Source organism: Humulus lupulus, chromosome 6 (assembly GCF_963169125.1).
Source record: "Humulus lupulus chromosome 6, drHumLupu1.1, whole genome shotgun sequence".
Lineage (NCBI taxonomy): Eukaryota > Viridiplantae > Streptophyta > Magnoliopsida > Rosales > Cannabaceae > Humulus > Humulus lupulus.
This window is the reverse complement of record NC_084798.1, coordinates 216,931,172-217,003,260: the sequence shown is the minus strand read 5'-3', so window position 1 is coordinate 217,003,260 and position 72,089 is coordinate 216,931,172. Positions and strand designations below refer to the sequence as shown.

General features: G+C 30.8%; 7 protein-coding genes across 12 annotated transcripts in view; all 7 read right to left on the bottom strand.

Moving 5' to 3' along the window:
- The window catches only part of LOC133783294 (putative receptor like protein 25), a 3,691-nt gene extending 846 nt beyond the window's left edge, over positions 1-2,845 (bottom strand). The window contains exon 1 of the mRNA XM_062222873.1: positions 1-2,845. This exon is cut by the window's left edge and continues 846 nt beyond it. Within this exon, the coding sequence (XP_062078857.1) occupies positions 2,205-2,723 (519 nt within the window). The 5' untranslated portion in view covers positions 2,724-2,845 and the 3' untranslated portion in view covers positions 1-2,204.
- Positions 2,846-2,864: 19 nt separating this feature from the next.
- Positions 2,865-5,104, bottom strand: LOC133786066 (receptor-like protein 7). Its single transcript, XM_062225280.1, has 2 exons — positions 3,029-5,104; positions 2,865-2,939 (listed from the first exon to the last, which is right to left on the bottom strand). The coding sequence occupies exons 1-2, from the start codon at positions 5,102-5,104 to the stop codon at positions 2,865-2,867; spliced, it is 2,151 nt and encodes a 716-aa protein (XP_062081264.1).
- A 1,623-nt stretch (positions 5,105-6,727) lies between these two features.
- Positions 6,728-8,308, bottom strand: LOC133783292 (putative disease resistance protein At3g14460). Its single transcript, XM_062222870.1, has 2 exons — positions 7,763-8,308; positions 6,728-7,335 (listed from the first exon to the last, which is right to left on the bottom strand). Exons 1-2 carry the CDS (start codon positions 8,291-8,293, stop codon positions 7,324-7,326), a joined length of 543 nt encoding a protein of 180 aa, XP_062078854.1. The 5' UTR covers positions 8,294-8,308; the 3' UTR covers positions 6,728-7,323.
- A 6,535-nt stretch (positions 8,309-14,843) lies between these two features.
- On the bottom strand, positions 14,844-16,731 carry LOC133783290 (receptor-like protein 18). The gene is made up of 2 exons (XM_062222864.1): positions 15,371-16,731; positions 14,844-14,924 (listed from the first exon to the last, which is right to left on the bottom strand). The coding sequence occupies exons 1-2, from the start codon at positions 16,062-16,064 to the stop codon at positions 14,920-14,922; spliced, it is 699 nt and encodes a 232-aa protein (XP_062078848.1). The 5' UTR covers positions 16,065-16,731; the 3' UTR covers positions 14,844-14,919.
- Positions 16,732-24,136: 7,405 nt separating this feature from the next.
- LOC133783288 (receptor-like protein 53) lies at positions 24,137-28,627 on the bottom strand. 2 transcript variants are annotated; one of them, XM_062222862.1, is made up of 2 exons: positions 24,966-28,627; positions 24,137-24,491 (listed from the first exon to the last, which is right to left on the bottom strand). In XM_062222862.1, the coding sequence occupies exon 1, from the start codon at positions 28,520-28,522 to the stop codon at positions 24,971-24,973; it is 3,552 nt and encodes a 1,183-aa protein (XP_062078846.1). In that variant the 5' UTR covers positions 28,523-28,627; the 3' UTR covers positions 24,137-24,491; positions 24,966-24,970. The 2 variants fall into 2 exon arrangements, with proteins under 2 accessions (XP_062078846.1, XP_062078845.1); XM_062222861.1 differs by having other exon boundaries at positions 24,137-24,463.
- A 6,141-nt stretch (positions 28,628-34,768) lies between these two features.
- Positions 34,769-39,730, bottom strand: LOC133783291 (putative disease resistance protein At3g14460). Of its 5 annotated transcripts, none has more exons than XM_062222868.1 (4): positions 39,381-39,730; positions 38,284-38,622; positions 37,608-38,200; positions 34,769-36,992 (listed from the first exon to the last, which is right to left on the bottom strand). In XM_062222868.1, the coding sequence occupies exons 2-4, from the start codon at positions 38,603-38,605 to the stop codon at positions 36,984-36,986; spliced, it is 924 nt and encodes a 307-aa protein (XP_062078852.1). In that variant the 5' UTR covers positions 38,606-38,622; positions 39,381-39,730; the 3' UTR covers positions 34,769-36,983. The 5 variants fall into 5 exon arrangements, with proteins under 5 accessions (XP_062078852.1, XP_062078851.1, XP_062078850.1 ...); XM_062222867.1 differs by having other exon boundaries at positions 34,769-37,047; positions 39,397-39,730; XM_062222866.1 differs by having other exon boundaries at positions 34,769-37,047; positions 38,284-38,635; positions 39,381-39,729.
- A 15,129-nt stretch (positions 39,731-54,859) lies between these two features.
- Positions 54,860-58,608, bottom strand: LOC133783287 (receptor-like protein 43). Its single transcript, XM_062222860.1, has 2 exons — positions 55,511-58,608; positions 54,860-55,086 (listed from the first exon to the last, which is right to left on the bottom strand). Exon 1 carries the CDS (start codon positions 58,606-58,608, stop codon positions 55,516-55,518), a length of 3,093 nt encoding a protein of 1,030 aa, XP_062078844.1. The 3' UTR covers positions 54,860-55,086; positions 55,511-55,515.
- Between the last annotated feature and the right edge of the window lie 13,481 nt (positions 58,609-72,089).

Sequence of the window (72,089 nt, the reverse complement as noted above, 5' to 3'; positions counted from 1 at the left end):
TTATTATTATTATGGCAACCAAAAAGAGAAATATCAAATTAAACCAAGCTGCTGAAAATCTTTGAGGCTCATCAATAAACTTGCCCAAGTAGAATTGACTGGATCTGTACTAATGAAATACTAATTAAAAGGAAAAGAATAACATTGCTACCAAAACAGAGGTAATTTAGTTGAACAATAAGTATATATATATATATAAACTTGAAGACTTGGTCTGAAAAAAAGGACACCTTGATGACTTAAAAACATATCAACTGTTTAGACAAAAGGATGTGAACCATTAAAAATTATATTACACAATTCTCAATTTGTTAAATACATTGGCTTGCTTGATTAACTAGTTATATAAAATATTTGATGTACAAAGTGCCAGCATTACAATCAAAATCATATAATTCAACCTTAAAAGTGAATCACATAGTTGAACTTGATTGATTAATGGTGACATGGTCATTGAGATTAGAAACCTTTATTTTTAATTAACCTTTCTTCTTCTGGTATTCGACTTTGCTTTGTTGCATTTTCAATGTGATTCGTCACATTTTTGTATAAATTCTAAACCAGAGAACAGAGGATTTGTCATGTAAACAAACTGACATACAAGTCAAATGCTATGCATAAAAGAGAATAACACATATTAAATCAATAACTGACTCAATAGTAAGACTAAGTGTCAAGTACTATCAACTAAAACTTTCTCCACAACTATTTAACATACATTTGATATTATTAATGCTGCAATATACCCAAAATTTTATTCTTGGTAAGTTAGGTTTTGTGAATTGTGATTACCAATTTCTTCAGTAACATCTAAAAAAAGAAAGATCATACATGTATAGAACTAGTTCCATCTAAGGACTTAAGTGAATAATGCATAAGAACTCATCAAATCAGTTAATTAAATTTATTTGCTGCATTAAAAAGAAACTATATACTTGAGCCAATTGTATGGCAAGCTTTTGATTTGAACTAAGAAGTGTTAAGTACTTTGTAAATGATGTGATCATTGGCCAGACCATGATTGGTGGCTCAAGTTTTGGGTCTGCTACTGTCCACTCCTGACAACTCAAGTTTTGGGTCTGCTACTGTCCACTCCTGGCAACTCATTCTCATATTTGTCTTATATATAATAATTGGCCTTAGTAGATTACATATTACAACATAAATATAGTTCAAAATGCACATGTACATGAGAACACATACATATGCCATCTGAGAGTTGAGAGTAATTAATGTTTACAAAAGCTTTCAAAATGCATTCAATTATTATAAGTAACATACATATACATGGTTTATGTCGTTTATTGGTGTCACATACATTTCAGACAGTTATTTCGGTTACACAAGACTGTAGCTTGCATTGAACCGCTTTGTCATTCATTTGTACATGTTACTTTTCTGATACACTTTGAGAACAAGCCTTAGTTTTCTGGTGAGTGAAAACAGGAGTGTTTGAGTGAGTTCTGTTGGGTTAACTCTGGTGGTTCTTTGAGTTTGAAATTGAGTGCTAATTGTGTTCTTTGGAGAGTGTTTGAGGGTGTACACTTGATCTTCTTATTGGATTAGACTTGGAAACAAGTAACTGCTTTGCCTTTTTTTTTCTTCCTATTCTGTTTCTCTTTGGCTTTGTGTGTTTGTTGACAAGTTTATAGTCAAGAATTTATATAATAGATACATGAGTACACACACATACATATATGTATATATGTCATATAAAAGTAGCTATAGTTGATATGGGCTTTGAGTGAATAATGCATAAGATTATGCATATAAGAAGTCAACAAATCTATTAATCAGAATTCCTAAACAAAAAAAGTACTAAAAATAATTTAGTAAAAGGAATAATGTTTGCTGCAATAAAAGGAAGTTACATACTTTAACCAAGATAAACAAAAGAGAAAGATTAATTGCAACACTGACATTCTCACAAATTAAACACTCTAACATAATAATGGAAACAAAGAGTCAGATCAACCAAATTAAACAAAGCTGATATATATATATATACACAAGTATATATGTGTGTCACAATGTTGAAAGCTGGCATTGTCTCATTTCTGTTGAGATTTTTGGGAGTCAATCATATAATATCATCATTCCCATGTGAAATAACATAAACATAATAACTTAGTTGTAGAAAAGTGACTTGGTACGTATACTATAACTATTAAATATCACTGCTATAATTTTATATGATACCTGTTTTATATCTTCGAAATGAAGAAATATCCACCCAACAGTCCACCAAGAAAGCCACATCCAAATCCCACAAGCACTGCTTTCCAACCAAAACCACTCTCAAATTCAGATTCATGTTCAAGTGTACTTGGAGACTCATCACTGCTATCACATTCCTTTGATAATGGAAAGCCACATAATTCTTCATTTCCATAAAATGAAGAATTCAGAAATGTACTAATCTGTCCACCTTGTGGTATCGGCCCCGTAAGTTGGTTATTACTAAGGTTGAGATACGCAAGAAATGTGAGAGCTGCCAATTCCTGAGGTATTCTTCCAGAGAGCTTGTTGTTTGAGAGATCCAATGATTCAATTTCTTTCAGATTCTCAATCGATAGTGGGATGTGGCCGTCAAAATTGTTACTCGATAGATTCAACACAATCAATGATTGGAGATCCCCTACAGATTTTGGAATTTCACCATGAAAATTATTGTTTGAGAGGTCGATACAGGTGAAGATGGTTAAGATCCTGACATATTCCATTTCAAAGCCTTTATTAGTCACCGTTACCGACTCATAGTAGATTCCGTCATCGACGTACTCCGGCTTTGACTTATCGACACTATTATTGTGTGTATTAATGGCATTCCAATTGGCAAAGAGAAGTCAGCAATCAGTAGTTTCTCAAAGCCCATAAACTTCTTGGGATCCCATATTGGACCATGAAATTTGTTGGAACGCAGCACAAGAACTTGCAAACTTGCCAAATTTTGTAACCAAAAGGGGAAAGTGCCAGATAGTTGATTGTATCCGAGATTTAGAATTTCCAATGCATTGCACTTGGTTACAGATTGTGGAGCCATTCCTTCTAATTGATTATGACTGAGGTCAAGAGTAATTAGACTACTTCCATCCAGAAATGTTTGAGGCATTTCTCCACTAAAATTGTTCTCTTTCATAATCAACACTTCAAGATTATAGCTGAAACTTCCCAAGCATTGTGGAATAGAGCCGCTTAATTGATTATTTGAGACATCAAGAGCGTCAAGATTTCTTAAACTGCAGAACAATGAGTTGTTTCCCATCTCAGGAATTCTACCAGAGAGTCTATTCTTAGAGAGGTCCAAACGATGAAGCAAAGTCAAATTCCCAAGAGATGATGGGATAGAGCCCTCAAATTTGTTGCTAGACAATATCAAGTATCGAAGGAAGCTACTGGAACCCAAACATGGAAGAATCTCACCGCTTAAGTTGTTATTGGACATATGGAGAGATTCCAGATTAGTCAAGTTACAGAACAATGGATGAATTTTCCCACTAATGTTGTTATTCGAAATGTCAAACCACGTTACAGAAAATGGTGGAGCTGGTAATGTGTCTCGAAACATGTTGCGTCTTAAGTAAAGAGTCGACAACGCTTTCCACGGAAGCACTTTCGGCACTTGTTCCCAACCGGTGATGAAATTTGTAGACAAATCTAATATCCCCAAGGTCTCAGCCCCTACAGTGAAGAACCATTTGGGGATCTTGCCTTCAATTTTGTTGTTGGAAAGATCCAAATCTTGTAGCTCATTTTGGGTTTTTAGGAACTTGGGAAATTCTGTAATGTTGCATGAAGCCAAACCCAAATAATGAAGTTTGAAGATTATAGTGGAATTTGTTGTTGTGTTTTCCATTACAACTAGACTATTATATGAAAGATCAAGAATTCGAAGCAGACTCAGCTTTGAGAGCACGCTCATCTCTGTGCCACTTAAGTTATTGTCACTAAGGTACAGCTGTTCAAGTTTTCGCATTTCAAAAATTGACCTTGGAATTTTTCCGGTTAGCTTGTTCCCAGCCAAATTAAGTTGTGTCAATTGGGATGATAACGAGACATTTGGGATAGTTAGAGGGCCATTAAAGTGATTATGGTCAAGCCCTAGATATTGTAGGGAAGGCATTATGAACAAAGCTGGTGGAAGTTGACCATCAAAATTGTTGGAACTTAATTCAAGCGATGAAAGATGTGATAAATTCTTAACTGAAGATGGAATGGTCCCTGAAAAATTACAGGATGAGAGATCTAAAACCCTTAAGAATCTGAGATTGCCAATGGAATATGGTAATATTCCATTGAGGTTTCGATTGAACGACACATCGATGACTTGAATATTAAGTAGATGAAAAATGTTTTGCAAAAATTCACCATACAGATTGCAATCACTAAGAGATAGAGATGTCAAGGAGGATAGGTTAGCCATAGATTCAGGTAGTGGCGAAGAAAGATTCACATTGTTCAGATGAAGTTCTCTTAATTTTGTCATGTTTTGAGCAAATGCTATCGTTGGGCTATATAAAAGGCTAATAACCATCTCACGATCATAATCATAGTGAATATCAGAAGAGATATCAAAAGACATCAAATTGGACAACAAAGAGATTTCAGAAGGGACTTGACCAGAAAAAAAGGAGTAAGAGAGGTTAAGATGGGTTAACCTCGAAAGATGAGCAAAGCTTGATGGAATATTGGAAAGAGTGAAGTTGTTGTAGGCAAGGTTGAGCCGGTGAAGTTGACGTAAGCTGAAGAGGCTGCTATTGGAATGCAAAGGCCCTTGAAGCCAACTGGAACTCAGATCAAGCCCTATTACTTGTCCTGTTTTGCTGCTACACGTGACACCATCCCACTCACAACAGTCCTTTCCTTCCTTCCAAAACCTCATCTTCGGGTAAGAAAGGGTCTCATTAGATGGAGTTGGATCATAAAAATGATTGTAATTGCGCTTTTCAAAGACAAACTCTTGCTTTAGTTGCAACAATGCAGAGCTTATTTGGGGGAGGCATCTCACTCCAGAGGAAGTGAAAGATGAATTCAGAGCTTGTTGTGTTGTCATAGAGTAACATGTGACGAAGATCATGATGAAGAAGAGCAAACGATTTTCCATTGTTTGTGAGAGTTGTGAAATTAAGTTGTAAAAGAAGAGTAGATTTTAAATACCTGCATTTCATAAATGCTTTTTCTTTTAATTTATTTTAGCACAAAATACACGCAAAGTGGACTCATAAGGCTGAAAAGTTTTCAACCTTTCAATTCTAGCTGATGGAGCAATAGACATATACACGGCAAAGAAAAAAATAACCAATATATTTGTAAAGTAATAAATAATTGTTTAGAAGAAAAGTCTTATAAATGCTATATATAGATAATAACATGTCAAATGGTTTACTAGTCTTAATATTCAAGTCTAATGCAAACAAGTATTATTAATCTTGAGTTGAAATGACACTTGGAAGTTGGACTAGTCTTGAGTTTTCCCCCATTTCACACGTTCCAAACTTAACGAAATTAAAAATATGCAGTGCCATCCAATGAACCAATAAAAAAAGATACAAAATGTATTAAGTGGTCCCTGGGCTTTAAAACTCAATCCAAGTTATTATGAAACAAAAAAAGATACAAATGTACTAATACATGATGAACAAGGAGAAATAACAAAATCTTAAAGAATAAAATTTAGTCAAAAAAAAAAAACAATTAAAATCATCACACAACTGTATCTTTGGAATAGTCTTAGATTTCACAGCATTTTAAAATGAACTAATTAAACATATTGTGGTGGTTGTGACTAATTAAACATAATAAGTCCTACAAACTTTATTCATGAGTCCAACACACTTAAATAGTCTATGGATTAATAAATGAACGAGAGCCTACTGACAATGACAACAGACTTTTCTCCATCGACTGACCCATAATTTATCCTTTTGGAAACTGCCAATTAATTTGCAATATTTCCTAGAAATTGCCAAGAAAGTTACACATATAGGAGCCTTCAGTACTTCATATTCAAAGCATAGTTTAGCTTAGCTATCAAGAAAAAAGCATACATTTGATCACTTAATTAGTATCTTCGTATTTAAGGCACTTTTATACATTGATTTTATCCAATTTGATGTAAGAGGATGGATAACAATTGGCCTTAGTACTCACATATTGTGAAGAGATGAGGAATAGAGAATAATTTATAACATAAAGAGAAGAAAACAACACATATATATATATATATATAGTTGAAAATGCACATACACATACGAAAGAACACATATACATGAGACAGTTTAGAGTTGATACATACATATATATATATATATATATATATACATAGTCTAACCTGAGATATATGGATACATTTACTTAATTCAACACTACATTGCCTGCAGCATTTTTCTCTCTATTTTCATATTTTTACATGAAAGAAAGGTTTTTTAAAAAAAAGATATCAAAACAAAGATCAAAGGCAATAATCAAATGATAATAAATGTTCACTGAAAAATTAAACATTGTCATCTGTTAACAAGAACAGTTCTCATTCTGGTATAACTTTTCTCAATAGCAGCAGCATAATCATCTAAAGCAGGAGCAATAATAATAGCAATCACATTCTCGCTAACTAAATAGTAGGCCACTCCTATACATATTTTACGAAAATCTGTAAAAAATTTGTTACAAAAGGACTTGACGAAATCTTATAAAAGCAATTAGACAAAATCTTAGTGGAAATCAGTCAAAGGTAAACTACTCTGTCAATTAATTTATTTAAAATCTATACATAGTAATACATATACATAAACCATATGAAAGAGTTGTGTTTTTACAAGACCATCTCTGCATCAATATAAAGACAGAGACTGAGATCATCAAGAAGCTTCAGAATTAATTTGGTATAATACAACACTAACATTGTCACCAACGTAAGAGTCTGAAAGTACTTAATGTTTACAACACAACATCCATCTCACTCTCTAACTCACTCACAAATTAAGCCTAAACAATTTCTTGCAAATTGTCCCATTTGCAAGAAATACCCACTTGGGAGTTGACATTTATTGTCCCATTTGCTGAGATCTTTGAGATTCAATCATTACGGCAAAACCATTTTCACATAAACGTCTTCATCAAAACTAAATGGCATGTCGACCTTCTAATCCACTGGGCATTGGTGTCAAACCAAAACAAAGATTGATGAAGACAAAATTACCCCAAAAAAATAAAAAAGTTCAATCTTGTCATCTCTTAATCAGAAAAGTTCTCATCTGAAATCCCTTTTCAGCATCATCATCTGAGTAACCATAAGAAACACCAGTGGTAGCACTCCCCTCAGAACTACCAAACACCCTGCAAACCATAAATAATTACTTGTCTCATAATGATATAACATTGCCTTTTAAGCAAAAGTATGAGAGTAACCAACATGGATTTTAATATGCTCATCTTATTCATAATGTGAAAATCTCAGTCATCTTATCTATTAATTCCTACATCTTCTTGGACAACAAATTTGCATATTTTTTAGTTGAGAAAAAAAAATTGATGAAAACGAAAGTTCTTGAAAAGGGGAAATCAGTTAAAGGAAAGCTCATATGTCAATGAAATTATTTAACATGAATATAACATAGCAACATAGTAAAGAGTACTTTTTAAATTGTTTTTACTGATACTAACTTTGAATTGATCTAGAATTCAGATTCTAATTACTGCAACAAAATGAAATAAATAAAAAATTACATAAAGTAGGTGGAGCAGAACAGACATAGAAATTTACCTTTTGAGAAATTAGCAAAGCACAACCATCAATATCCAGAGAAGTAAGAGTCTGGGGCAGTCCTTCATTTGGTAAGCACTCTAATTTTTCCAAGTAATGAAGATTCAATTCTTGAAGAGAGGTTAGGTGCTGAAAGCTTTTTCCATTTAGAACTTTAAGGTTCGAACAAAATTTGATTGAGAGAATTCTTAAAGTTGGTGGAAGCAACCACTCCTCTGGAAAAGAATCTACCACTCCACCACATTCTATAATTTCTAACTGTTTCAGTGAAGAGTTTCTTTGTAAATTCCATCTCATGCGATTTTCAATGAGCATATCGCATGACTCAATGGACAGAGTTTTCAAAGTAATGGGCAATAATCCCATTTCTGAAAATGACTCAACCCTTGGACATCCCCTTATGAACAACTTTTTAAGGCGAGGGTATGTAGAGTCAACATGTGCACTTGCTGGAAATACAGTCACCAATTCATTGCAAGATGTAATGTCAATACATTTCAAAGATGGAAAATTGCAAACAGGTAATGCCATATTTACCTTTTGACATCTTTCTAATTTAAACTCCTCTAAACAGGGGAAAATCTCACCCTTATCGCATTAGCAAACGACCAATCCAACGTAATCATAGTGTAAAGTTTTAAAACTGGGTTGGGTAGTGGTAATTCTGACTTTGACTCTTCTACTAGCTCACGCGTTCGAGCCTGACAAAAGTAACCTTGAGTTTCAAACCCATGAATTGAGTAAAAAAGATAAGGTCTACTCAACAATTGATCTAACACATTCCAATATTTAATTATTATTCATTAAAAAACATAAAATAATCAATAAAACCAATCAATTTAAAAAAAAAAAATTACCAAGCCCCCATTGAAAATAACTTCGTCACTTTAAAATGAACTAATTAAGTCTTATTCATGGGTCCAACACACTTAAATAGTCTATGGATTAATAAATGAACGAGAGCCTACTGACTAGAGACTTTTCTCCATTGACTAACTCATAATTTCTCTTTTTGAAGACTGCCAATTAATTTGTGATATTTCCTAGAAGTTGCCAAGAAAAGTTGCACATATAGAAGCCTTCAGAACTTCAATTCTGCACCATACAATATATTATATATGAAAATTCAAAACACAATAATAAGATCAATTATTTATATATACATATATATACTAGATACAAGCAACATGTACGTTTGCTTAGTTTTATTTATAAAATTTATTAATTATTTTTATTAAATTTATATTAATATCAAATAAACTTCAAATAAATATATTATTTTAATTAAATAATTTATTTATTTTTGTTTATGTTTATGTTTGTTCTAGTTTTTTAATTTGAGAGTGACAATAATAGATTATATATTATATATTTAATGTAATATTAAATATTATACGTAGATTTTAAATTTAAGTTCCTTGCTAGTTTTAAAAAAAAAACAATTTGTTACAAATTCACAGTAGATTATATTATATGTTTAATATGATATTATTCTAATAAGTGAGTTTAAGTTTAATTAAATTTTATTTAAGTTATAAAACATATGATTTTATTATTTTTAAATAATTATCTTTGTAAAATATCTCAAACATATCTTATTTTAATTTGTTTAAATATTTATTATTTTTAAATAATTATCATTCTAAAATATCTCAAAAATATCATATTTTAATTTTTTTAATTATTTATTTTATTTTATTTAAGTTTAAGTGTTTACAAACTACCGTTAAATATAAAAATATTCGATTAAATATAAAAATATTCGGTTAAAGTTAACATTAAAAAAATAAAAAACCGTTAAAAACAATAAAATTTTTTGTATTATACAGAAGAGATATACATGAGACACGTATAATATATTAATTCAGGTGTGGCCTACTTTTTGCATTATTGTTTTGATTCTTTTAATTTGGGTAGCGATGTTTTTATATGCTCGACAATCCATCTTTAATGGGATGAGAATCCTTGAGGCGCATTTGTTAACGACCCAATCTTTAATAGCTTCTATAAATCTCTTATAGAAGCCATGTAGTCCCTAGATTACTGAAAGCCGAATAGATAGGGACAAAATCTGTACAATGTGATCCCCATTATATATATATTTATATAAAGTTTGTTATATAATTACCAACATCATCCACTATTAAAATTATTTCTTATTATAGTTTTTTCAATGGTGCTAATTAATAAAAGGAGAAAAAATAGTGTCTATTTTAATATATTTAGTCAAATAAACTGTGGGACCGATAAAGTGATCTAAAATACTTTATAGTTTGGTATTACTCCTTTAGCTTTATTATTTAGTATTTTTCATTAAAAAAAAATGAAGCCAATAAAACTCAGTAGTAGTGAAGTTGAATGGATAACTTTTTTTAAAAGTCTTTAATGAAAAGTCATGTCTTCGACCATAACATTATTGATACAAACAATTGTAATATTGAAAATCTAGCATCACTAAAGATAAGATGGAGAAGAAACAAGATTTCCAAACCCAAAGAATAAGTTTTGATGATCAATTATTCAAGTGATCATGCTATATATATATATATATTTGTTTTATTGGAAGACTTTGAGATGTTTAATTAGTCTATTCAATTTTTCATTCCAAAGACTCTTCTACCATATCAAAAATGTTATTATCAGCAGCAAGCCTTTAAAATTCTTACTTTTAAAGTGGTGTAGAATTAGGTGATCCAATAGTATCTTAATCAAAGATAATAATAATATGTTAGATATAACGAAGAAAATACAATATTAATTTCCAACCTCATAAATAAGAGATAATAGTGTTAATTAGAGTCCAAAAATTTCCAACCCAAAATTTGTTGTTAATTAGCAGAGAAAAGATAAGGCAAGACAACAAAGGAAGAAGACAGAATCAAAAGACTTCCAACCAAAATACACTTTAGTATATTACCATATCATACCATTATATTTTAATTATTATTAAAGTCATATAAAACTTTGGTCATATTATATATTGCAAATCTTTTACTTGACGACTTTGAGAAATACCTTTATGTTTTCATAACTTTACTATGTATGCATATTGAGAATAACACATATTAAACCAATAACTCATGACTCAGAAAGTCAAGATTTTGATTTGAAAACAAAGTGAACCATAAGTTCATCCTAAACTAAGAAGTGCACTTTTTTATTCCTTTCCTTATTTTTCTCTTATTTTTTTTTTCTTATTTCAATTAATAAAAAATATTTAAAGATATAATATTTATATGATGTAAATAAAATACAAATAAGTTGATACATGGTGTAATGTAAAAATTAGAAGTAAAACAGATAAATGTGTGTTTTGGTGACGTATTATAAAGAATAGAGTATAACATCTTGGAGGTGCGATCAGTACTTTAGCTATTTTTGTATATTAATTTTATTTCCAATTTGATAAAATCTATACATATATAGTAAATATGATTTTGACTATTATTATGGCAACCAAAAAGAGAAATATCAAATTAAACCAAGCTGCTGAAAATCTTTGAGGCTCATCAATGAACTTGCCCCAGAAGAATTGACTGGATCTGTAATAATGAAATACTAATTAAAAGGAAAAGAAACATTGCTACCAAAACAGAGGTATTTCAATAAGTATATATATATAAACTTGAAGACTTGGTCTGAGAAAAAATGACACCTTGATGACTTAAAAACATATCAACTGTTTAGACAAAAGGATGTGAACCATTACAAATTATATTACACAATTCTCAATTTGTTAAGTTATATAAAATATTTGATATACAAAGTGCCACCATTACCATCCAAATCATCGAATTCAACCTTAAAAGTGATTCACATACTTGAACTTGATTGATTAATGGTGACATGGTCATTGAGATCAGAAACCTTTATTTTTAATTAACCTTTCTTCTTCTGGTATTCGACTTTGCTTTGTTGCATTTTCAATGTGATTCGTCACATTTTTGTATAAATTCTAAACCAGAGAACAGGATTTGTCATATAAACAAACTGACATACAAGTCAAATGCTATGCATAAAAGAGAATAACACATTAAATCAATAACTGACTCAATAGTAAGAGTAAGTGTTAAGTACTTTGATAATGATCAAAATCATTGGACAGACTAGCATCATTGGTGGATCTCATATTATACTTGGCTTTAGTACATGAGAACACATACACATACCAGCTGAGAGTTGAGAGTAATTAATGTTCACAAAAGCTTTCAAAATGCATTCAATTATTATAAGTAACATACATATACATGGTTTATGTCGTTTATTGGTGTCACATACATTTCAGGCAGTTATTTCGGTTATACAAGACTGTAGCTTGTATTGAACCGCTTTGTGATTCATTTGTACATGTTACTTTTCTGATACACTTTAAGAACAAGCCTTAGTTTTCTGATACACTTTAAGAACAAGCCTTAGTTCTGTTGGGTTAACTCTGGTGGTTCTTTGAGTTTGAAATTGAGTGCTCATTGTGTTCTTTGGAGAGTGTTTGAGGGTGTACACTTGATCTTCTTATTATATTAGACTTGGAAGCAAGTAACTCCCTTGCCTTTTTTTTTTTTCTTCCTATTCTGTTTCTCTTTGGCTTTGTGTGTTTGTTGACAAGTTTATAGTCAATAGTGATTCCAAATTGTACAACACACAAATTAAAGTTGGTAATTCTTTGAAATCTGTGTTTTGAATAAGGATCCTTATTATACTATTATTTGCTAAACTTAGAAGTGCACTTTTTCATTCTTTTCCTTATTTTTCTCTTATTTTTTTCTTATTTCAGTTAATAAAAAATATACAAAGATATATTATTTATATGATGTAAAGAAAATACAAATAAGTTGATATATGGTGTAATGTGAAAATTAGAGGTAAAACAAATAAATGTGTGTTTTGGTGATGCATTATAAAGAATAGAGTATAACATCTTGGGGGGTGCGATCAGTAGTTTAGCTATTTTTGTATATTAAGTTTTATTTCCAATTTAATAGAATCTACATACATATATAGTAAAGATGATTTTGACTATTATTATTATTATTATGGCAACCAAAAAGAGAAATATCAAATCAAACCAAGTTGCTGAAAATCTTTGAGGCTCATCAATAAACTTGTCCTAGAAGAATTGACTGGATCTGTAATAATGAAATACTAATTAAAAGGAAAAAGAATAACATTGCTACCAAAACAGAGGTAATTTAGTTGAACAATAAGTATATATATATATATATAAACTTGAAGACTTGGTCTGAAAAAAAATGACACCTTGATGACTTAAAAACATATCAACTGTTTAGACAAAAGGATGTGAACCATTAAAAATTATATTACACAATTCTCAATTTGTTAAGTACATTGGCTTGGTTGATTAATTAGTTATATAAAATATTTGATATACAAAGTGCCACCATTACAATCCAAATCATATAATTCAACCTTAAAAGTGAATCACATACTTGAACTTGATTGATTAATGGTGACATGGTCATTGAGATCAGAAACCTTTATTTTTAATTAACCTTTCTTCTTCTGGTATTCGCCTTTGCTTTGTTGCATTTTCAATGTGATTTGTCACATTTTTGTATAAATTCTAAACCAGAGAACAGAGGATTTGTCATATAAACATACTGACATACAAGTCAAATGTTATGCATAAAAGAGAATAACACATATTAAATCAATAACTGACTCAATAGTAAGAGTAAGTGTTAAGTACTTTGATAATGATCAAAATCATTGGACAGACTAGCATCATTGGTGGATCTCATATCTGTTTTAGTACTCACATATTGTGAATACGAGAGAAATAGATAATAGTTTATAACATAAAAAACCAAGAAGAAATAATTTAGAACAACTACTATTTGATATTATTAATGCTGCAATATACCCTAAATTTTATTCTTGGTAAGTTAGGTTTTGTGAATTGTGATTACCAACTTCTTCAGTAACATCTAAAAAAAGAAAGATCATACATGTATAGAACTAGTTCCATCTAAGGGCTTAAGTGAATAATGCATAAGAACTCATCAAATCAGTCATATGAAGTGATTGGTAGAACAGTGTTGATCACCACACCACCATTGGTGGCTCAAGTTTTGGGTCTGCTACTGTCCACTCCTGGCAACTCATTCTCAAATTTGTCTTGTATAAATAATTGACCTTAGTAGATCACATATTGTGAGAGAAGAGAAAAAGAGAAGAATACAACACATATATATATATATGTAGTTCAAAATGCACATGTACCAGCTGAGAGTTGAGAGTTGAGAGTAATTAATGTTTACAAAAGCTTTCAAAATGCATTCAATTATTATAAGTAACATACATATACATGGTTTATGTCGTTTATTGGTGTCACATGCATTTCAGGCAGTTATTTCGGTTATACAAGACTCTAGCTTGTATTGAACCGCATTGTGATTCATTTGTACATGTTACTTTTCTGATACACTTTAAGAACAAGCCTTAGTTTTAGTGAGTTCTGCTGGGTTAACTCTGGTGGTTCTTTGAGTTTGAAATTAAGCGCTCATTGGATTAGACTTGGAAGCAAGTAACTAACTTGCCTTTTTTTTTCTTCCTATTCTGTTTCTCTTTGGCTGTGTGTTTGTTGAGAAGTTTATAGTCAAGAATTTATATCATAGATACATGAGTACACACACATACATATATGTATATATGTGCATATAAAAGTAGCTAAGTGAAGATCAGTATAGTTGATATGGGCTTTGAGTGAATAATGCATATGATTATGCATATAAGAAGTCAACAAATCTATTAATCAGAATTCTTAAACAAAAAAAGTACTAAAAATAATTTAGGAAAAGGAATAATGTTTGCTGCAATAAAAGGAAGCTACATACTTTAACATACACAAAAAAAAGACAACAAGAGGAAGAAGATGATTATTATAATTCTTTGTTCAAATGAAGATAAACAAAAGAGAAAGATTAATTGCAACACTGACATTCTCATAAATTAAACACTCTCACATAATAATGGCAGCAAAGAGTCAGATCAACCAAATTAAACAAAGATGATATATATATATATATACACAAGTATATATGTGTGTCACAATGTTGAAAGCTGGCATTGTCTCATTTTCTGCTGAGATCTTTGGGAGTCAATCATATAATATCATCATTCCTATGTGAAACTCCCTTCATTCACTCTGCATCGTGCATAAGAAATCAGTAATTCTAATTTTGATTAGTATGCTTCAACAAAATACTAAAAAGAAAATCTCTATAAGAAAATCAGCAAAAGCAAAAACAATGAAAAAAAAGAGACGAATTTAGACATGAGACATTGTTTTTCCTTGATTACTCTTCTGCAAATGCAAAACTATTTTTTGATGACTTTATACCAAATCTATTTGGAGTCTCAAATAACAAAACCAGAAACAGTCCACCAAGTGATCAAATAACATACAAATCTATACTCTAATTTTTTCTTTAATATTTGGTTTATATAATTATATATTATTTTTATATAGTTATATATTAATTTGTATCATAAGCATTAAAAAATAATAATAAAAATGAACTACACTAAACATTAAGAAATGAGTAATTATAATTTGTCATCTCAATAACATAAACATAATATGTTAGTTACCTGATTTATATCTTCGAAATAAAGAGATGTCCACCCAACAGTCCACCAAGAAAGCCACATCCATATCCCACAAGCACTGCTTTCCAACCAAAACCACTCTCAAATTCAAATTCAGATTCATGTTCAAGTGTACTTGGAGACTCATCACTGCTATCACATTCCTTTGATAATGGAAAGCCACATAATTCTTCATTTTATTAATCTGTGTCCCTTGTGGTATCGGCCCCGTCAGTTGGTTATTACTAAGGTTGAGATACGCAAGAAATGTGAGAGCTGCCAATTCCTGAGGTATTCTTCCAGAGAGCTTGTTGTTGGAGAGATCCAATGATTCAATTTGTTTCAGATTCCCAATCGATAGTGGGATGTGGCCTTCAAAATTGTTACTCGATAGATTCAACACAATCAATGATTGGAGATCCCCTACTGATTTTGGAATTTCGCCATGAAAATTATTGTTTGAGAGATCGATACAGGTGAAGATGGTTAAGATCCTGACATATTCCACTTCAAAGCCTTTATTAGTCACAGTTACCGACTCATAGTAGCTTCCGTCATCGATGTACTCCGGCTTTGACTTATCGACACTATTATTGTGTGTATTAATGGCACTCCAATTGGCAAAGTAATCTGATGACAATGTTCCATTGAACTTATTGAAAGAGAGGTCGACAATCAGTAGTTTCTCAAAGCCCATAAACTTCTTGGGATCCCATATTGGACCGTGAAATTAGCAAAGCACAACCATCAATATCCAGAGAAGTAAGAGTCTGGGGCAGTCCTTCATTTGGTAAGCACTCTAATTATTCCAAGTAATGAAGATTCAATTCTTGAAGAGAGGTTAGGTGCTGAAAGCCTTTTCCATTTAGAACTTTAAGGTTTGAACAAAATTTGATTGAGAGAATTCTTAAAGTTGGTGGAAGCAACCACTCCTCTGGAAAAGAATCTACCACTCCACCACATTCTATAATTTCTAACTGTTTCAGTGACAAGTTTCTTTGTAAATTCCATCTCATGCGATTTTCAATGAGCATATCGCATGACTCAATGGACAGAGTTTTTAAAGTAATGGGCAATAATCCCATTTCTGAAAATGACTCAACCCTTGGACATCCCCTTATGAACAACTTTTTAAGGCGAGGGTATGTAGATTCAACATGTGAACTTGCTCGAAATACAGTCACCAATTCATTGCAAGATGTAATGTCGATACATTTCAAAGATGGAAAATTGCAAACAGGTAATGCCATATATAACTTTTGACATCTTTCTAACTCAAACTCCTCTAAACAGGGGAAAATCTCACCCTTATCTGCATTAGCAAACGACCAATCCAACGTAATCATCGTGTAAAGTTTTAAAGCTGGGTTGGGTAGTGGTGACTTTGACTCTTCTACTAGCTCACGCATTCGGGCCTAGCAAAAGTAACTTTGAGTTTCAAACCCATGAATTGAGTAAAAAAGATAAGGCCACTCAACAATTGATCTAACATATTCAAATATTTAATTATTATTCATTAAAAAACATAAAATAATCAATAAAACCAATCAATTTTAAAAAAAAAAATTACCAAGCCCTCATTGAAAATAACTTCGTCACTTTAAAATGAACTAAGCAAGTCTTATTCATGGGTCCAACATACTTAAATAATCTATGAATTAATAAATAAACAAGAGCCTACTGACAAGAGACTTTTCTCCATTGACTAACTCATAATTTCTCTTTTTGAAGACTGCCAATTAATTTGTGATATTTCCTAGAAGTTGCCAAAAAAAGTTGCACATATAGGAACCTTCAGAACTTCATATTCAGAGCACTAACTAACTATTAAGTCTATTAGTTAAATTCTGCTATCAAGAAAAAAAATAATACATTGATGTACTCACATATTGTTAAGAGAAGAGTACTCACATATTGTGAAGAGAAGAGGAATTGAGAATAATTTATAACATAAAGAGAAGAAAATAATAAATATATATATATATATATATATATAGTTCAAAATGCATATACGAAAAAACACACATATACATGAGACAGTTTAGAGTTGACAGAAATGTTTTCAAAATGCATGCAATTATTATAAGATAAATATCAAATTAAACCAAGATGATATACAGGCCACACACTTGAAATCCCATTTGCTGAAAATCTGAGGCTCATCAATAAACTTGCCCTAGTAGAATTGACTGGATCTGTAATAATGAAATACTAATTAAAAGGAAAAAGAATACCATTGCTACCTTAAAAGAGGTAATAAGGAAATAATATCCAATGTATTGGTAAATTAACAAATAAATTGTTTATAAGAAAAGTCTCATTATATGATGAGTAATTTTTCCATATAGAAAACAACATGATGTCTAATCGTTTAGTTTTGAATATTCAATTCTTAATGAAAACAAGTAATATTAGTCTTAACATGTCACTTAGAAGTGGGCACTAGCCTTGAATCTTCCCCATTTCCACTCGTTCCAAATGATACAGTCACACATTTCTCTTTATATATTAGAGAATAATAATTAACATCACACAAATAAGATTCATCTCAATTAAGTGGTCACTCAACTTTAAAAATTATTGTGAAACAAAAAAATACAAATATTATGCCAAAACAAAACAATTGAATTATTTCTATATGTAGCAAAACCTCATAACTCTGTCTCAACTAAAAGATGGTTTAATGAATCAAATAAGGATCTCATGTAGCTAGTTTAGATTTCACAGAATTTTCAAATGAACTAATTAAATATAGTGAATGTGACTAATTGATGTAGCGATGGCATTTATAAGCCTCACAAGCTTTATTCATGGGTCCAACACACTTAGGGGTCGTTTGGTATGCATGGATCTAGAGACAGGAATCTGAATACTTTCTCATGTTTGATAATGTGTTTGAATTTTTTTAACCTGTGAAACTGTACTCTAGGGATTTTAAATTTTCATGATTCTGGGTTCAAGTGAAACTTTTCTCGTAAGTGTTTTTCAGATACCCAAAAATGTGAAACGTTTCAAAATTATTATTTATTTTTTAAAAAAAATTCTTAAACCAATAATTTTTTAGTTAATGAATTATTTTATTTTTAAAGCTTATAATATAAAAAACAAATATACATATATCAAACTATAAAATGATAAATATTTTTTTGTTTATTTAAAGAAATTGATATGTAAAGCATATATATTATTAGTTTAGTTTAAAATAACAAATGAAATATCAATTATTAAAAATAAAATAAGGGTATTTTTATATTTTTAAAAATTATACTTGATTCTAGTATTTAATAACTAAATATTTTTCTTATGTTGAAAAATATTTTATAAGTAAAATTGTTTATAAATTATAATCTAAGGATAAAAATTTGATAATTTTTTAAAATGCCATTTGCTATTTATAATTATATTATTTTGATAAAATATATTATTACATTTATTTTATAAAAATATAAAAACTTGACAGATTCTTATGCACAATCAAATACAGAAAGTGATATTCCCAAGAATCATATATAGATAAGATTCTAGTGCACAACCAAAAACAGTGATGTAAGTTTCCAGACTATCAAATTACCTTCTTCAACTTTCTCAGTAATATAAAAATTGTGAACTCCTCATACCAAACGACTTCAGATGATCATAACATTTCTATGCATTAATTAACGAAAGCCTATTTGACTATAGAATTTTTTCTATTGACTAACTCATAATTTCTCCCAATGAATACTGCTAGCTAGTTTGTGATATTTCCAAGAAGCTGCCAAGAAAAAAAATGCATTTGATCCATTTTTATACATTGATTCCTATCCATTAATTTGATGTAAGAGAATGGCTAACATCAAATGCCAATAATTTTGATGGCTGTGGCAATATTGGAATTATTGTTTTGATTCTTTTAATTTGGGAAGGAACATTAGACCACATGTTGGATGGTGTAGTAGTAGCGATCTTATTACAATCCTTCTTAAGAGGGATATATGCTTGGCAATCCATTTTTAATGGGATGGGATATATTATTTCTTATTATAGTTTTTTCAATGGTGTTAATTAATAAAAGGAGAAAAAATAGTGTCCATTTTAATATATTTAGTCAAGTAAACTGTGGGACCGATAAAGTGATCTAAAATACTTTATAGTTTGGTATTACTCCTTTGGCTTTATTATTTAGTATTTTTCATTAAAAAAATGAAGATAATAAAACTCTCAGTAGTAGTGAAGTTGAATGGATAACTTTTTTGAAAAGTCTTTAATGAAAAGTCATGTCTTAGCCCATAACATTATTGATACAAACAATTGTAATATTGAAAATCTAGCATCACTAAAAATAAGATGGAGAAGAAACAAGATTTTCAAACCCAAAGAATAAGTTTTGATGATCAATTATTCAAGTCGTGATCATGCTAAATATATATATATATTTGTTTTACTTGGAAGACTTTGAGATGTTTAATTAGTCTATACAATTTTTCATTCCAAAGACTCTTCTACCATAACAAAAGTGTTATTATCAGCAGCAAGCCTTTAAAATTCTCTCTTTTAATGTGGTGTAGAATTAGGTGATCCAATAGTGTCTTAATCAAAGATAATAATATGTTAGATATAATGAAGAAAATACAATATTAATTTCCAACCTCATAAATAAGAGATAAGTGTTAATTAGAGGCCAAAGATTCCCAACCCAAAATTTGTTGTTAATTAGCAGAGAAAAGATAAGGCAATGCAACAAAGGAAGAAGACAAAATCAAAAGACTTCCAACCAAATCACACTTTAAATCAAAAGTCATATAATTTGTGCTAGATTCCTCTTCAAAAGTCAAAAGTCTATTTTAATTTTGTATAATTTGTGTTTATCATATATCATGTATTTTTTTATTAATTTGTCCATGCATGCATCAAATTGTATTTTCATAACTAGTTGGCATTTCCGGTGGCATCTTCTTATTATTACCTTTAATGTATGCTTTCGTTTTAATACAAACATTTATATCTCGAAAAAGTATATTGAAAAGGTCTTTAATATATAGTGTGGTCAATAATTTCAACCATTGAAATGAGATTTAAATTTATAAACTTTTATCAAACATATAATTGTGTTATTAGGTTTTCAAATTTATGCAGATATGTATTCATTATCCAATATCAACCATTCATATGGCAATAATCACATATGAAGATGGTATGGTCCAAGGCTTGATATCTGATGCAAAAATATGAACCCCATTCAGAAATACCTTAATGTTTTCATAACCTTTCTTCTTCTGATATTCTTCAGCCTACCTTTGTTGCATTTTCAATGAGAACCATATGACTCATTAGTAAGTTAAGATTTTGATTTGAAAACAAAGTGAACCATAAGTTCATCCTAAACTTAGAAGTGTTAAGTACTTTGACAATGATCAGATCACTGGCCACACTAGCTAGCACCCTCATGAAAAATTGTTTATTATTTATTTAAAAGAAGGCAAAATGGTTTATTATTGCAGAGATCAAAACAGAACAGAAGCTGGAAGTTTCATTATATTGCAAATAGGATCAGAAGCTCCATTAGGAGGTTTCATTGTCTTAACATATCAACGAAACCTCATTTCCATTAACAGAGAGTACAAGTGGGTGTTTAATGACAAGAAGAGATGTAGGGCAAAATGCAAGCAAGATGGTTGTGGTTGGGTGATATATGCACGTGTTCAACTGAAGGACAACACTAGCTTCAGAGTGAACACAAACATGACTGTGGACTGGTGTTTATACAATAATACACATGAAAATGTAATGATGAGCATTCTCTTCACTCTACAATTTTTAACTCTGTCAGTGACAAGTATCTTGGTAAATTCCATCTCATGCGATTTTCCATGAGCATTTCGCATGCCTCAATGGACAGAGTTTTTAAGTAATGGGCAATAATCCATCCCATTTCTGAAAATGACTCTACCCTTGAACACTGCCTTATCAACAACCTTTCAAGGCAAGGGTATGCAGAGTCAATATGTGTTCTTGTTGGAAACACAGTCACCAATTCAGTGCAACATGTAATGCTGATACATTTACAGTCAATATGTGTTCATAATCTCAAGATGTTTGAGTGAACTCAGCTGGTGAAACGATAGCAGTGACACACAACAATATTTACAGTTTCTTAGATAAACACTTTCCAAGTTACAATACGATTGATGTGTTGCCCAATTTGGCAAGCTTGTATCAAGTACTTCCTTTTCTTTTGTTGAATCACCAGCTTCATCTATCCACTTCAAAATAAGCTTAGTAAGATACTTGTTGTTCTTCAAGTTTCCTTCTAAAAATTCACTCACATCCCTAATATACTAAAGGCCTGAAATACAGAAGCAACTTGTTGTTCTTTGATTCTTGATCCATCATTTTCACACAATACAAAATTAGTTAATGTGTGAGTTCTCTGCAATATTCCAACAATAGTGATTCCAAATTGTACAACACACAAATTGAAGTTGGTAATTCTTTGAAATCTGTGTTTTGAATAAGGAACATTATTATATTATTATTTGCTAAACTTAAAAGTGCACTTTTTTATTCTTTTCCTTATTTTTTTCTTATTTCAGTTAATAAAAAATATACAAAGATATAATATTTATATGATGTAAAGAAAATACAACTAAGTTGATATATGGTGTAATGTAAAAATTAGAGGTAAAACAGATAAATGTGTGTTTTGGTGATGCATTATAAAGAATAGAGTATAACATCTTGGGGGGTGCGATCAGTCGTTTAGCTATTTTTGTATATTAAGTTTTATTTCCAATTTAATAGAATCTATATATATATAGTAAAGATAATTTTGACTATTATTATTATTATTATGGCAACCAAAAAGAGAAATATCAAATCAAACCAAGTTGCTGAAAATCTTTGAGGCTCATCAATAAACTTGTCCTAGTAGAATTGACTGGATCTGTAATAATGAAATACTAATTAAAAGGAAAAAGAATAACATTGCTACCAAAAAAGAGGTAATTTAGTTGAACAATAAGTATATATATATATATAAATATATATATAAACTTGAAGACTTGGTCTGAAAAAAAATGACACCTTGATGACTTAAAAACATATCAACTGTTTAGACAAAAGGATGTGAACCATTAAAAATTATATTACACAATTCTCAATTTGTTAAGTTATATAAAATATTTGATATACAAGGTGCCACCATTACCATCCAAATCATAGAATCCAACCTTAAAAGTGAATCACATACTTGAACTTGATTGATTAATGGTGACATGGTCATTGAGATCAGAAACCTTTATTTTTAATTAACCTTGCTTCTTCTGGTATTCGACCTAGCTTTGTTGCATTTTCAATGTAATTCGTCACATTTTTGTATAAATTCTAAACCAGAGAACAGAGGATTTGTCATATAAACAAACTGACATACAAGTCAAATGCTATGCATAAAAGAGAATAGCACATATTAAATCAATAATTGACTCAATAGTAAGAGTAAGTGTTAAGTACTTTGATAATGATCAAAATCATTGGACAGACTAGCATCATTGGTGGATCTCATATCTGTTTTAGTACTCACATATTGTGAATAGATAATAATTGTGATTGCCAAGAAGAAATTATTTAGAACAAGTACTATCAACTAAAACTTTCTCCACAACTTAACATATATTTGATATTATTAATGCTGCAATTTTTTCAGTAACATCTAAAAAAAGAAAGATCATACATGTATAGAACTAGTTCCATCTAAGGGCTTAAGTGAATAATGCATAAGAACTCATCAAATCAGTTAATTAAATTTATTTGCTGCAATAAAAAGAAACTATATACTTGAGCCAATTGTATGGCAAGCTTTTGATTTGAACTAAGAAGTGTTAAGTACATTGTAAATGATGAGATCATTGACCAGACTAGCATCCTCATGATCAACATTTCTTACCACTATGCTTTTCTGGTGGGTAGTCATATGAAGTGATTGGTAGAACAGTGTTGATCACCACACCACCATTGGTGGCTCAAGTTTTGGGTCTGCTACTGTCCACTCCTGGCAACTCATTCTCAAATTTGTCTTGTATAAATAATTGACCTTAGTAGATCACATATTGTGAGAGAAGAGAAAAAGAGAAGAATACAACACATATATATATATATATGTAGTTCAAAATGCACATGTACCAGCTGAGAGTTGAGAGTTGAGAGTAATTAATGTTTACAAAAGCTTTCAAAATGCATTCAATTATTATAAGTAACATACATATACATGGTTTATGTCGTTTATTGGTGTCACATACATTTCAGGCAGTTATTTCGGTTATACAAGACTGTAGCTTGTATTGAACCGATTTGTGATTCACTTGTACATGTTACTTTTCTGATACACTTTAAGAACAAGGCTTAGTTTTCTAGTGAGTGAAAACAGGAGTGTTTTAGTGATTCTGTTGGGTTAACTCTGGTGGTTCTTTGAGTTTGAAATTGAGTGCAAATTGTGCTCTTTGGAGAGTGTTTGAGGGTGTACACTTGATCTTCTTATTGGATTAGACTTGGAAGCAAGTAACTGCTTTGCCTTTTTTTTTTCTTCCTATTCTCTTTCTCTTTGGTTTTGTGTGTTTGTTGACAAGTTTATAGTCAAGAATTTATATAATAGATACATGAGTACACACACATACATATATGTATATATGTGCATATAAAAGCAGCTAGGTGAAGATCAGTATAGTTGACATGGGCTTTGAGTGAATAATGCATAAGGTTATGCATATAAGAAGTCAACAAATCTATTTATCAGAATTCTTAAACAAAAAAAGTACTAAAAATAATTTAGTAAAAGGAATAATGTTTGCTGCAATAAAAGGAAGTTACATACTTTAACAAAGATAAACAAAAGAGAAAGATTAATTGCAACACTGAAATTCTCACAAATTAAACACTCTAACATAATAATGGCAACAAAGAGTCAGATCAACCAAATTAAACAAAGCTGATATATATATATATACACACAAGTATATATGTGTGTCACAATGTCGAAAGCTGGCATTGTCTCATTTCTGTTGAGATTTTTGGGAGTCAATCATATAATATCATCATTCCTATGTGAAACTCCCATCATTCACTCTGCATCATGCATAAGAAATCAGTAATTCTAATTTTGATTAGTATGCTTCCACAAAATACTAAAAAGAAAATCAGCAAAAGAAAAAACAATGAAAAAAAGAGACGAATTTAGACATGACAAATTGTTTTTCCTTGATTACTCTTCTGTAGATGCAAAACTATTTTTTGATGACTTTATACCAAATCTATTTGGAGTCTCAAATAACAAAACCAGCAACAGTCCACCAAGTGATCAAATAACACACAAATCTATACTCTTCTATAATTTTTTCTTTAATATTTGGTTTATATAATTATATATTATTTCTATATAGTTATATATTTATTTGTATCATAAGCATTAAAAAAAAAAAAAAAAAAATGAACCACACTAAACATTATGAAAATATAAGTAATTATAATTTTTCATCTCAATAACATAAACATAATTAGTTATAGAAAAGTGACTTGGTACGTATACTATATAACTATTAAATATCACTGCTATAATTTTATATGATACCTGTTTTATATCTTCGAAATGAAGAAATATCCACCCAACAGTCCACCAAGAAAGCCACATCCATATCCCACAAGCACTGCTTTCCAACCAAAACCACTCTCAAATTCAGATTCATGTTCAAGTGTACTTGGAGACTCATCACTGCTATCACATTCCTTTGATAATGGAAAGCCACATAATTCTTCATTTCCATAAAATGAAGAATTCAGAAATGTACTAATCTGTCCACCTTGTGGTATCGGCCCCGTAAGTTGGTTATTACTAAGGTTGAGATACTCGAGAAATGTGAGAGCTGCCAATTCCTGAGGTATTCTTCCAGAGAGCTTGTTGTTGGAGAGATCCAATGATTCAATTTCTTTCAGATTCCCAAACGATTGTGGAATGTGGCCTTCAAAATTGTTACTCGATAGATTCAGCACAATCAATGATTGGAGATCCCCAACAGATTTTGGAATTTTGCCATGAAAATTATTGTTTGAGAGATCGATACAGGTGAAGATGGTTAAGATCCTGACATATTCCATTTCAAAGCCTTTATTAGTCACAGTTATCGACTCATAGTAGCTTCCGTCGATGTACTCCGGCTTTGACTTAACGACATTATTATTGTGTGTATTAATGGCACTCCAATTGGCAAAGTAATCCGATGACAATGTTCCATTGAACTTATTGAAAGAGAGGTCGACAATCAGTAGTTTCTCAAAGCCCATAAACTTCTTGGGATCCCATATTGGACCATGAAATTTGTTGGAACGCAGCACAAGAACTTGCAAACTTGCCAAATTTTGTAACCAAAAGGGGAAAGTGTTAGATAGTTGATTGTATCCGAGATTTAGAATTTCCAATGCATTGCAATTGGTTAAAGATTGTGGAACCATTCCTTCTAATTGATTATGACTGAGGTCGAGAGTAATTAGACTGTTTCCATCCAGAAATGTTTGAGGCATTTCTCCACTAAAATTGTTCTCTTTCATAATCAACACTTGAAGAGCATGGCTGAAACTTCCCAAGCATTGTGGAATAGAGCCGCTTAATTGATTATTTGAGACATCAAGAACGCCAAGATTTCTTAAATTGCAGAACAATGATTTGTTTCCCATTCGAGGAATTCTACCAGAGAGCCTATTTTTAGAGAGGTCCAAAAGATAAAGCGAAGTCAAATTCCCAAAAGATGATGGGATAGTTCCCTCAAATTTGTTGCTAGCCAATATCAACTGATCAAGGGAGTTAATGGAACCCAAACATGGAAGAATCTCACCGCTTAAGTTGTTATTGGACATATCGAGATATTCCAAATTAGTCAAGTTACAAAACAATGGATGAATTTTCCCACTAATGTTGTTATTCGAAATGTAAAACCCCCTTACAGAAAATGGTGGAGCTGGTAATGTGTCTCGAAACATGTTGTGGCTTAAGACAAGAATCGACAACGCTTTCCACGGAAGCACTTTCGGCACTTGTTGCCAACCGGTGATGAAATTTTTATACAAATATAATATCTCCAAGGTCTCTGCTCCTATAGTGAAGAACCATTTGGGGATCTTGCCTTCAATTTTGTTGGTGGAAAGATCCAATACTTGTAGCTCATTTTGGGTTTTTAGGAACTTGGGAAATTCTGTAATGTTGCATGAAGCCAAACCCAAATAATTAAGTTTGAAGATTAGAGTGGAATTTGTTGTTGTGTTTTCCACTACAACTAGACTATTACGTGAAAGAAAAAGACTTCGAAGCTGACTCAACTTTGAGAACATGCTTATCTCTATAATTCCACTTAAGTTATTGTCCGTAAGGTTCAAAGCTTCAAGTTTTCGCATTTCAAAAATTGACCTTGGAATTTTTCCGGTTAGCTTGTTCCAATCCAAATTAAGGTATGTTAATTTGGATGATAACGAGACATTTGGGATGGTTAGAGGGCCATTAAAGTGATTATTGTCAAGCCTTAGATACTTTAGAGAAGGCATTATGAACAAAGCTGGTGGAAGTTGGCCATCAAAGTTGTTGGAACTTAGGTCAAGACTTGAGAGATGTGATAAATTCTTAACTGAAGATGGAATGGTTAGGGGGCTTGTAAACTGATTATAAGAAACACTTAGAGATTGTAAGGAAGCCATTATGAACAAAGCTGGTGGAAATTGACCATCAAAATTGTTGAAACTTAGGTCAAGACTTAGGAGACGTGACATATTCTTAACTGAAGATGGAATGGTTAGAGGGCCTGTAAACTGATTATACAAAAGACTTAGAGATTGTAAGGAAGGCATTATGAACAAAGCTGGTGGAAGTTGACCATCAAAATTGTTGGAACGTAGGTCGAGCGATGAAAGATGTGATAAATTATTAACTGAAGATGGAATAGTTAGAGGGCCTGTAAACTGATTAGAAGAAACACTTAGAGATTGTAGGGAAGGCATTATGAACAAAGCTGGTGGAAGTTGACCATCAAAATTGTTGGAACTTAATTCAAGCGATGAAAGATGTGATAAATTCTTAACTGAAGATGGAATGGTTAGAGGGCCTGTAAACTGATTATAGAAAAGACTTAGAGATTGTAAGGAAGGCATTGTGAACAAAGCTGGTGGAAGTTGACCATCAAAATTGTTGGAACTTAATTCAAGTGATGAAAGATGTGATAAATTCTTAACTGGAGATGGAATGGACCCTGAAAAATTACAGGATGAAAGATCTAAAACACTTAAGAACTTGAGATTGCCAATGGAATATGGTAATATTCCATTGAGGTTTCTATTGAACGACACATCGATGACTTGAATATTAGGTAGATGAAAAATGTTTTGCAAAAATTCACCATACAGATTGCAATCACTAAGAGATAGAGATGTCAAGGAGGATAGGTTAGCCATAGATTTGGGTAGTAGTGAAGAAAGATTCACATTGTTCAGATGAAGTTCTCTTAATTTTGTCATGTTTTGAGCAAATGTCACCGTTGGGCTATATAAAAGTCTAATATCCATCTCACGATCATAATCATAGTAAAAATTAGAAGAGAGATCAAGAGACATCAAATTAGACAACAAAACGATTTCAGAAGGGACTTGACCAGAAAAAAAGGAGTAAGAGAGGTTGAGATGGGTTAACCTCGAAAGCTGAGCAAAGCTTGATGGCATATTGGAAAGAGTGAAGTTGTTGTAGGCAAGGTTGAGCCGTTGAAGTTGACGTAAGCTAAAGAGGCTGCTATTGGAACTGAAATGCCCTTGAAGCCAACTTAAACTTAGATCGAGCCCTATTACTTGTCCTGTTTTGCTGCTACACGTGACACCATCCCACTCACAGCAGTCCTTTCCTTCCTTCCAAAACCTCATCTTCGGGTAAGAAAGGGTCTCATTGGATGGAATTGGAGAATAATAATCAGTGTAATTGGCCTTTTTAAAGACAAACTCTTGCTTTAGTTGCAACAAAGCAGAGCTTATATGGGGGAGGCATCTCACTCCAGAGGAAGTGAAAGATGCATTCAGAGCTTGTTCTGTTGTCACAGAGCAACATGTGACGAAGATCATGATGAAGCTAAACATGATGAAGAAGAGCAAACGATTTTCCATTGTTCGTGAGAGTTGTGAAATTAAGTTGTGAAAGATGAGTAGATTTTAAATACCTGCATTTCATAATTGCTTTTTCTTTTCATTTATTTTAGCACAAAAGACACTCAATCATGGAAGTAGACTCACAAGGCTGAAACGTTTTCAACCTTTCAGTTCTAGCTGATGGAGCCATACACAACTACACTACAAGGAAAGAATTTCCAATATATTGGTAAAGTAATAAATAATTGTTTACAAGAAAAGTCTTATAAATGTTAAATATAGATAATAACAGGTCAAATCTTTTACTATTCTTAATATTAAGTATAATGAAAACAAGTATTATTAGTCTTGAGTTGACATGACACTTGGAAGTTGGACTAGTCTTGAGTCTTCCCCCATTTCACACCTTCCAAACTTAACCGAAATTATAAAAAAAGATAGAGAATGAGCTTTAAAACTCAAATCACACAGTCACACATTTCTCTTTAATCACACACATCACACGAATAAGATTCATCTCAAATATTAAGTGGTCACACAAATAAGATTCATCTCAAATATTATGAAAAAAAAAAAAGATACAAAATGTATATATTACTACATGATAAAGAAGGAGAAATAACAAAATCATGAAAAAAAACAATTAAAATCACCACACAACAATATCTTTGGAATAGCCTTTTCATTGTCATGTCTTCCAAAATCCTCTAAATCTTCCAGCATAATAACAGACATGTGATCTATAAAACGTTGCACTTTGGTCAACCTTTTTAAAACCAAGGAATTAAAATTCTCTGTTTTAGCTAAAAGTGGTTTAATGAACCAATTAAGGATCTCATCTAGTTCAGATTTCACACTATTTTAAAAAGGGACTAAGCCACACGGTGATGTCTATAGGCTCTAGACTGAAATTTAATAAATATAATTTTTAGTTTACTTTTTAAAAATATTGCACTTGGCTCTATTATAAATATAGGTTTTCTCTGCGCTTTTTTTCAACATTAAACAAAAAGTACAAAGAAAATGTTATCACATTTAATACCCGCCTAAAGAAAAGTATTATGATATTGCGGTTTTAAAAAAAATATATAGTGTAAAGTTTTAAAACTGGGTTGGGTAGTGGTAATTCTGACTTTGACTCTTCTACTAGCTCACGTGTTCGAGCCTGGCAAAAGTAACCTTGAGTTTCAAACCCACGAATTGAGTAAAGAAGATAAGGCCCACTCAACAATTGATCTACCACATTCAAATATTTAATTATTATTCATTAAAAAACATAAAATAATCAATAAAACCAATCAATTTAAAAAAAAAAATTAATTACCAAGCCCTCATTAAAACTAATTTATGGCTTCGTAACTTTAAAATGAACTAATTAAGCTTTATTTATGGGTCCAACACACTTAAATAGTCTATGGATTAATAAATGAACGATAGTCTACTGACAACAAACTTTTCTCCATTGACTAACTCATAATTTCTCATTTTGAAAACTGCCAATTAATTTGCGATATTTCCTAGAAGTTGCCAAGAAAAGTTGCACACATAGGAGTCTTCAGAGAACTAACTAACTATTAAGTCTATTAGATAAGCTCAACGGTCAAGAAATAAAATATATATTTGATCACTTTAAAATGAACTAATTAAGCCTTATTTATGGGTCCAACACACTTAAATAGTCTATGGATTATTAATAAATGAACGAGAGCCTACTGACAAGATTTTTCTCCATTGACTAACTCATAATTTCTCCTTTTGAAGACTGCCAATTAAGTTGCGATATTTCCTAGAAGTTGCCAAGAAAAGTTGCACATATAGGAGCCTTCAGAACTTCATATTCAGAGCACTAACTAACTATTAAGTCTATTAGTTAAGCTCAGCAGTCAAGAAAAAAGATTATATTTGATCACTTTAAAATGAACTAATTAAGTCTTATTCATAGGTCCAACACACTTAAATAGTCTATGGATTAATAAATGAACGAGAGCCTACTAACAAGAGACTTTTCTTTTTCTTCATTGACTAACTCATAATTTCTCCTTTTGAAAACTGCCAATTAAATTGCGATATTTCCTAGAAATTGCCAAGAAAAGTTGCACATATTGGAACCTTCAGAACTTCATATTCAAAGCACTAACTAACTATTAAGTCTATTAGTTAAGCTCATCTATCAAGAAAAAAGAATACATTTAACGTACTCACATATTATGAAGAGAAGAGTACTCACATATTGTGAAGAGAAGAGAAATAGAGAATAATTTATAACATAAAGAGAAGAAAACATTATATACATATATATATATAGTTCAAAATGCACATACCTAAGAACACATATACTTGAGACGATTTAGAGTTGACAGTTATGTTTTCAAAATGCATTCAATTATTATAAGATACATATATACATACATGGTTTATATGATAGATATGTGTATGTACATACGTACATAGTTTTTACCTAAGATATATGGATACATTTACTTAATTCAACACTACATTGCCTGCAGCATTTTTATCTCTATTTTCATATTTTGACATGAAATAAAGGTTTTTAAAAAAAGTATCAAAACAAAGATCAAAGGCAATAATCAAATGATAAAAAATGATCACTGAAGAATTAAACATTGTCATCTGTTAACAAGAACAATTCTCATTCTGGTATAACTTTTCTCAATAGCAGCAGCATAATCATCTAAAGCAGGAGCAATAATAATAGCAATCACATTCTCACTAACTAAATAGTAGGCCACTCCTATACATCTTTGATGAAAAATCTGTAAAAAAATTTGGTCACAAAAGGACTTGACTATATGAAAGAGTTGTGAACGTAATGTTTACAACACAACATCCATCTCACTCACAAATTAAGCCTAAACAATTTCTTGTAAATTAATAATAATAGATAATGACAACAAATAGAGAAATACCCACTTGGGAGTAGACATTTATTGTCCCATTTATTGTCACATAAATGTCTTCATCAAAACTAAATGACATGTCGACCTTCTAATACACTTGGCTTTGGTGTCAAACCAAAACAAAGAATAATGAAGACAAAATTACCCCAAAAAAATAAAAAAGTTCAATCTTTTCATCTCTTAATCAGAATAGTTCTCATCTGAAATCCCTTTTTAGCATCATCATCTGGAGTAACTATAAGAAACACCAGTGGTAGCACTCCCCTCAGTACTACCTTAGATCAAGAGATCTGAATAATCCAAAATCACACAATAAAATATATCTCAAATACAACCTCCATATACCTGTCACTAGGCATTCAAATGAAACAAAGATTACAAGAAATTCTCACTAACCAAACACCCAGCAAACCATAAATAATTACTTGTCTCATAATGAAATAACATTGCCTTTTAAGCTCATCTCAGTCATCTTAATATGCTCATCTCATTCATAATGTGAATCTCAGTCATCTTATCTATTAATTCCTACATCTTCCTGGACAACAAATTTGCATATTTTTTAGTTGAGAAAAAAAAATTGATGAAAAATAAAGTTCTTGAAAAGGGGAAATCAGTTAAAGGAAAGCTCATATGTCAATGAAATTATTTAGTTAAAGTAATATATATTGGTTTTTATAGATCAAATCAGAGATTATACGCAGTAGAACAACAATCAAAATTGTTAATTTAACCCCACAAGATTTCTAGATCTACTTCTTCACATGCATATATATATCTATATTGAATCAAAAAGATGAATAGAAATATTACCTCAAGTCATTCCTTACTGCTTTCTTTTTGCATGGCAAATTCCTTGAGATCTCACACCAAGATCTTCCAAAATGTTCTCAACACACAAAGAACGAGTGTGGGCTCGTTATACAAAACAATAGGCAATATCTATTTATCAGATGTTCTCAACACATGAGATCTGATAAAGTTTGGACCTAAGTTTGTGAAGAATAGTGATTTATGCTTGTAGCACTATTCTTCTTTTTCAGGGAGATTTCAAGTTCTGTTTTCTATCTCTGAAAAGTATCGTTCTGAAAAATCGATATCTTATATTTAATATATCCAATATATTAAAAATAAAATATTAGTTATTTTAAACAATTTAAAATAATTGATCAGTTATCAAATTTTTGTTTAAATAATAATATTTTAATCATATTAAGATATCTCATTATTTATTTAATATTTAAATAACTAAAATTGAGGAACAAAGAAACTTCTAGATACTTCTTGTGCGTGTATACGTGCACCACATGCCAAGAAAGACATATGATCTTTCCCAATTTTTATTATTATTTAAATACCAAAAATCTCAAAAATAAATTAATTCAAAATTAATTATATTTTTGTTAAATAAAATAACCAATTAATTAATTACACATAATTATACAATAATTATGTTTAGTGCATAGAATAATATTTTACTTATCAAATAAGTCATTTTGCCCTTTTTGTATTTATCTTTGTCAGTGTTTGTTTGAGCCATTTCAGGGACCATGGACCTATAACATTAAGCTCCAATAAATTGAAACTAAATAATTAAACTCTTTAATCATAATAGTTAATTTATTAATTATGATATTTCTCCACTATAAATTCAGAATTGAACTCTTTATGTTATAGATATACTTTTACAGAAATCTTATCTTAAGTTGTACATTGATATAACCATCTTACAATAGTTCAACCCTCAAATTAATTAGTTCATAAATTATAATGGAAGAATTGTCATTTTACCTTTCTAATTTACTTCGTATTCCTTAAGTGTCATTAATTCACTAGTGTAATTAATCTATAATATAATTATTTGAGCTCAAAATCATTCAGTTCCAGAATTAACCATTAATGGAACTAATATACGATCCGTTAAGAAATATTAGATTCCGTATTGTTGATACATATTCCCAGCCATCCATGATATTAAATCTCCAAAACAAAAGTCATTAGCCTCATTCTATGAAGAGACCTTAACGAATGAATCAAAATATTTAATAAACATTAACAGGAGTTCATGAACACTCAGGATTTAGGTTGATCTATAAATGATCACCAGTTATGATATGAATTACAAGTCTTTATTATTAAATGGTTTTTGGATAAAGACTTATATTCATATCGGTCCATGTCATATATAATCATATTATATAAAGCATATTTACCGAGATGTCTTACCACATCAATAATCTGAATCTAGATTATTTGTATCAACATGATACTCAGTAAATCGCACTTACAACCCCAATTAAAGAATTTCATAAATTCAATTTGTTGTTGTTGACTAGTTTTATTCATTCATGTGATCTTAATTCTCTCGTACTAAAACAAAATCACACCCTCAATAATGAATATGGAATTTTTATCATATTTACAAAAATTATTCAAACAATAATTTAATAATCTAAATATAACAATAATAGACAATTATATTTATTTATTCATTGAAATAATAAATATATTTTACATGCTTTTAGGACATATTCCTAACAACATGTACATGCTTTTAGGACGAAGAAGAGCAAACGATATTTCATTGTTCGTGAGAGTTGTGAAAATAAGTTGTAATAGATGAGTAGATTTTAAATACTGCATTTCATAAATGCCTTTTCTTTTCATTTATCTTAGCACAAAAGACACGCAATTATGAAAGTAGACTAAGAAAGCTGAAAAGTTTTCAACCTTTCAATTCTAGCTATGTATATCAACTTTCATTATTTATTTATTATTTTATTTAGTTGATGGAGCCATAGACATATACACTACAAGAAAAAATCTTATATATAGATGATAATGTGTGAGTTCGTTTACTAGTCTTAATAATGAAAACAAGTATTAGAAGTCTTGAGTTGACATGACACTTGGAAGTTGGACTAGTCTTGAGTCTTCTCCCATTTCACACGTTCCAAACTTAACCGAAATTAAAAATTTGCACTTTCATCCCATGAACCAATAAAAAAAGATACAAAATGTATTAAGTGGTCACTGAGCTTTAAAACTCAATCCAAGTTATTATGAAACAAAAAAAGATACAAAATGTATTAATACATGATAAACAAGGAGAAATAACTGTTGTGAATTTTCTAACGTTTAAAATATGCGCAAGTATACACAATCGACAACAAGTAATACAGTGATAATGTATCGAAGTTCGTCTCCACAGGGACTTTTCAACTAAAATAAAGTAAAATCAACCAAAAACAGTTTATAATACAGTAACCAAATCAAGAGAAAGGTTGTGTAATTAATTATGAAAATAAATGTAAATGAGCAAATTAATTCAACTAAAAATCAGAGATTGAAATGAAAGAATTCTGGGTGGATTTCAGATATGAGAAAAATAGATTTAGGTCATGTTTAATATTAGAAATACAAAACCAGTAGCTATTAGAAAATCCATGGAGTTTGTTCACAAATTAGATGGAGAGAAAATACAATACAAAATGAAGAAGGGAGAAGAAGAAGTTAGAAGGAATTGTTGTGCTCAATCCCCCTAGTTGTCAGCTCGTGGTCCTCTTCCTCCTCTGTACTCTCTCTGTTTTCTTTTTTTTTCTTTTCTTCTGTTTTCTCTCCAAAATGGTCTAAGAAAATCAGCTGTCTCTCAGAATGGGGGCTGCTCCCATTTTCGGCTGGTACTTCCCTTTTAGGGTACTTGGTTTACCCTAATTAGCAAGTCAAAGTCAATCTTGCCCCCTGTCCTTTGCCACACCACCCAGCTGACTTAATTGTACAATACTCTCGCCACCTCAGCGCCACTTATGTCTCATTAAGTCCAGCTCGCATTTGTCACGTTTCCTTCCTGGGCTCTGCCAATTGCTACGGTGATGCTGCAGCATTGAAGCAGCAACATGCATTTTCCAGACTTGTTGTTTCCTTTTTGATTCCAAAGTCCCCGATCACTTATTTCAGCTTCCTTTCCTGTTTAACACATACACTAAACTACAAAAATCACTCAAAAATATGAAAATGCAAACACAAGGTCCCTAGCTACACAGACACACTAAATTGAACACAATTACAAGAAATAAAAACTCATTACTCTTTTGTTTGGTTCAAAAATTAAGTTTAAAGATGTGAAAATAACTCTAAATCCTAGAGTTATCAATAACAAAATCCTAAACAACAAAATTTAGTAAAAAAAACAATTAAAATCATCACACAACTGTATCTTTGGAATAGCCTCAGATTTTACAGTATTTTAAAATGAACTGATTAAACATATTGTGGTGCTTGTGACTAATTAAACATAATAAGCCCCACAAGCCTTATTCATGGGTCTAACACCCTTAAATAGTCTATAAATTAATAAATGAACGATTGCCTACTAACAAGAGACTTTTCTCCATTGACCAACTCATAATTTCTCCTTTTGAAAGCTGCCAATTAAATTGAAGTTGCCAAGAAAAGCTGCAGATATAGGAGCCTCCAGTACTTCATATTCAGAGCACTAACTAACTTTTAAGTCCATTAGTTAAGTTCTGCTATCAAGAAAAAAGAATACATTTGATCACTTAATTAGTAGCTTCGTATTTAAGGCACTTTTATACATTGATTTTATCCAATTTGATGTAAGAGGAGGGATAACAATCCTATGAACTTTGTTGCAACATCAGGGGGCAAAACTACAAATTAGGGGGATTTGATATGCCTAACTTTTATCATCATAGTAATCGCAATTTGTCATTTTCCAGCTTTATTGTTAAACGCCTAAATTAATTATCTTGTTTAGTTCTTTTTGTCCTTTAGTTAATTTGATTAGTCATAAAAAAAAAGGGATAGTTAATTGCACCCCAAATTGTTTGATGATGATTTTTACAATATTTGTTTGGCAATTCTTGAGGAGACGATAAAAATTACTTTCATTATATTACTTGTTCAACGATTGTGTACACTTGCACACACTTAGGAAAATCCGCAACAATCACTGAAGAATTAAACATTGTCATCTGTTAACAATAACAGTTCTCATTCTGGTATAACTTTTCTCAATAGCAGCAGCATAATCATCTAAAGCAGGAGCAATAATAATAGCAATCACATTCTCACTAACTAAATAGTAGGACACTCCTATACATCTCTAATGAAAAATCTGTAAAAAAAATTGGTCACAAAAGGACTTGACTATATGAAAGAGTTGTGAACGTAATTTTACAACACAACATCCATCTCACTCACAAATTAAGCCTAAACAATTTCTTATAAATTAATAATAATAGATAATGACAACAAAGAGAGAAATACCCACTTGGGAGTAGACATTTATTGTCCCACTTATTGTCACATAAATGTCTTCATCAAAACTAAATGACATGTCGACCTTCTAATCCACTTGGCTTTGGTGTCAAACCAAAACAAAGAATAATGAAGACAAAATTACCCCAAAAAAATAAAAAAGTTCAATCTTTTCATCTCTTAATCAGAATAGTTCTCATCTGAAATCCCTTTTCAGCATCATCATCTGGAGTAACTATAAGAAACACCAGTGGTGGCACTCCCCTCAGTACTACCTCAGATCAAGAGATCTGAATAATCCAAAATCACACAATAAAATATATCTCAAATACAACCTCCATATACCTGTCACTAGGCATTCAAATGAAACAAAGATTACAAGAAATTTCACTAACCAAACACCCTGAAAACCATAAATAATTACTTGTCTCATAATGAAATAACATTGCCTTTTAAGCTCATCTCAGTCATCTTAATATGCTCATCTCATTCATAATGCGATTCTCAGTCATCTTATCTTTTAATTCCTACATCTTCTTGGACAACAAATTTGCATATTTTTTAGTTGAGAAAAAAAATTGATGAAAACGAAAGTTCTTGAAAAGGGGAAATCAGTTAAAGGAAAGCTCATATGTCAATGAAATTATTTAACATGTATATAACATAGTAACATATACATAAAACTATAAAAGATATTTGTTTTTATAAGAAAACTTTAGAATTGAAGATAATTTGTACAGACGAAGAATGGAATTTCAGTTAGTTAGTAAAGAGGATTTTTTAAATTGTTCTTACTGATACTAACTTTGAATTGATCTAGAATTCAGATTCTAATTACTGCAACAAAATGAAATAAATAAAAAATTACATAAAGTAGGTCAAGTAGAACAGACATAGAAATTTACCTTTTGAGAAATTAGCAAATCACAACCATCAATATCCAGAGAAGTAAGAGTCTGGGGCAGTCCTTCATTTGGTAAGCACTCTAATTTTTCCAAGTAATGAAGATTCAATTCTTGAAGAGAGGTTAGGTGCTGAAACCCTTTTCCATTTAGAACTTTAAGGTTCGAACAAAATTTGATTGAGAGAATTCTTAAAGTTGGTGGAAGCAACCACTCCTCTGGAAATGAATCTACCACTCCACCACATTCTATAATTTCAAACTGTTTCAGTGACAAGTTTCTTTGTAAATTCCATCTCATGCGATTTTCAATGAGCATATCGCATGACTCAATGGACAGAGTTTTTAAAGTAATGGGCAATAATCCCATTTCTGAAAATGACTCAACCATTGGACATCCCCTTATGAACAACTTTTTAAGGCGAGGGTATGTAGAGTCAACATGTGCACTTGCTGGAAATACAGTCACCAATTCATTGCAAGATGTAATGTCGATACATTTCAAAGATGGAAAATTGCAAACAGGTAATGCCATATTTAACTTTTGACATCTTTCTAACTCAAACTCCTCTAAACAGGGGAAAATCTCACCCTTATCTGCATTAGCAAACGACCAATCCAACGTAATCCAGCATTGTCAAATGAACTAAACATGTTTGGAATAAGGTTTGTGAACTTACTTTTTGCCCTTTTGCGTTCGTCTTTCTCCATCCTGAGTTGCAAAGCTTTAGTGTTGATCTTGTCCACCATGTGATCAGCTTTATAAAGTACTTCTTTAAGATCTTCAAGCCACTTCTTCACATTGTTGTCTCCAAGTTGCTTGTCCTCGGCATCGTTCAGCAGTACATTAGCAGACATCAATGTAATCTCCAACTCTTTAAGCAACTTAGGAATAACTTTCTTTCCTCTAATGAAGTTGAGGACCTCTTTAGAAGCTAGTCTATCAAAGAGGACATTGATGAAACCAGAGAGAAGAGCTCCTCCCACCAGTAAGTCAGCCATGGTTTCAGTTTTTGGATCTGGAGAAGAAAACTTTCAGAGATGAAAGAAGAGAGAAAAAGAACAAGTGTATGGTAAGAAGGTTAGAACCAAAGTAGTATTGGTAACAGTTTACGTGTTTGGAAAAGTTTATAAATGAGTGGTGCATATTCATGATACGATTAAACGGCAATTGCTTTTCCTTTTTTTGTTCTTTTGAATGGTGCCAATTATCTATGATTTCAAGAAGTTTCCCAAGAAAAAATGAAAAAACTTGATTGGTTGGTAATCAAGCTTACCTATATTGAATATTTGTATCTAACTAAGTTGACGTAAGAGCTAGTATAGTTATTGATAACTATCTTCAGAAGCGTATATATATATATATTATTTATAAATTGTGAACCCAAAAACAATTATACTGGTCTACTGATTTGAATGAATACCACCATTCACTGAAGGCAGCGATATGAAAAACCACTCAAAATTTGAAATCTTAGACATTCTTCAACAAATAAACTTGTAGTTAAAACAAAGATGCATCAAGTAAACCCACCACAAAAACAATATAATGAAAAACTGCTAGCATGAGTAGTCTAGTAAAAGAGAGCCATAGCCATAGCCATAAACATGAAAGGATTAAGTTAATTTCAGACACTGTTACTCTTCTGCTGCTCCATTACTTGTACCAAATTAGAAATCAGAAATCAAATTATATACATATAGAGAGAGAGACTGAAATAGAAATGTAACAGAGCACAGAAATTTAATAAAGAAGAAACAAGAAAAGAAAAAATACCTTGTGGTCCACTCACCTCCGCAGGCGGCGCCCGATGTTGATGGATGAAGAATGTTTTAGGTCGCCGGAGTTGCAGAAGAAGATCGGAGAGTCGATACAAACTTGGGGCTGAATTAGTCGAATAAAAACCATATTATTGAAAATGATCATAATCACGGTGTGTATGCATATGGAAATGATCATAACCACATTTTCATAAAATGATCATAATGGTTGGCTCTTCTTTTTGTGATTCACGCAAGTCTTTTTTCTTTTTCTTTTTGAGTACCAAGTGTTCGATGTTTTGTTTGAACAAAAATAAAATAGTGGCGGTTGTGTAGGTTTATTAAGAGCTGACGGTTGTGTTATTCTAGAGAGTACAAGTATACAATTCTTTACTTTACCAACAACTATAAATATTATTTTATAATGAAAAATGGTACCGAAAAATTAATAATCAGCTTGTTACCAGTTTGTCATTTACTATTTACCCCTAACAATATTAGGACAAATTCCAACCATTGGATGCCAAAAAAACAACTTTAAAATCCAATCGAATGGCTGAAAATATTTTGAGGTTTCAAATCCCTCGAAAGCGATTGAGGGATTGAATAATTTGCCCATGACATAATGATAATTGTAGTTAAAATATATATTCAAATATTACACACAGTTATGTGATAGTTTAACATAATCAATCACATTTATGAAAATTAAGACTGTTTTAAAAAACAGTAATACGTCAATGTGTGTAATGTTTGAGTATATATTTTGGATGCGCATATCATTACTCATTTATAAGCTATGTTTGGTTATTGATCTCTCTCTCAAATGGGATCTCTATTATAGCTAAGTGTACATACTTCCTTTAACCTTGTTTGTTTTCTTTACCATGGGAGATTTGGTTATTTTTAGTTTTTTATTTTTTATTTTTAAAAAGAGCCTTTAATTAATTTTGATTTGTTTACTTCAAGATGTATGTTGATGAACTTAATATATCTAATCTATGGCTATATATGTTACTAAAATTATTTGGAAATTAAAACTTTAGCAATGGAATTCATGATTGGCAAGGGGTCGTGGTGTACTGTTATATTTAACATATTTTAGCAAAAATATCACTTTAATAGTATTCTAAAAGTTGTGCTAAATTTGACACAATAATTTGTTATTTTTTATTTACTATATTAACACTAATTATGCTAATTTATTAATTAACAATTAATAATTAACCATATTAATTACTTACTTTTTTTGGATAATAAAAATTAAGAATATATAAATTTTTGTATATTATTAATAAATATTAAATGAATTGTTGAAACTTTGGATGCAACAACAAGAACCCATTTCTGCTAGCCGAAAGCAGCGGTTTAAGCAGAAACTGAAAGAAGCAGATAGGAGAGTTGGCGGAACAGGACTAGAAAACAAGCTAGAAAATCTTCGAGAGCTTGTCGGTGGTGGTGGGAAGGTTAGCAGTGGCAGCATGGCTAAAAACACTACAAGAGATTGGCTTGACCCACATTGCCATGAGTCACAGTTTGAGAAGCGGTACCAGCAGTAAGCAGCAGTAGGCAGAGCAGAGCAGAGCATCTTCCATTATAATCTTCAAGAGGTTTGTTTATTACTCGAAAGGTTGTACACATTTGGAAATACATTTTATTGAGGTTATGTATCTTGTCAATAAATCTCTACATGAACCTTGTGGTGTTACTGTTTGTGCTGAAGTTCTGAGAAAAGAATTTACATGTGTTCATTCATATTACATCTCTCTTAATAAATATATGCAAATTCTATTAGCTATTAGGAAAAAAGAGGGATTCTAAGTACAATGATATGTCACTAAACTATATTATAGAGTTAGGATAATTCTATGGTAGGGCTTTCAAAAAGAGCCCACCGGTGGGGCTCTTTTGTATTTCCGACTCGTGAACAATTTTCAGCGCGATTTTTTTTATGATCGTGCATATTGTAGTTATTTAGAGCATCCTACAAATTTTTAGAAAATTTCGAATAATTTATAGTGCTGAAAACTAGGTTCAAACATGCTATTTTCTATGCGCATAAAAAAATTAGTCACGCGTGCAACAACCTGTTTTTAAACTAGTTTTCAACATTGTAAATTATTTGGAATTTTTTAAAAATTTGCAGGATGCTCAAAATAACTACAATATATACACTCATAAAAAAAATCGCGTCGAAAACTGTTTATGGGAACTCTTTTTAAACGGTTAAGTATGTCTTTTGAACTCGTAAGTTCTAAAGTGACACTTGTATGGTAATTAAAAGTTAGGTATAGAATTTAGTGTGATCTATTATGGCTAAAAAGTAAATACCTAACTTTTAAGTTTTATTATGTATGTTGATTTTTATTAAATTATGTGGAATATATGTTTGGTTGTAGCATATGAGTTGAGTTGTTTAATTAGTGCCTATAGACATAGTTTAGTGGTAATATACTTATTAAAAAAAATAGTTGTTTAACTAGCTTTTTTATTTTGAAAATAATAATTTAAAAATTAGAATTATGTGTTTTTAATTATTTAATACCTTGAAAACGAGTTATCACCTATCACAAAATAATGATTGAATTATTGAAACATATATAAGTCTAAAATAAAAAAATAATTATATTCACTCACTAAAACAATCCATTAATGTTGAACTCGAAAAACTAAACATTAAAGTAAAAAAACACAAAATCTAACATATAAAAAACCCCTAAAAGAAGAACAAAAATGGAAAATAAAACTAACGAAACATAGAAGCAAAAGATTAAAAAAAAACTAAACTAGTTAAATCCTTTGATGGAGATGAACATCCCTAGTGCTTTTTGCAGTAGTCTTGGCTTCGTGCAAACCATAATGGCCATGAACCCCAATGGCACTGGTTGCCCACATCGAGAATTGTGGTGCAACATGTAGAATTGATCGAACTATTTGTCCTCATGTACGCTTTTATATCACCAATACAATGTGTTAAGCAACGTAGTTCATGTAAACAATTTTGCTTAAAACCACCAACGATTGGAGATGTAAAGTTCAACGAAGATGAATTTTGTTTCAGTGTCTGTGGTGGTGGTGGTGTCGATTTAGCAATATTTACAATAGTGCAATACTTTTGGCTTTTGAGAAACCAAGTAGGCATTCGATCGCCTGAACATTCATTGGCGATGTTGAGAATAGTATCGCAACATATAGAGTTGATAGGCTGCTTTTGAATGAGAAAACTAAATATGTTAGCCGTGCATGGTTGTAATTGTTGTAACTTTTCACATCTCGCGTGAGTTTTGTTGACACCACCAAGAGGTTGTGCACTACACAAACTCAATGACAATATAAGAGAAAAAGAAAGAACAAAAATTGAAAAACTCCTCATGTTAACAAAAGTTCTAAACTCAATCACTCATTTTTTTTTCTTTTTAAAAAGGAATGAGAACTTGATGAAAACTTGTGTAGTCTTAGTTATGTTTATATAGAGTTGTGTGACTAAGAAGATTAGCATTTAAAATAATGAAGTATATATATTTTTTAAAATAATAATAATAAAATAAGTGAGAAATATACCGAACTAATTGGTAGATATTTAATATGTAAGCATAAGCTACTTAATTATGTGATGGTCTAACATTTTTTACATTAATTAATAATTCATAAATCTGATTGGGATATCTTAATTTAAATTTAAATATAAATTTTATGATAATATATATTTTTAAATAATTATTAAAATTTAAATCTAAATTTCAAATAACAGACGTGATTCATTTAATATTTAAATTATTATTATTATTATCATCAATTAATTCAAATTTAACAAAATTTCAAATAGCATGACAATGTTTGAGTTTTGATTAGTCTGTGTTAGAGATGCTGGGCCTGGTAGCGATCATGGACCACACTTCAAATAATGTTAAGCCCACCATTAATAATCAATAACTTTGTCGTTTGTTTTTTTATTTGTCGTTTCTTTAAATCTCTACTTTATATATATATATATATAAAACGTTTTGTTTAGTTTTATTTATAAAATTTATTAATTATTTTTATTAAATTTATATTAATATCATATAAATTTTAAATCAATATCCTATGTTAATTAAATAATTTATTTATTTTTGTTTAAATTTATATTTTTTCTAATTTTTGAATTTGGGGGTGACAACAAGAGATTATATATTATATGTTTAATGTAATATTACATATTATATGTGGATTTTAAATTTAAGTTTCTCGTTAGTTTTTAAAAAAAAAAAAAATTTGTTGCTAATTCAAAATAGATTATATTATATGTTTAATATGATATTATTCTAATAAGTGAGTTTAAGTTTAATTAAATTTTATTTAAGTTATAAAGCGTATGATTTTATTATTTTTAAATAATTATCATTGTTAAATATCTCAAAAATATCATATTTTAATTTATTTAATTATTTATTATTTTTAAATAATTATTATTATAAAATATTTAAAAAATATCCTATTTTAATTTGTTTAATTATTTATTATTTTTAAATAATTATCATTGTTTAATATCTCAAAAATATCCTATTTTAATTTTTTTAATTATTTATTTTATTTTATTTAAGTTTAAATGTTTACAAACTACCGTTAAATATAAGAATTTCTGTGTTATCTAGACACTTATTATATAGAAGAGATATTATGATACATCTAATACAAAGTGTGAGATTTTTTTGTTAAGATAAATACACTAATATATACTTTAAATTAAGAAAACTCATAAGAAGGAAAAAAAGAAAAGCAATTTTTTTTTTAACTTCATTGACATATATTTATTTATGAGGAAATTATATTTTATATAAATTTTTTAATAAAATTTGCAAAATTATTGTTTTTTTTAAAAAAAAAAAGTTATTCTATGATATTTTTTAAGAATTTTTATTTTTATGAGTTTAGTTTCCCATATATATTTCTTTTTTTATAAAAGTTGATTTAGGCTATAGTTTTACTCGTAATTAAGTTTTCTATATTTAATTAGTTAGCAATTGTGTTCTCGTACTTTATTTTTTCTTTAATAAATTTTTTCATACTAACTAGGAAAAATATAAACCTACATTTTTGAAAACTCACTAATTAGGAAAAATACAAACTTAATAAATTTAATTAGAAACTCACTAATTATTTGTTATTTTGAAAACAATAGTTTTGAAATATAAAATTGTACGATTTAAAAATCAGAATTATGTGTTTTTAATTTTCAAATCCTGAATTAAGCCATTATTATTTAGTGGAAATTGAGTTGTTTCTAGTTGTGTATTTATATTGGTCGATTGAATTAAAGATTTTGTGTAGTTAAAGCTGTTTATGTTTGGTATCAATATTATCAAAATTTTGGTAATTTAATTAGAAACTCAATACATGAATTTGATACCATGAAAACGAGTTTAAACTTATTAGAAACTCAACAACAAGATTATGACAAATCATGAATTATTAAAGCACGTGTAATTCTAAAATAAAAAATAATTATATTCACTAATAAAAACAACCAGTAATATTAATCTCGAAAAACTAAATATAAAAAAAACAATAAAAGCATATAATCTAACATATAAAAAACCCTAAAAGAAAACAAAAATAAACAATAAAACTAAAAAACATAAAAGTAAAAGAATTAAAAAAAAAAAACTATAAACTATCTCAATTCTTGTGGTTTTCGCAGTTGTCTTGGCTTCGTGCAAACCATAATGGCCATGAACCCCATTGGCACCGGTTGCCCACATCGAGAATTGTGGCGCAACATGTAGAATTGATTGAACTATTTGTCCTCATGTACGCCTTTATATCACCAATACAAGGCGTTAATCGACGCAATTCATGTAAGCAATTTTGCTTGAAACCACCAACGATAGGAGATGTAAAGTTCAGTGAAGATGAATTTTGTTTCGGTGTCTGTGGAAGTGGCGGTGTCGATTTAGTAATATTTGCAATAGTGCAATACTTTTGGCTTTTGAGAAACCAAATAGGCATTCGATCACCTGAACATTTATTGGCGACGTTGAGAATAGTATCACAACATGTAGAGTTGATAGGCTGCTTTTGAATAAGAAAACTAAATATGTTGGCCGAGCATGGTTGTAATTGTTGTAACTCTCCGCATCTCACCTGAGTTTTGTTGACACCAAGAGGTCGTGCACTACAAAAGCTCAATGACAATATCAGAGAAAAAGAAAGCACAAAAATTGAAAAACTCCTCATGTTAACAAAAGCTCTAAACTCACTCACTTTTTTTTTTCTTTTAAAAGGAATGAGAACTTGTGTAGTCTTGGTTATGTTTATATAGAGTTGTGTGACTACAAAGATTAGCATTTAAAATTAATTAAGTATTTTTTAATTTTTTTAAAATAATAATAATAATAATAAAATAAGTGGTAAATGTATCGAACTAATTGGTAGATATTTAATATGTAGGTATAACCTAACTAATTAATTATGTGATATGATTGAGATTTTTTAATTTAAATATAAATTTTATGATAACACGATAATATTTTTTTAAAATATTTATTCAGATTTAAATATAAAATTTCAAATAACATGGACGTAATTTATTTATTATTTAAACTATTATTGTTATTAGTTAAAATAAAAATATTCAAATAGCATGATAATGTTTAGAGGAATTTACATGAAATATGGGAAAATTTTCTAAATTTTAATAAATATGACGTTTTTTTGTGTGTGCATTTTATATGTTATTTTATGTTTTCTTACTTTTTTTATGAGATTTGTTTTACCATATTTGTGTAATAATTTATTAGTTTTATCATATTTAATTATACTAGATACAAGTAACGTGCAATGTACGTTTGCTTAGTTTTATTTATAGAGTTTATTAATTACTTTTATTAAATTTATATTAATGTCATATAAATTTTGAAATAAATATCCTATTTTAATTAAATAATTTATTTATTTTTGTTTAAGTTTATGTTTGTTCTATTTTTTGAAATTGGGAGTGACAACAAGAGATTATATATTATATGTTTAATGTAATATTAAATATTATACGTGAATTTTAAATTTAAGTTTATTGTTAGTTTTAAAAACAAACAATTTGTTGTTAATTCACAATAAATTATATTATATGTTTAATATGATATTATTCTAATAAAATGAGTTTAAGTTTAATTAAATTTTATTTAATTTATAAAATGTATGATTTTATTATTTTAAAATAATTATCATTGTAAAATATCTCAAAAATATCATATTTTAATTTGTTTAATTATTTGTTATTTTTAAATAATTAGCATTGTAAAATATCTCAAAAATATCCTATTTTAATTTTTTATTTTATTTTATTTAAGTTTAAGTGTTTACAAACTACCGTTAAATATAAGAATATTCTGTTAAATATAAGAATATTCCATTAAAGTTAACATTAAAAAATAAAAAATCATTAAAACCAATAATTTCCGTTATCTACACACTTATTATATAGAAGAAATAAGATTATTTTGGCTAATTTTGAATTTTTGGGAGGGTATTTCAGTAATTATAGGTATTAGTTTTAATTTATTTTTTTGTTCAGACATTGAAAAACGTTTTGTTTTCTTCTTTTCTTTTATTTTTTATTAACTTCAATCAATATTTTCTCCGCTATAACCGGTTACCACTATCAGGAAATTTTTGATATTTTTTTTGTGGTAGATCATTTGCCATTGTCAATTTTTTAGTGATGTATGGTAACTAGTTATATCTATAAAAAAATAGTTTTATTTTTTAAGTGGTGTTGTAGTAACTGATTACAACTATAAAAATAATTTTGATTTTGTAGTAATGTACTATTATCAAAATACCAGTTGAATTGTAACTGATTACTTAGTGAGATTTGGAGAAAAAAAACTTATATGAAAAAAATAAACTAAATTGATCGTGAAGGTAACTGGTTACAATTAGGTTTGAAAAAAAACTAGTTGCGATGGTAGCCGGTTACCTAGCCAAACCTGAAAACAAATAGGATCCAAACAAAAAATCTAAAATGATCATAATCGTAACTGGTTACAGCTTGGTTTGAAAAAAAAATCAGATCTGAAAAAACAATTACGACGGTAACTAGTTACTTATCTAGACCTGGAAAGAAAATTAGATCTAAAAAAAAAAAATCTAAATTGTTCGTTATTGTAACTAGTTACAACTAGATCTAAACAAATATCAGTTATGAATAAAAAGAATCAGACGCCATTGTACCCGGTTACTTAAACAATTATGAAAAAAAAACTCAGAAATTATAATAGAGCGTGACTGTATCCGGTTACAATTACGTTTAGAAGGGAAAAAAATAAATATGAAGTGCAAAAACAGATTTGAAATGGCGAAACCAGATGTGAAAAAGAAGAATAAGTACAAAGAAAATAAAAATAAAACTAGATTTGAAGAAGAAGAACTAGAGGGGGAGGTACGTCGTCATCAGGGGCGGGGGCGGAGGTGCGTCGTTGTCGGGGACGAAGGTAGCATCGCCGACGAATGACTGAGATGAGAGAACCAAATGGGAGAGAAGAGAAGAAGAACTAGAGGGGGAGGTACGTCGTCATCAGGGGCGGGGGCAAAGGTGCATCGTTGTCGGGGGCGGAGGTAGCATCGCCGATGAATAGCTGAGATAAGAGAACCAAATGGGAGAGAAGAGAGGAAGAAAGGAGAAAAGAGAAAGTTGAGTATTTATGATTATGGTAATCAATTTTTTATATTATAGGAAATTACCATATTTTAAACATTTTTTTTTTCAAAACTTACCAAAATTTATATAATTATTATTTTTTTCTATAAATATAGAAACTATGTTTATTTTTTCCAAAAACTTCCCTAATGTTTAAGTTTTGAAGGTGTTTTGATTAGTCTGGGTTTGGTAGGGATAATCGGCCACACCGCTCCAAACTTCAAAAAATTTTAAGCCCACCTTGTATGCTCTATTGCAACTTTTTGTCGGTTTATTTTTATTTTTTATTTGTGGTTTCTTTAAATCTCTATTTTTAAAAAAAATATTTTTATATATATTATGCTACATCTAATGAAAGCTGTGGAATTTTTTTGTTAAAATAATAAACACTAATATTTATTTATAAAAAAAGTGCGTCTAACAAAATCAGGTTTAATGATTTTTAATATTAACTTTAACATATTCGGTTAACTTTAAACATATTTGGTTAACTCCTACATTTTTAATTTTTTTAAATATCTTATTTATTTTTTTTATAAAAAAAATAGGGGATTTTTAAAAAATATGACTTTTTAGCCATCAATGTGCAAAAATATGATAATTAAACTTTACTTACTTTGTATGGAAAAATTTAACTACAAAAAATCAGAATATGGGAAAAATTATCCCACATTAAAAAATAAAAAATAAACAAACAAATCATCCATTAAGGAGGGTAGTATTGTAATTAAACACCCAAGTACTACAATGCTGAAATTTTGACTCGATCAAAAACATCCCCAACAAATTTTTTTTTTTCAGCAAGAACACCCATCTCCTTCGACAACTCCAGCCACAAACCCAAACCTCTAGCCACCTCCAGCCACGTGAAACAACACCTTCCTACAATCAAATCTGCTTCTCCAGCGACGTCCATCTCCGACGACGTCCTTCTCCATCACCAGCGACGTCCTTCTCCATCTCCGGCGACGAACTTCTCCATCGTCCAAAGCATCCAAGAAAACCAGGTTTGTAAAATCCTGCTCTGTCAAATACTATATTAATCTAATTTTCTTCAACTTAAAATCTATTAATTTCCTAATTCTTCTACATAATATAGAACCATTGATTTCATATATGCGTAACGACTCTAGTCACGAGGAGGAGCTCTGTCCTACGCAAAAATAAATATTGAATTGAATACATAGCTTTTTTAATTTAATTTATTTATGAGCAGAATCAGTAGTTTGAGTGGTATAGTCTAGTGAGTTAAGTCTACTACAAGTGATATTTTTAGTTGTGAGAAAACTATCTATAGCTGCCTTTTAACTTTACGAACCAAGCAAACAAACAAACCTCTTCGGCCGCCATTAGAGCTCAGAACCAAGCTCACATGTTTTTTCTTTATTATTCTTTTTCAAGTTCTGAATCTTTTCTTGTAAATATGTCTATGTTGCTGTATAGCTTTCTTTCTTGATTGCCTCTTGGTTTCTGTATTGAATTAATTTGTATTAATGCATCTTCCCTTTTTGGATTTTCTATTTGGAGCATTTTGCAGATCTATACACCGCATGTAATCTTTAATCAAATACTTCATTGATTTGTTTTGCACATTTCCTTTTTTCTAATTATGCCCAAATCTTGTAACCCGAATCATTATTCTCTCCCATTTTTCTAATATTTTCTTCTCGTTAAAGCACTTTTTGTAATTTTCCATTTGTCACTCTTTAGCTGATTTTCTTGGGAAAATCTAAGCTACGAACCTTCAAAATTCCCTCTAGTCTTTCTACAATCTTGCGTAATACACCTTTTTTTTAATATTTATAAAAATGCTTCGATTTGTGGGGTCGTTTTTGCTCCGCCTCTATGCCGTGGCTCCGTTGTTGAGCTCTCTCTCGATAAAAAAGAACTATGATTATTTTAGATTCAACTTTGTCTTTGCGATAAAAAAACATTTGATATTGGTCTGAATTCTAATTGTCAAAACAGTTAGTAACAACAAAGTAACCAGTTACCTTGAAAAACTGTTATATTTTCCAATTAAGTTTTTCAGTGACATATTTAATTGCAGACTAAAGTAACCAGTTACCTTCACCAATTACACCCAATTAACTACTTAAAAATTTACAAAATATTACAAGTATGGAGAATACTACTTCTTTGGTTCAATTTGGAGGCAAGTGGTCGGAGGCGAGGGAGGAGGTTGGTTCGTGGTCAGATCTGGTTTTTTTTTCTGTCTTGAGATCTGTGGTAACTGGTTACTTTCACGTTGTTTGTTTGTATATTTTAGGAGGTAACTGGTTACCTTCATATTCTGATGTGTGTGTATATTTCCGGGTTCTATATGGTAACTGGTTACCTAGGTTACTAAATCATACTTACTCTTCTTCTTTTTTCCCTTCAAATGTGATGTTTTTTTTTCATTTCTAATATGAGTGACTCTTCAACCTCTTATGATAACTGGTTACCCCTCTTATGGCAGTAAGTTACTAATCGCATTGTTACTGGTTACCCCTCCTGATACATGTAATTTAACATCTAAGATTATTTTTTACATAAATGTGAAAAAACACAAACAAGTAACTGGTTACCCCTCTAGATAAATGTTATTTAAGCTAACTGTAGGATTTTTTTTACATAACTTTGAAAAATTAAATAAGTAACTGGTTACCTTACCCAGGTTTTAAAAAAAAACGTACAATCTAAAAAAAAAGGAAAAAAATGTTTACAATAAATAAAAAAAATAATAAACAAAATTCATATTACAAAAAAAAATCGCAAAACAACCATGGAAAAATTTAATATAAAAATAGTTATATAAAATTAATATAAAAAAAAAATCAAATAAGCTAAAAAAAATAATCAAATTACAAACATACCATTCAAAATTCATAAAACTTGATTAAGAGTGAAAATATGACATAAACAAACTTTTATACAAAAATATGGGAAAATAAACCCATAAAAATGAAATTAAAACAAAAAAAGCCATAAATTAACTTTTCTTGAAAAAAAGCCATATTTTTGCACAATCTATTAAAATTCCCATATAATATGTAATTTTCATAAAAAAATATCTCATTTAAAATAAAATTATAATTAATTTGGATTTATATAATAAGATGTATATACAATTTGATTTTTAAATTATTATTTAAAATATCTTTTTTAAATTAGTTATAAAAAATATCTGATTTAAATATATATATATTAATAATAAATTGCACAATAGTTTAAAACATACAGCGGTGGACTTTTTCATACCTTTTTATTAGAGTATTTAGTTGATCTAATATAATTAAAAAATTGAAATTTACTTATTTGGTACCTTATGTTTTTGCAAAATATTATTTTGGTACCATCTATTTTCAATAATGCTTATATAGTACCCTGTATTTTAAAATTATACATATTTGATACGCTAGACTCATATTTGAAAGATAAAATTTTGTCAATATGATCAAACTGTCATCAGTTATATATAATTAAATAATTAAATTTAAATTTGGAACTTACATAATTGACAGCAGTTTGATTAAATTGGTAAAATTTTATTAATTAAATTTGAGTTTAGGGTACCAAATATGTACGATTTTAAAATATAAAGTACCATATGAGCATTATTGAAAATAGAGGGTACCAAAATAATACTTTGCAAAAACACATAGTACCAAATGATTACCTACCCTTCAAAAAATGTACAAATAAGACCATCCAATTAATTTGTGGTCAAACATTTTAAGAAAGGGACATAAATATCTTTATTGAAATTATTTAAAATATTATTTTATTTATTAATATTAAACAAAAGTGATTATTAATCTTATGTCTTTCTAGTCTAGGGGTATATTGTTCCTATTTCACTATATTGTTAGAGATGGTGGACTATGATTTAATGGGCCAACCTATAGTCATTAGGGTACTACCATGTGCCTCAAATGTAATTAGAAAGTGTTAGTCATCCCATTATGATTATTAACAATTAGTAGTCACTCCAATTAATAGTTGTGATTATGAAATTATGTTTGTAATTATATTAGTTCATATAATAATTTTACCATATGATACTTACAAGTTCCAGTTCTGAGCCCTTATTAGTCATTGTTACCGACTCTTTTATAGTACCTATTTCTATCCATGTATTTGTTTCGGTATTTGTGATCGGAGATAGACTATTATATGAAAGATGAAAACTCTGAAACTGACTCAACTTTGAGAATATGCTCATCTTAATTGTGTCACTTAAGTTGTTTTCACTAAGGCGAGATGTGTTCTATTTTTATCATTTCAAAAATTGACCTTGGAATTGCTCCCATTAGCTTGTTTACATCTAAACTAAGCTCTTTCAACAATGATGATGACTAGACATTTTGGATGGTTAGATGGAACTTGCAATAATGATATTGTGAATAAAGCTGATGGAAGTTGACCGTTAAGGTTGTTGGAATTTAAGTAAAAAGTTGAGAGACGAGACATATTCTTAACTAAAGATGGAACAAACTCTAAAATAATACTATTTGAGAGAATTAAAACACTCAAGGACTTGAGATTACCAATGGAATATGGTCATTTTCCAAAAAATCTTGTGAATTGAAGATTCAACGACTTTAGTTTACTACCAGAGCGAAAATTGGGAAGAGAACCATCAAGGATTCCATTGCATGACGCATCGTTGAATTGAATATTAGGTAGATGAAAAATGTTTTGTAGAAATTCACCATGCAGATTACATGCCTTAAGAGATAGAGATATCAAGGTGGATGGATTTGTCATGGATTGGGGTTGTAGGGAAGATATATTCACGTTGTTTAGGTGAAGTTCTCTTAACTTTGTCATGTTTTTGGCAAGTGTTGCCATTGTACTATATAAGAGACTAACCTGCATTTGATGAATTATCGTAGGAAACATAAGAAGAGAGATCAAGTGAAATCAAATTGGACAACATAGCAATTTCAAAGGGTACATAACCATAGAATAAAGAGAAAGAGAGGTTGAGATGTGTTAAACTTTTCCAACCATTATACCACTTAAGAAAGTTGTATGATGAAGATTATATATATATTATTTCGTTTAATAAAACAAAAATGTACTTTCCAAACCTTATACGATTTTAAAAAAATAATATCGTGATGGATGGTCAAACCCTTATCCTTCGCCTAACAAAACTCATCACCACCTATTGTGTTATCCAAATTAAGTAATATAATGTTGACTATATTTATACATATTGTTTTATTTGTTGCATATATATATTTATATACTATTTTTAATTGGGAAATTTGATAAATCATGCTTACATTAGCTTAATATTTAAAATTTGAACCAAAGTTAACCACCATATGATACAAATGCTCATCTTTCATTTAATACCAAAAATACCCTCATACATTTCCTCTCTATTCTCCCTCTTCCTCTCTACCTTTCATTTAATAGCTTAATAATTAAAATTTGAACCAAAGTTAACCACCATTTAGAATGTTGTTTAGATGTTGGATCTGTAGTTTGTTGGTATTTTTTGCTGTTTTTTTAGTGAAAATCGTGTTCTGTGAAAACCTGCGTTTTTTTTGGTTCCTTGAGTTTTTTTCGAAATGCCCGATAGTGTCCGATAGAGGCCCGATTTGGGCACGATAGTTATTGAGTTTCAAGGTTAGGGATAAAGGTCCGATGACAACCCGATGGTTGCCCGATAGTCAAGGTTAGGGATGGTGGTACGACGGTATTACGATAGTGGGTACGATAGTGTGCAATACTGTAGTTATTTCCATAATGGGTACGATGATGGTACGATATTAGCACGATAGGTGTACGATAGAATTTGTTACGTAGTTACTATAACATCGTAATTTTAGAATTTGTAGTGGGACGATATAGGTACGATGGTAGTACGATAATAGTTAGTTTCAAATTGTTAACTTACTTTGTCAATGGTACGATGATGGTACGACAGTGGGACGCTAGTGGGTACGATGGTGTATAATACTGTAGTTTTTGCCATAAATGTACGATGATGGTACGACATTAGCACGATAGGGCAACTATCGGGTAACCAAAACTATCGAGCAACCATCGGGTTTCCATCGGACCTTCATCCCTAACCTTGAAACTCAACAACTATCGTGCCCGAATCGGGCCTCTATCGGACACTATCGGGCATTTCGAAAAAAACTCAAGGAACCCAAAAAAAACGCAGATTTTCACAGAACACGATTTTCACCCAAAAAACTACAAAAAAATACCAACAAACTACAAATCCAACATCTAAACAGCATTCTAAATAGTGGTTAACTTTGGTTCAAATTTTAATTATTAAGCTATTAAATGAAAGGTAGAGAGAAAGATGGAGAATAGAGAGGAAAGGTATGGGGGTATTTTTGGTATTAAATGAAAGATGAGCATTTGTTTCATATGGTAGTTAACTTTGGTTCAAATTTTAAATATTAAGCTAATGTAAGCATGATTTATCAAATTTCCCTTTTAATTTTTGGGGCCTCCCCAAGCGGAGAAGCCTTAGGCCAATGCTCCGCTCGCTCCTCCCTTGAGCTGGGCCCGAATGTTGGAATAACTGAAATTGTTGTAGGCAAGATTGAGTTGGTGAAGCTGACCTAAGTTGAATAGGCTGCTATTGGAACTCAATGACCCTTGAAGCCAACTACTACTTAGATCTAGCTTTATTACTTGTCCTGTTTTTTTGCTGCACATGACACCATCCCACTCACAACAATCCTTTCCTTCCTTCCAAAACCTCTCATCTTCGGGTAAGATCGATTCTCTTCAATATAATCAGACTTTTTGTACACAAACTCTTACTTTAGTTGCAACAAAGCAGAGCTTATGTGAGAAAGTGAAAGAGGCATTTAGAGTATGTTGTGGTGTTGTAACGAAGCAACACATCATGATGATGATGAAGCTAAAGGAGAGAAACTTATAGGCTTTGAAAGACGTCAATGGGATTTGAATTTATTTATGAAACTCTTTTCTTTTTTAAATCAACTTAAATCTGACTTGTCTACGACTATGTATGATATCCAACAATCATTATTCCTATGTGAAACTCCCTTCATTTTCTCTGCATCATGCATAAGAAATCAGTAATTCTAATTTTGATTAGTATGCTTCAACAAAATACCAAAAAGAAAAAGCAATGAAAAAGAAAGACGAATTTAGACATGAGACATTGTTTTTTCTTGATTACTCTTATGCAAATTCAAAACTATTTTTTGATGACTTTATACCAAATCTATTTGGAGTCTCAAATAACAAAACCAACAACAGTCCACCAAGTGATCAAATAACATACAAATCTATACTCTTCTACAATTTTTTCTTTAATATTTGGTTTATATAATTATATATTATTTTTATATAGTTATATATTTATCTGTATCATAAGCATTAAAAAATAATAATAAAAATGAACTACACTAAACATTAAGAAAGATGAGTAATTATAATTTGTCATCTCAATAACATAAACATAATATGTTAGTTACCTGATTTATATCTTTGAAATGAAGAGATGTCCAACCAACAGTCCACCAAGAAAGCCACATCCATATCCCACAAGCACTGCTTTCCAACCAAAACCACTCTCAAATTCAGATCCATGTTCAAGTGTACTTGGAGACTCATCACTGCTATAACATTCCTTTGATAATGGAAAGCCACATAATTCTTCATTTCCATAAAATGAAGAATTTGGAAATGTACTAATCTGTGTTCCCTGTGGTATCGACCCCGTAAGTTGGTTATTACTAAGGTTGAGATACTCGAGAAATGTGAGAGCGGCAAATTCTTGAGGTATTCTTCCAGAGAGCTTGTTGTTTGAGAGATCCAATGATTCAATTTCTTTCAGATTCCCAAACGATAGTGGGATGTGGCCTTCAAAATTGTTACTCGATAGATTCAGCACAATCAATGATTGGAGATCCCCTACAGATTTTGGAATTTTGCCATGAAAATTATTGTTTGAGAGATCGATACAGGTGAAGATGGTTAAGATCCTGACATATTCCATTTCAAAGCCTTTATTAGTCACAGTTACCGACTCGAGAAGATAGTAGTTGTCGTCATCGATGTACTTCGACTTTGACTTATCGACACTATTATTGTGAGCATTAATGGCACTCCAATTGGCAAAGTAATCCGATGACAATGTTCCACTGAACTTATTGAAAGAGAGGTCGACAATCAGTAGTTTCTCAAAGCCTGTAAACTTCCTGGGATCCCATATTGGACCATGAAAATTGTTAGAACGCAGCACAAGAACTTGCAAACTTGCCAAATTTTTTAACCAAAAGGGGAAAGTGCCAGATAGCTGATTGTATCCGAGATTTAGAATTTCCAATGCATTGCACTTGGTTAAAGATTGTGGAACCATTCCTTCTAATTGATTATGACTGAGGTCGAGAGTAATTAGACTGCTCCCATCCACAAATGTCTGAGGCATTTCTCCACTAAAATTGTTCTCTCTCATAATCAACACTTCAAGATAATAGATGAAACTTCCCAAGCATTGTGGAATAGAGCCGCTTAATTGATTATTTGAGACATCAAGAACGTCAAGATTTCTTAAATTGCAGAACAATGAGTTGTTTCCCATTTCAGGAATTCTACCAGAGAGCCTATTCTTAGAGAGGTCCAAAAGTTGAAGCGAAGTCAAATTCCCAAGAGATGATGGGATAGAGCCCTCAAATTTGTTGCCAGACAATTTCAAGTATTGAAGGGAGCTAATGGAACCCAAACATGGAAGAATCTCACCGCTTAAGTTGTTATTGGACATATCTAGACGTTCTAGATTAGTCAAGTTACAGAACAATGGATGAATTTTCCCACTAATGTTGTTATCCGAAATGTAAAACACCATTACAGAAAATGGTGGAGTTGGTAATGCGTCTCGAAACATGCTGTGGCTTAAGTCAAGAGTCGACAACGCTTTCCACGGAAGCACTTTCGGCACTTGCTCCCAACCGGTGATGAAATTTGTAGACAAATCTAATATCTCCAAGGTCTCTACCCCTACAGTGAAGAACCATTTGGGGATCTTGCCTTCAATTTTGTTGTTGGAAAGATCCAATTCTTGTAGCTCATTTTGGGTTTTTAGGAACTTGGGAAATTCTTCAATGTTGCATGAAGCCAAACCCAAATAATTAAGTTTGAAGATTAGAGTGGAATTTGTTGTTGTGCTTTCCATTACAACTAGACTATTACGTGAAAGAGAAAGACTTCGAAGCTGACTCAACTTTGAGAACATGCTCATCTCTATAATGCCACTTAAGTTATTGTTCCTAAGGTCCAGAACTTCAAGTTTTCGCATTTCAAAAATTGACCTTGGAATTTTTCCAGTTAGCTTGTTCCCATCCAAACTAAGGTATCTCAATTGGGATGATAACGAGACATTTGGGATGGTTAGAGGGCCATTAAAGTGATTATAGTCAAGCCTTAGAAACTGTAGGGAAGGCATTGTGAACAAAGCTAGTGGAAGTTGACCATCAAAGTTGTTGGAACTTAGGTCAATACTTGAGAGATATGATAAATTCTTAACTGAAGATGGAATGGTTAGAGGGCTTGTAAATTGATTAGAAGAAAGACTTAGAAATTGTAAGGAAGGCATTATGAACAAAGCTGGTGGAAGTTGACCATCAAAATTGTTGGAACTTAATTCAAGCGATGAAAGATGTGATAAATTCTTAACTGAAGATGGAATGGTTAGAGGGCCTGTAAACTTATTAGAAAAAAGACTTAGAGAATGTAAGGAAGGCATTATTAACAAAGCTGGTGGAAGTTGACCATCAAAGTTGTTGGAACTTAGGTCAAGACTTGAGAGATGTGATAAATTCTTAACTGAAGATGGAATGGTTAGAGGGCTTGTAAACTGATTAGAAGAAAGACTTAGAGATTGTAAGGAAGGCATTATGAACAAAGCTGGTGGAAGTTGACCATCAAAATTGTTGGAACTTAGGTGAAGATATGAAAGACGTGATAAATTCTTAGTTGAAGATGGAATGGTTAGAAGGCCAGTAAAGTGATTATAGTCGAGCATTAGATACTGTAGGGAAGGCATTATGAACAAAGCTGGTGGAAGTTGACCTTCAAAGTTGTTGGAACTTAGGTCAAGACTTGAGAGATGTGATATATTCTTAACTGAAGATGGAATGGCCCCTGGAAAATTACAAGATGAGAGATCTAAAACACTTAAGAACTTAAGATTGCCAATGGAATATGGTATTCTTCCATAAAAGTTTGTAGAGTGAAGACGCAATGAGTTTAGTTTACTACCAAAATGAAAATTAGGAAGAAAACCAGTAAGGTTTCTATTGAACGATACATCGATGACTTGAATATTAGGTAGATGAAAAATGTTTTGCCAAAATTCACCATACAGATTGCAATCACTAAGAGATAGAGATGTCAAGGAGGATAGGTTAGCCATAAATTCGGGTAGTAGTGAAGAAAGATTCACATTGTTCAGATGAAGTTCTCTTAATTTTGTCATGTTTTGAGCAAATGTTATCGTTGGGCTATATAAAAGGCCAATAGACATCTCATGATCATAATCGTAGTTCATATTAGAAGAGAGATCTAGAGACATCAAATTGGACAACAAAGCGATTTCAGAAGGGACTTGACCAGAAAAAAAAGGAGTAAGAGAGGTTGAGATGGGTTAACCTCGAAAGCTGAGCAAAGCTTGATGGAATATTGGAAAGAGTGAAGTTGTTGTAGGCAAGGTTGAGCCGGTGAAGTTGACTTAAGCTGAAGAGGCTGCTATTGGAACTCAAAGGCCCTTGAAGCCAGCTGGAACTCAGATCAAGCCCTACTACTTGTCCTGTTCTGCTGCTACACGTGACACCATCCCACTCACAGCAGTCCTTTCCTTCCTTCCAAAACCTCATCTTCGGGTAAGAACGAGCCTCTTCAATATAATTAAGCTTTTTGTAAACAAACTCTTGCTTTAGTTGCAACAAAGCAGAGCTTATTTGGGGGAGGCATCTCACTCCAGAGGAGGTGAAAGATGCATTCAGAGCTTGTTGTGTTGTCACAGAGCAACATGTGACGAAGAACATGATGAACAAGAGCAAACGATTTTCCATTGTTTGTGAGAGTTGTGAAATTAAGTTGTAAAAGAAGAGTAGATTTTAAATACCTGCATTTCATAAATGCTTTTTCTTTTCATTTATTTTAGCACAAAAGACACGCAATTATGGAAGTAGACTCGCAAGGCTGAAAAGTTTTCAACCTTTCAATATTAGCTATGTATATCAACTTTCATTTATTTATTTATTTAATTATTCTTTTATTTAGTTGATGGAGCCATACACATATACACAACAAGGAAAGAATGTCTAATATATTGGTAAAATAATAAATAAGTGTATGCAAGAAAAGTCTCATAAATGTTAAATATAGATAATAACATGTCAAATCGTATACTAGTCTTAATATTCAAGAATAACGAAAACAAGTATTATTAGTCTTGAGTTGACATGACACTTGGAAGTTGGACTAGTCTTGAGTCTTCCCCCATTTCACACGTTCCAAACTTAACTGAAATTATAAAAAAAAGATACATAATGTATTAAGTGGTCACTGAGCTTTAAAACTCAAATCACACAGTCACACATTTCTCTTTAATCACACACGTCACACAAATAAGATTCATCTCAAATATTAAGTGGTCAGTGAGCATTAAAACTCAATCCAAGTTATTATGAAACAAAAAAAGAAACAAAATGTATATATTACTACATGATAAAGAAGGAGAAATAACAAAATCATAAAAAAATAAACAATTAAAATCACCACATAATAACGAACATGTGATCTATAAAATGTTGCTCTTTGGTTAACTTTTTCAAAACCAAGGAATTAAAATTCTCTATTTTAGTTAAAAGATGGTTTAATGAACCAATTAAGGATCTCATCTAGTTCAGATTTCACACTATTTTAAAAAGGGATGGAGCCACACAGTGATGTCTATAGGCTCTAGCCTATACTGAAATTTAATAAATATAATTTTTAGTTTTCTTTTTAAAAAAAATTGCACTTGAATCTACTATAAATATATGTTTTCTTTGCGTTTTTTTTCAACCTTAAATAAAAAGTACAGAGAAAATGTTTGAATGAATATGAAATATCACATTTAATACCCGCCTAAAGAAAAATATTATGATATTGCGGTTTAAAAAAAAATCATAGTGTAAAGTTTTAAAACTAGGTTGGGTAGTGGTAATTCTGACTTTGACTCTTCTACTAGCTCACGTGTTCGAGCCTGGCAAAAGTAACCTTGAGTTTCAAACCCATAAATTGAGTAAAGAAGATAAGACCCACTCAACAATTGATCTAACACATTCAAATATTTAATTATTATTCATTAAAAAACATAAAATAATCAATAAAACCAATCAATTTAAAAAAAAAAATTTACCAAGCCCTCATTGAAAATAACTTCGTCACTTTAAAATGAACTAATTAAGCCTTTTTCATGGGTCAAACACACTTAAATAGTCTATGGATTAATAAATGACACAAGAGCCTACTTACAACAAACTTTTCTCCATTGACTAACTCATAATTTCTCATTTTGAATTCTGCCAATTAATTTGTGATATTTCCTAGAAGTTGCCAAGAAAAGTTGCACATATAGGAGCCTTTAGAACTTCATATTCAGAACACTAACTAACTATTAAGTCTATTAGTTAAGCTCAGCTATCAAGAAAAAAAAATTGATCACTTTAAAATGAACTAATTAAGCCTTATTCATGGGTCCAACACACTTAAATAGTCTATGGATTAATAAAATGAACGAGAGCCTACTGATAAGAGACTTTTCTCCATTGACTAACTCATAATTTCTCTTTTTGAAGACTGCCAATTAATTTGTGATATTTCCTAGAAGTTGCCAAGAAAAGTTGCACATATAGGAACCTTCAGAACTTCATATTCAGAGCACTAACTAACTATTAAGTCTATTAGTTAAGTTCAGCCCTAGTAGAATTGACTGGATCTGTAATAATGAAATACTAATTAAAAGGAAAAAGAATAACATTGCTACCATAAAAGAGGTAATAAGTACATATACATAGAACCATACACATATACACAACAAGGAAAGAATATCCAATATATTGGTAAATTAACAAATAAATTGTTTATAAGAAAAGTCTCATATATGTTGTATGATGAGTGATTTTTCCATATAGAAAATAACATGATGTCAAATCGTTTAGTTTTGAATATTCAATTCTTAATGAAAACAAGTAATATTAGTCTTGACATGTCACTTAGAAGTGGTCACTAGCCTTGAATCTTCCCCATTTCCACTCGTTCCAAATGATACAGTCACACATTTCTCTTTATATATTAGAGAATAATAATTAACATCACACAAATAAGATTCATCTCAATTAAGTGGTCACTCAACTTTTAAAATTATTGTGAAACAAAAAAATACAAATATTATGCCAAAACAAAACAATTGAATTATTTCTATATGTAGCAAAACCTCGTAAATTTCTAAAAAAAAAAAGAGCAAGATTAAATGGAACAAAAAACATCTAAAATCATCACAACAATATCTTAACAATAGCCTCTTTATTTTCATGTGATTTATGAAATGTTGTTCTTTGGTCAACTTTTTCAAAACCAAGGTATTAAAACTCTGTCTTAACTAAAAGATGGTTTAATGAATCAAATAAGGATCTCATGTAGCTAGTTTAGATTTCACTGAATTTTCAAATGAACTAATTAAATATAGTGAATGTGACTAATTGATGTAGTGATGGCATTTATAAGCCTCACAAGCTTTATTCATGGGTCCAACACACTTAGGGGTCATTTGGTATGCAGAGATCTAGAGACAGGAATCTGAATACTTTCTCATGTTTGGTAATGTGTTTGAATTTTTTTAACCTGTGAAACTGTACTCTAGGGATTTTAAATTTTCGGTTAAAGTGAAACTCATCTCATAAGTGGTTTTCAGATACCCAAAAATGTGAAACATTTCAATTTTTTTTTTTTTTTTTTTTTTTGAAAAAATTCTTAAACCAATAATTTTTAGTTAATGAATTATTTTATTTTTAAAGCTTATAATATAAAAAACAAATATACATATATCAAACTATAAAATGATAAATAATTTTTATTTATTTAAAGAAATTGATATGTAAAGCATTTATATTATTAGTTTAGTTTAAAATAACAAATGAAATATCAATTATTAAAAATAAAATAAGGGTATTTTTATATTTTTTAAAATTATACTTGATTCTAGTATTTAATAACTAAATATTTTTCTTATGTTAAAAAATATTTTATAAGTAAAATTGTTTATAAATTATAATCTAAGGATAAAAATTTGATAATTTTTTAAAATGCCATTTGCTATTTAGAATTATATTATTTTGATAAAATATATTATTACATTAATTTTATAAAAATATAAAAACTTGACAGATTCTTATGTACAACCAAATACAGAAAGTGATATTCCCAAAAATCATATATAGATAAGATTCTAATGCACAACCAAATACAGTGATGTAAGTTTCCAGACTATCAAATTACATTCTTCAACTTTCTCAATAATATAAAAATTGTGAACTCCTCATACCAAACTGTTTCTTAATAAATAGATGATCATAACATTTCTATGCATTAATTAACGAAAGCCTATTTGACTATAGAATTTTTTCTATTGACTAACTCATAATTTCTCCCAATAAATACTGCTAGCTAGTTTGTGATATTTCTAAGAAGTTGCCAAGAAAAAAAATGCATTTGATCCATTTTTATACATTGATTCTTATCCATTAATTTGATGTAAGAGAATGGCTAACATCAAATGCCAATAATTTTGATGGCTGTGGCAATATTGGAATTATTGTTTTGATTCTTTTAATTTGGGAAGGAACTATTTCCAAGGAACATTAGACCACATGTTGTATGGTGTAGTAGTAGCGATCTTATTACAATCCTTCTTAAGAGGCATATATAGCTGTCATATGTAGTTCCTATATTACTGAAAGTGAAATGGATAGGGATAAAATTTGTACAACGTGATCCCCATTATATATATACATATTTATATTTATATAGAGTTTGTTATATAATTACCAACAACATCCACTATTAAAATTATTTGTTATTATAGTTTTTTCAACGGTGCTAATTAATAAAAGGAGAAAAAACAGTGTCCATTTTAATATATTTAGTGAAGTAAACTGTGGGACTGATAAAGTGATCTAAAATACTTTATAGTTTGGTATTACTTCTTTGGCTTTATTATTTAATATTTTTCATTAAAAAAAATGAAGATAATAAAACTCTCAGTAATAGTGAAGTTGAATGGATAACTTTTTTTTAAAAGTCTTTAATGAAAAGTCATGTTCTAATCCATCACTTCACTACAAGAAAGTCTAAAATTAGAGGCGGAACAATTAGAGGCCGACTTAGTCCGCCGGTAATATACGGGTTATTAGCAGCGGACTACTAAGTCCGCCGCTAATAATGTGGAAATTAATTAAAAAAATTATTTTTTTTATTAGCGGCGGTCTTACCAATTATTAGCGGCGGGTAGTCCACTGCTAATACAATGCCTGGGAAACGAAAGGGTATTAAGTTTCAAAATTATTAGTGGCGGGTATTTTCCTTTAGTAAAGGCGGACTATCCGCCGCTAATACTATTAGCGGCGGATAAATATCCATCGGTAATAAGATTATTACCGGCGGGATATATTAATAGCGGTGGGTCCCGCCGCTAATAGTTTATTATCGGCGGGATTATATTAATAGCGGCGGGTAAATATCCGCCGATAATAAGACTATTACCGGTGGAATATATTAATAGCGGCGGGTCGCGCCGCTAATAGTTTATTAGTGGCGAGATAATATTAATAGCGGCAGGTCCCCGCCTCTAATAGTCTTACATATTGAAAATTTTGCACATTGTTTCGTCCGTCCCTCTCATTTCTCTTCTCTCCCTCTCTCAGGCGCACTCTTCTCTTAGTCCTCCCCTTTGTCCGAGCACCACCACCACCCCTCTGTCCGAGGACCACCACCGCCCCTCTGTCTGAGACCTCCCTCTCTCTCTCTGACTCTCACTTGTACTGTTGGGCTACGGGGAAGGGAGAGGTCAGAGGCTCCAACAGAGGTACTCTCTTTCGTTCTTGCTCTCTTTGTCTCTTTGTGTCTTGCTAGTGGCGGCACCCTCTGGAGCCAATGTAGTGGCCTTTGTTGTCGACGAAGCTAAGGGCCTCTGGGTGTGCATTGGCCCATGGTTGGGGTCGAGGCGTGTGACGGCGATACACATGGTAAGTCTCTCTTTATATCTCTCTTTCACACACACTCTACCTATCTCTCTCTAACTGATTTTTCTAATATTTAGGTGGTGGTGGTTCATAGTGGGGCTGTGAGGTTAATGGGTTTGACCATGGCAGAGAGTTTGGCCACTGATGGGGTTTGAACACGGCATGGATTTCATGACAGTTTTCAGAATTTTGATGTTCTTAAGTTTGTTATGTTGTTTTAGGAATTTTTTATGGTATATGTTTCAGATTTTACATATTTCAGATTTATGATGTTCTTAAGTTTATTGTGTTATTTAATAAATTATTTTAATGAGATTTGTTTCTGGATTTCATATTTTTTAAATTTTGTTTGTGTTTTTATAAGTTGTTTCCTACTTTAATGGTGTTATTATTTTATTTTTTTGTTCCTTAAATTATGTTTATTTATTAGCGACAGATTATTAGGGCGAGACTGCTGGTATTAAATAAGTCAAACGAGGTTGACTATTCTTTTATACCGGCGGAGTCCCGCTCCTATTAATCTGCCGGTATTAATAGAATACCGGCGGGGTGTCAGTCCGCCGGTAATACCCCTAATCACCTGTAACGACCCACTAATCTAGACTACTTGGACCATTAACGAATCTATACATAAAACTTTCATTTTTGCGGAAATACCATAATTTTATTGAAAACTTATGGAAACAAAGGTTACTTTCATAAAATAAGTAGGATATGGGTACCCATTGTCTTTAAAACAAAAAATAACTTAAAAACTAAAAAGAGTTACATAGAAAATGCGGAAAATACATTTAAAACCATAAAAGCATAAACAAGACTACATCCTCGAATCGAATAACGCTCGGCCCCTTGACTCCATTCACCATCGATACACATCCTCTAAGCGTCACGAATCTTTCCGCCTCTAAAGCTTATTTCCTGCACATAAACAGAAAGGAATGAGCCTAATGCCCAGCAAGGAAAAATCTAACACATAGTCATAAACATAAACATAATTTCATAATAACGTAAAGACATATCATAACACATAATTCACTTATTATAATGGCCATTATTACTTGGGGTCCCATAGACTAAACAAGCATATGCCCATGGGATTAATGGGGTCCTACTAGCTAAGTAGGTCATATGCCCATAACCCATTTGGGGTCTTGTTAGTCATATGGGTCATATGCCCAAGCCTACAAACATACACATATACATATCATAACACTTTTAATAACATAAAACATATAGATAACATAAGCACATAACATATTAATTCTAGCCTATTTTCCTTACCAAAGTTACCGGGATTATGGACTGAGTTGGGACTTTTGGAACACTCCTAAAACCATAAGAAAGAGTGAGTCTAAAGAAAGGAGATGAAATGAAAGAGATGGAAAGACTAAACCATAAAAACATACTTACCAACTTATATGCTTAAGAGCTTGGATTCCCTAACCAAAATAAGAATAAGGTTAGGGGACTGAGTAGAAGGTTTTGAGAAAGGAAATAACATAAAATACAGAAAGGAACTAGAGTTTTGGGTTTACCTCAAAGATTGCAAGACCAATCTAACATCCACCGAAATACTATAGCACTCACTTCCCAAAGTGTTTGATAAGCTTATGATGTTTAAGCTTATAGTTTTTCCCCAAACCAAGTGTTTACACTCTCACACTCACTTAACACTAGCAGCCTCTAAACTTAGAGCAAATGGTGAATAATGGCTGGGTACTAGGTCCTATTTATAGAGTTTGGGAATGAAAATATCTTGATTTTACTTGAATAAAAATAATGGCTTTTTAGGTGAAAATCATTTGAATAATCGTTCAGCAGAGGCTGAAGACTCGTTCAAAAGATGCTGGACTGTTGAAGGAGTTTGAATGGCTGAAAGGAAATGAATTCAAAAGAGTTTGAATCCATGCTGAAGGAGGCGATATATCGCCCCCTGTAGGCGATATATCGCCTGGGCCAGTATGCCCGAGGCGACCGTGCATCGTTTCGTGTTTTCCGTATCTACGTGCTGCGACATATCGCCCCCTATAGCTGCGATATATCGGCACACGCTGAATATTTAAACACGAAATTACACATTTTTAGCTAAGTTTGAATGGAGTAAACAGCCTTGACTAAGCCCTCAACGTACTCAAAGCTACTGACTGACCCTATAACATTCAAACTTTACTCCTTATTATATTTAATCCTCAAAAATCTTAATCCTTAATTACCATTCAAAACATGTGCTTAAAATCCTATTGGTTGATGTCTAAACCTTATAATATAATAATATAATCCTTAATATCAGTCACATTAATCAAACCTTAGGTTATACTTAATATTCTTAAACTATAGGTTAAACTTAGAAAATCTATAAGTACTACTATGAGTGTCCAAATAATTCCCGGTCTGAACCAAAAATCCATAGTAACAAAGATAATGCTATAAATACTATCATACTACTATCTATCTTAGCTAAGTAAAGTTCTTGGACTCTACATCACCGACCGAGTATTACCGGCGGAATGCCCTATTATTACCGGCGGAAGCCTCCGCCTCTAATACTCATTTCTGTTGTAGTGCATTATTGATACAAACAATTGTAATATTGAAAATCTAGCATCACTAAAGATAAGATGGAGAAGAAACAAGATTTCCAAACCCAAAGAATAAGTTTTGATGATCAATTATTCAAGTGATCATTCTAAATATATATATATATTTGTTTTACTTGGAAGACTTTGAGATGTTTAATTAGTCTATACAATTTTAATTTCATTCCAAAGACTCTTCTACCATAACAAAAATGTTATTATCAGCAGCAAGTCTTTAAAATTCTTACTTTTAATGTGGTGTAGAATTAGATGATCCAATAGTGTCTTAATCAAAGAAAATAATAATATATTAGATATGAGAAAATACAATATTAATTTCTAACCTCATAAATAAGAGATAATAGTGTTAATTAGAGGCCAAAGATTCCCAACCCAAAATTTGTTGTTAATTAGCATAGAAAAGATAAGACAAGGCAACAAAGGAAGAAGACAGAATCAAAAGTCTTCCAACCAAAATACACTTTAGTATATTATCATATCCTACCATTATATTTTAATTATTATTAAAGTCATATAAAACTTTGGTCATATTATATATTGCAAATCTTTTACTTGACGACTTTGAGAAATACCTTTATGTTTTCATAACTTTACTATGTATGCACATTGAGAATAACACATATTAAACTAATAATTCATGACTCAGTAAGTCAAGATTTTGATTTGAAAGCAAAGTCAACCATAAGTTCATCCTAAACAGTGCACTTTTTTATTCCTTTCCTTATTTTTCTCTTATTTTTTTTCTTATTTCAATTAATAAAAAATATTTAAAGATATAATATTTATATGATGTAAATAAAATACAAATAAGTTGATACATGGTGTAATGTAAAAATTAGAAGTAAAACAGATAAATGTGTGTTTTGGTGATGCATTAATTAACCTTTCTTCTTCTGGTATTCGACTTTGCTTTGTTGCATTTTCAATGCGATTCGTCACATTTTTTGTATAAATTCTAAACCAGAGAACAAGATTTGTCATATAAACAAACTGACATATAAGTCAAATGCTATGCATAAAAGAGAATAACACATATTAAATCAATAACTGACTGATTAGTGGTGAAAAATAGACATTTGTTGATTTTAATTGTCAAAATAAATTAAGTTTTAATTAGTATTTTTATGGAATTAATATGATATATTTTTTAAATGAAAATATTTAATTATGATTTAATTTATTATTATTTTGTAGGAATTAAAATTGTATTTTGGCATTTGGAAACAAAGAAAAAAAGAAAAGCAAGAAGGAAATAATTAGAACTGAAAATATAGTGAAAATTGTGGCATTTTTTAATAACATTGGCCCACAATTTCGGCCCAAATAGCCCAGGCCCGCCTGGTATTCTTCTCTCCCAAGGCCAGGTGGCGCGCCAACATTGCGCCACGTGTCCGAAAGCTTCAGCAAAATAGATGCTGCAACCCGCCTGTGACCCAGCCCAATACCTCACTCTAGCCTCTCTTTCCTTCAGCCAGCGTCTCAAACCAGGCCCATCTCCCTTCAGCAACAAAGCTGAAGCCCAAATGCCCAACACAACTCCCTTCAGCAAACTCCCAAAGGCCCAACGCAGGAGCTTCAGCAGGCCCAACCTTCCCAAGCCCAAGCTTCCCCCAACGATGGCCCAACTGCCCAGCTGCCGACGTGGCAGTTTCCCATTGGCTGGAAATTGGTCAATGGACCAGCCACCTTCAACCCATATTTTGTGGGTATTGGACCTTGCAAAATTACTATTTTGAGCTTTAAAGCTCATCTTTTTTTGTGTTTTAGAAAAATGACATTTTGACCATACACCAAAATAACTAGGCTAAGATTTATAATAAAATTTGACTTTTCAAAATCATATTTTATTATTAATATTTCAGATTTATTTTGTTAACCTCATATTGTTGTTTAATTTCTTTTTAGTCATTTTCTCTCTCTCTCTCTATAAATAGGGACTCTTCCTTTACAATTGGTATGTAATTTTAGGTAGCAAAACTCTACAAAATTTTAGTCTCATTTATCATATTTTCTCTTAGAATTTCATGAAAATGTCTAGCATAATAGGCTAACATTCTTAGGAAGGTTAGGATGATCCTATATACACTATGACTTTATTTGATATTTTTTATTCACCATGTGCTTAAAGTTTATATATTTGAGTGATTTATTTTCTTTCATCTCTATTTCTTCATCTTGTTATCTATATTTATGTTTACTAATAGTATATAGATTTTGTCAAGCACTTTCTAAGTATTATCAAATTAGTGAAAATAATGTAGATAATATATTTATCATTTTCTCCATCTCATTCATATATATTTACTTTTGCTAAAATCTATATAGAATTAGTCATGCTCTTTCTATGTATTTTATAAATGGTAAAAGTAATATTTGTGTTAGGTTTTATGTCCAATTTTCTATTACATTATTGCCAATGGTATAATGTCATTTTTAGATTTCTCATAAGATTTATCTCATCTTTCCATGGTAAAGAATAATAATAATAATCACTTGAATACATTTTTGTAAAATATATTTGTGCTTTAATGTTAAATCCTCCAAATGAATAGTTGGGATGTGAACTATCCATTTGTGTAACTTTTGTGAATCAAAGATCCAAATAAATAAGTATACATATTGGTGACTCTTGATCTTCCTACTTGTTACCTATTGTTACATCACACTTTATTCTATCTTTATTTCTAATCTTTAAGTCTTAAAAACAACAAAAAATATCACTTGTTCTAATTTCCTAATATTATTTATCTCTAAACTTTATTTATTGATTAACTTTAATTCTTTGCTTCCTTGTGGAATCGACTGCCCGATCTATACTACAACCACCGCTAAGTGGAAGTCACGTTTGAGCGTTAAACACTGACTCAATAGTAAGAGTAAGTGTTAAGTACTTTGATAATGATCAAAATCATTGGACAGACTAGCATCATTGGTGGATCTCATATTATACTTGGTTTAGTACTCACATATTGTGAATATGAGAGAAATAGATAATAATTTATAAGATAAAAAACCAAGAAGAAATAATTTAGAACAAGTACTTTCAACTAAAACTTTCTCCACAACTTAACATATATTTGATATTATTAATGTTGCAATATACCCTAAATTTTATTCTTGGTAAGTTAGGTTTTGTGAATTGTGATTGCCAATTTTTTCAGTAACATCTAAAAAAAGAAAGATCATACATGTATAGAACTAGTTCCATCTAAGGGCTTAAGTGAATAATGCATAAGAACTCATCAAATCAGTTAATTAACACTACTACAAAAAAGGGCAATTGTGTCAGTCAAACACGTCAGTCAACGCAGTTGACTGACGCTGTTGACCAAGAATTAGCATTTGTGGCAGTTGGACACTGCCACAAATGAGGGCCCAATTGCGTCATAACGTACACTGACGCTGTTTAATGGGACCGTTTGTGTCAGTGGGGAACTGACGCAAACGGGAAGTTAACGGCGTCAGTGGGCCACTGACGGTAACGGGAGTTTGCGTCAGTGGGGCACTGACGCAAACGGCAAAAGTAAAATGCGCGTTTTACTTTTGCCGTTTGCATCAGTGCCCCACTGACGCAAACGCCCGTTACCGTCAGTGGCCCACTGACGCAACTGGGTCTCCCTTAATAAAACCCTCATCGTCCCAGCCGAGCCCCATTTCACTCAAACATAATTTCAGACCGTTTTCCTCCCAAACCAGCGGCGCCCAACCGAGGTTCTCCCCATTTAGGTACGTTTTTAGCCATTTTTTTTCAATTTTAATGTTCAAATAATGATTTATATATGTTTATGAAACTTATATATAGTTTTTTTTGGATTTTTTTGTATAGATCTTGTTTTTTGAAGATATAATTTGAAAACCCATAATCTTTATTGGATTTTTGGGGTTTTCTACATCAAGAACTCACATTGCACAATTACCACAAGTAAGTGTAATTTTATTAATTTTTATGATTTAAATATAATTTTTGTGAATTTTTTTTTTTATAAATTGACTATATTTCGGATTTTTTATTTTTAGATAGTTTTATTAACTTTTTTTTATAAATTTAATTAAATTTCGAATTTACTATATAAATGAGTATATATATAGATTAATGTATATATTTTGTATAAGTTTCATTTTATTAAATGTTTAGTTTGATTATTATTAGTAAATTTTTGTTTATATTTTGTTAACTTTTTAAAATTATTTTTAAATTTTGGGTTTAATTGGTTAAATAGGTATATATTAAAATTGTTTGTTTTTTTAAGTTATATTTTATTATTGATTTAGTTAGGATATTTATAGTCGATAATTAGTACATTGCTGAATATTCCTGGTCGGAGTAAGGATGGAATCAAAGCTCGGTTGGATTTAAAAGTAATGGGTATACGCAGTAAGTTACAACCAGAGGTTGGTGAGAGACGAACTTATTTACCACCTGCATGTTATACCCTGTCTAAAGAAGAAAAACGAAGTGTATGTCATTCTTTGTCGAATGTGAAAGTACCGGAAGGTTATTCTTCAAATATTTCTTCTCTGGTAGATATGAAAAATTTGAATTTATTGGAATGAAGTCTCATGACCATCATACACTACTTGAACATCTTCTACCGGTAGCTATCCGCTCTGTGTTGCCTAAAAAAGTTCGATATGCAATTACCAAACTATGCTTTTTCTTTAAATCTATTTGTTGTAAAGTGGTAGATGTGTCGAAGTTGGACAATCTTCAAACAAATATTGTGATAACTATGTGTGAGTTGGAGTAGTATTTCCCACCTTCATTTTTTGACATAATGGTTCATTTAATAGTTCATTTGGTTAGAGAAGTAAAATTGTGTGGACCAGTATACTTGAGATGGATGTACCCATTTGAACGGTATATGAAGGTTTTAAAAGGTTATGTTAGAAATAGAAGTAGACCTGAGGGTTGCATAGTTGAATCCTACATCGTTGAAGAAGCAATGGAGTTCTGCTCAGAATACTTATCAGGTGTTGCGAGCATTGGACTACGTTTTTATAAAATTGAGTTTGAAATAAGTAAAGGTGGTAGAGGTGGTGTTGTTTCTGAAGTAAATAAATCTGATCGAGATGAAGCACATCGCCTAGTCTTACAAAATATTGATGATGTTCAACCTTACATCGAGTAAGTTCTTATACATATGCATGATCAATATTATTTTTCTCTTTCA

What these genes read in the sequence shown, in the direction of transcription:
- LOC133786066 (XM_062225280.1), bottom strand. Translation starts at nt 5,104, where the DNA reads ATGGAAAATCGTTTGCTCTTCTTCATCATGATCTTCGTCACATGTTAC. An exon ending in AAGGAATGGCTCCACAATCT is followed by an intron (nt 2,940 to 3,028) that starts GTAACCAAGTGC and finishes AAATTTGGCAAG; the next exon opens with TTTGCAAGTTCTTGTGCTGC.
- LOC133783288 (XM_062222862.1), bottom strand. Translation starts at nt 28,522, where the DNA reads ATGGAAAATCGTTTGCTCTTCTTCATCATGTTTAGCTTCATCATGATC.
- LOC133783290 (XM_062222864.1), bottom strand. Translation starts at nt 16,064, where the DNA reads ATGGGCTTTGAGAAACTACTGATTGTCGACCTCTCTTTCAATAAGTTC.
- LOC133783291 (XM_062222867.1), bottom strand. Translation starts at nt 38,605, where the DNA reads ATGGCTGACTTACTGGTGGGAGGAGCTCTTCTCTCTGGTTTCATCAAT. An exon ending in CGAACGCAAAAGGGCAAAAA is followed by an intron (nt 38,201 to 38,283) that starts GTAAGTTCACAA and finishes TTGCTAATGCAG; the next exon opens with ATAAGGGTGAGATTTTCCCC. An exon ending in ATTTGCTAATTTCTCAAAAG is followed by an intron (nt 37,048 to 37,607) that starts GTAAATTTCTAT and finishes GCCTAGTGACAG; the next exon opens with GTATATGGAGGTTGTATTTG.
- LOC133783287 (XM_062222860.1), bottom strand. Translation starts at nt 58,608, where the DNA reads ATGTCTCTAGATCTCTCTTCTAATATGAACTACGATTATGATCATGAG.
- LOC133783292 (XM_062222870.1), bottom strand. Translation starts at nt 8,293, where the DNA reads ATGGCATTACCTGTTTGCAATTTTCCATCTTTGAAATGTATTGACATT.